Source organism: Kogia breviceps, chromosome 10 (genome assembly GCF_026419965.1).
Source record: "Kogia breviceps isolate mKogBre1 chromosome 10, mKogBre1 haplotype 1, whole genome shotgun sequence".
In the NCBI taxonomy this organism is placed as follows: Eukaryota; Metazoa; Chordata; class Mammalia; order Artiodactyla; family Physeteridae; genus Kogia; species Kogia breviceps.
In genome coordinates, this window is record NC_081319.1 from 71,253,468 (window position 1) to 71,323,871 (window position 70,404).

The window sequence follows — 70,404 nt, forward strand, 5'->3', positions numbered from 1 at the left end:
GCGGTAACGAAGATCCCACATGCCGCAACTAAAACCAGGTGCAAATAATTAAGTAAGTCAATATTTTAAAAAAATATATATGTATAACTGAGTCACTTTGCTCTACAGCAGAAATTAACACAACATTGTAAATCAACTATACGTCAATAAAATTTTTAAAAATTCATCCATTGGAAGTGTATGGTTCAAGGAGTTTTTAGTAAATTTATACAGTTGTGCAATCATCAACACAATCTAGTTTCATTTTCACTTATTTATTTTTAAAAAAATATTTATTTTATTTTGGCTGCGTTGGGTCTTCGTTGTTGCGCGTGGGCTTTCTCTAGTTGCAGCAAGCAGGGGCTACTCTTTGTTGTGGTGCGCAGGCTTCTCATTGCGGTGGCTTCTCTTGTTGCGGAGCACGGGCTCTAGGTGCGCGGGCTTCCGTGGTTGTGGCACGAGGGCTCAGTAGTTGTGGTGCACAGGTTTAGTTGTTCCATGGCATGTGGGATCTTCCCGGACCAGGGCTCGAACCTGTGTCCCCTGCATTGGCAGGCGGATTCTTAACCACTGCACCACCAGGGAAGCCCTATTTTTTTGTTTTTAATTCACTACAGTTCATGTACAATATTATGTGCCGGGGTGTACCACAATCCAGTTTCAGAACATTTCTGTCACCTCCGAAAATTCCCTCAAGTCCATTGCATTCACCCCCCCCTGGCTTCCACACCTAGCAGCAGGTAACTGTGCTTTCTGCCTGGATAGATTTGCCTAGTACAGTCTAAGTTTTTTTTTTTTTTTTTTTTATGTATATATATATTTTGGCCGCGCCTTACGGCTTTCGGCTTGCTGGATCTTAGTTCCCACACCAGTAATGGAATTCTGCGCAAGCAACAAAAGCGCAGAGTCCGAACCACTGGACAGCCAGGGGATTCTTTTTTTTTAAAATAATTATTTTTCAGTCTGAGTTTTAAAAAATGGGTAGTAAAAGAAGGTCGTGCAAAAGAGGTGCTGCTTAGAAACAGGTTTAACAGATTTTAAATTTATCACAAGTTAGAAGTTGTTTAAAAGTTGTTTGTAATTTTAAATAACACGGAAATCGTTACAAAGCAAAATGTTTAAAAAGAGAGAGGAAAAGCGAGAAGAGGCTCCAGCGTCGGGAGGCTAGAACTGGGGTGGGGGAGCAAAAAGGTGTGTCGGGAGCATGGGGGCGCGTTGGGCAACAAGCGCCAGCACCGGGGCTATACCGCCCTCACCTGGTTTACTGGGTCCCAAGCGCCCTCCTCTCGCGCAGGCGCAGTGACTCCGGCTTGCCGGCCTTGGGCGGGCTGGGGCGGAGACCAAGCGAGCTTTCTCCTCGATCGCGAACGCCTAGCGATTGCTCCTGTCTGTAGTGTAGGTATGGCGTTCGCGAGGGAACCGAGAGGCGGCGGGAACCCCCGGGGTCTCGCTCTGTGCTGACCGCGACCCAGGGTCGAGTGGGCTATGGGGGATCCTGACTCCCTGGTCACGGAAGGCCGCGCTGGTGACCGGAGCTGGTGCTTGCGGCGTGTGGGGATGAACGCCGAGTGGCTGCTGCTGGAGGATGGAAACGAGGTGAGGGGGAGGGGTCTTCCTAAGGTGAGGGAAGGGAGTTGGAGGAGGCACGGGCCGGAGGGAGGCCCGGCGTCCCGGCGGGAGGGATGAATGGAAAAGTGGAGGTGGGAGAGGAAGAGAAGAGAGCGGTGAAGGGTGGGCCCTGGGGGGAGGGAACGGAGAAAGGTGTCTGGTGCGAGCGGTTGCGGGGGGGTGTCTGAGGTGGGCGGTGTCCGGGGGAAGTACGACCGTGTGGGAGAAAAGATGGCCCCGTGGAGAGCGGCCTAGGTCCGAGGGGCGAGCTGGGGCCGGTGTTTGGGTTGCGGGAAGAAGCCTGGTAGAGGGGGAGAGCGAGAGGTGGGCGTAGAGAATGTGAGGACTGCTGGGGTTTCGGAAGGAGGCGACTTGTGTTGATGGGTTGGGGGGCTGGGACAGCCCCTATTGGGGTCGCACCCGGAGCGCCCGGCCCTGCCGGGGCGGCGGAACTGGGAGGCGGAGCTGCCCCAACTTCCGAGAGTCACGGAACCGTCTAGGGTCGGGGGTGGGGAGCCTCGGAGGACTGCTGAGAGCGTGAACTTTCTCAAGTTTATTATGACAAAGATTGCGAGTTTGAGATCATGTCCCTTAAAATACTCAGACTTTTACGTAAAAATGCCCTTTTCCTTTCCCACTCTTGAGGAAAATTGGCGCTTTGGTATGGGCCACAATTATCCTTTGAGTCTCGGTACTGCCGACTGGCTCCCCCTTAGATGGGTTGAGGTAGGGCTATAGAAATAGAAGAATTCTCTCCAGAAGCTGCTTATGATGTTATCTAATGCGGTTATAAATACAAAGAAAAAAATTTAAAGAGGACAGGTGAGGCACGGTTTCAGTTGGGGGCCGCTAGGACTCGGGAGGTGGTTCTAGAGAGGGTGATGGAAGAGAGGAGAGGGAGAGTGCGATCAGCTTGGGAAGGAGGGTTAGATCAGGGACCAGAGCCGTTTTGGTTTTGGAAATGATTTCTGTGAAGGATAAAGAAGTCTTTTGATAATTTTGTATGTTTAACTAGATTTTTCCTGTAAGTTACATAGTCCCAATTCAGTCTCCCACGTATTTACTGAGTACTTGCATTGTTTGTTGTAGTATGAGAGGGACACATAATAAAGACTTTTGTTCTCAGTTTATTGCTTGAACGGGGAAAGAGGATTTTATGCAATGAAGCAGTTTGAGAACATCTAGGAGGACTGTATGATCAAGTGCCAAGATGTGGTTTATTTAGTACTATCCTAAGAACAGTCAGAGGAGGAATTCGGGTCCAGCCTTAAATGTTGCTAGATTTGGGGATTATAAAGGATTACTTGTATGCTGTGAATTGAAGAACACGAGGAAGATACCTCTGCCCCCAGTCTGTCTTCTATCCCCGTTATCAGTGCCTAAAAGTCTATATTAGGCATTCATTCTTTCAGCTCGAGCATTGGCCTTCCCTGCACTACCCTTTCCAAAAGCATATACCTTTAGGAAGTTTAACAAATGAAGATACTAATACCTGAATAATAGTAACTATACTTTATTTTGTATAGGACTGGGCTTTCACATACATCACTTAATCTGAGCCCTGCACATATATCACACTCACACACAACCCTGTAAGGAATTTAGTGGTCATGTTAATTGTTCTTTAAGATTCAGTTGTGGTGGATTAATTCATTACTTCTGAATAGCTTGGTAGCACTGGGAGTCTTGGGGAGGGGGCAGGCAGAAGGATTAAAGCCCCTGCAGCAAGGACAAGAGGACTATAAAGTACTCCTACACATATTTTAAACTATCAGATAATTTTGTGTGAGACCACCGCTATGAGGGGAGAGCCATACAAGCCAGAGTGAATGGTGAAGATATAGCAAGAAGACTGGCTTGCCTTGGGACCTATGTGGAGGAGAGGCCGCCCAGGCCTGGTTGTCTGCAAGGTTGTACCTTAGGAAGTAGTTGAAGCATAGCCTACAGTGTGTATGGACAGAGGCCTGAGTCAAAGCCAAGAGATGAAGTCTTCCTTATATTGTAATGGTCCCCAAACCATAGCACAGGCCGGTGTGCACAAGATTTTAGGAGGTGTGCTGATATTACTTAGTTATAATGAGAGTAAAGTCAGTTTCTTGCCTTCCCAGTACCCCTCAGATTCTCATCTATAATAATAAAACAAGTTTCCTCTCATTTCATTGGAAGGAATACTGTAGTAAATTGTCTGCCTGAATGGGTGTCTTTAAACTTCTTAAACCAATCCAGAGAGTTTGGTAGAAAAACAAATTAGATAGAGATTTATTGCAAATTAGCTAGTTCCCAGGCCCTATAAGTATTTAGGCCTTTGGGGGAAATCATAGTATCTTCATTTTTCTCTTTTCTTCTCCTGTATTTGGTTTTCACGAAGCTCTTTGCCCTAAGAGGGTCGGAAAAAGGAAAAGGATGGTCCCAGAGGAGTTGTTGGTCATTTGGCAAACAGTAGGAGTCATGCCTAGGAGGAAAGCATTAGCGAAGGTGGGTAAGGACAAAATGAACTTGTAGACCAATACTGTCAGTAAGCGCAAAGGCTTGCAAAACTGTTGTAAATGGAAACGACCCCCAGCAACGAGTTGGCAGTTTGTTGGCACTCAGTTCCCATGGGAAATTTAGTTTTATGTTATGCATGGTGCTGGTATATTCAAAAGCTTATGTAGACGCTAACCATGATGTGGATGAATTATCAATATATCAAGGTAAATTCTAGGACCAGACAGTGAAGGGAAAGACAAAAAAGAGTGTTTCCTTCCTTTCCTGGATTCAGAGTTCATAGGAGGTGATTTCAGAGAAAGGTGCTCATCTCCCTTTTTTGTATTACTTTCTCCAGGCTACCCATAATGGCAATCTGACTCTCTCCCCTCAGGTATTAAAATGGAATATTTAATACTTTCTTTATTAGAAATAAATCTACCTAAATGGAGATTCTTACTGAATATGGATGACAGATAAATCCTTAAATGTTCCATTTTTAAAGGGTACATGTATTAATTCAGAGGAACTTCTATAATTAATGGAATTTCTGGCAAACTGTCAAAGCATTGAAAAACTTCAGATTCACGGTTTTGGTGGAGGTGATCACCACAACATTTTAGAGGGGAACAAGTCAGATTGTAAGGTTCCTGGCTGCTGCTCCATAGTTTCCAGTGGTAATAACCCATTTTCCAACTTCTGACCTAAAAAAATGCCTATCTCCTGGAATCTGGGAGGACTCATAAGCAAGATCTCTTTATTCTTCCATTTATTCACAGATATTTACTGAGCAGAAAGAGGCTCTGAGGAGTACAGAGTACTGTGGTACACAAGACAGATAAGGTCCCTGCTCATGAAATTTAAATTCTAAATATAAATTTAGAAAAGTAAATAAAAGTAGACAAAAATAAATGAAACAAGCAACATAATTTTGGTTGTGGTAAGTGCATGCTAATAATGTAAAGGAATGCAATGGCTGGGGAGGGATCAGGCAGCAACTTTAGATCAGGTAATCAAGGTAGGCCTCTGAGGAGCTGAAACTTGAAAGATAAGGAGTCCATGCAAATGTCTGAAGAAGGATGTTCTAATCTGAGGGGACAGGTGAAAGTACCCTCAGGTAGTGTTTCTGACCATAATGTGAGATAACACTAAAGAAGTAGAGGGGGTTAGGACATTGAGGGCCTTAAAGGCTGTGGAAGGAAGTTTGGATTATTAGAGAATTTTAAGAAGGGAAAAGATCTGGTTTAAAGTTTTTACATTACCACCTCAGCTACTGTGTGAAGAATGGGGTCTGGCACAGGAGCAAAAACAGCATAACTGGAGGAAACAGTGCTGTTTGGATTAAGGTAGTGGCCACTGAGAGAGAGAAGCGAATAGATTAGGGCATATTTGAATTACAGCCAGTAGATTTTGCTGATGATTTGAATGTGGGGATGAGGGATGTAGAGGGAATCAAAGATGGCTTCTGGGGCTTCCCTGGTGGCGCAGTGGTTGAGAGTCTGTCTGCCGTTGCAGGGGACATGGGTTCTTGCCCCGGTCCGGGAAGATCCCACGTGCCGCAGAGCGGCTGGGCCCGTGAGCCATGGCCGCTGAGCCTACGTGTCCGGAGCCTGTGCTCCGCAATGGGAGAGGTCACAGCAGTGAGAGGCCTGCGTACAGAAAAAAAATAAAAATAAAAATTAAAATTAAAATTAAAATTAAAATTAAAAAAAAAAAAGATGGCTTCTGGGTTTGGGGCTAAGCAGTAGGTTGGGTGGTAGTGTCAGTTACTGAGATGAGAGTTTGTGGGGAGGAATAGGTTGGGACAAAGCGTCGTGGTGGTCTTTGAGGGACTCAGGAGGACAGGCATGATTTTGAAAATTCAAAAGGAGCAAAAAGTGCAGCTTTTAGAAAACCACAGACTATTTGGCTTAATGTTCCCAGGTTAGGTTGGGGTATGGGTCATTAAAGAGGTGACGTGTGCGCCAAGAACAATAAGCAGGGAATTCTACGACCTAGATCCCAGAAGAATTTTATTTCCTTCCTTGACAGGGTTATTATGAACTTGACTGGTCTGTCAGGAAAATATGATAGATGTGAACTGGGACTTCTTTGCAACCTTTTCCAGAGGCTCTCATGCTGTCATTATGGATAAGATGGAAAACAAGGACTTTTCTATCTTTTGGTTGAATTATAACTGATTCAAGGTGTTCCTAGATTGTGTGGTGGAATGTTTACTAGACTTTCCTGAGAGCTTTGCCTTTGGTTACAACCTGTTTTAATCTTTTAATGTCTTGAATGAAGGTACAGAGGGCATCATATCAATTTGGTGGGTGACTCCAAGCTGGAAGGGATATTGAGTATGTCTGACGGCAGATAAAAAATTCAGAAAGGTCTTGAGAAGCTCATGATAGGCTGAACTAACAAGATGAAATTTAATAGGAATCAATGCAAGGTCCTGCACTTGAATCGAAATTTACCAACTAGTCAAGTATAGGACAGAAGAGACATGACTTAGCATAAAAATTCTTAGGGGAGGGTTAGACCAAGAAATTTAATCATTCCTAAGCCTAAGGATACATTGGCAGTATGATAGATCTACTGTGAAAGCTAATGCAATTTATATGCTTCAGTGATAATATCTAGAACTGGGAAAGTGATACTTGAATCCGACTATGTAATAAAAATTAGGTTTATTTTTCTTAGTGTGGCATCCAGGAATAAAAATAAACCAGGAGTCTCTTCACAGACCTATTAGGATGGCAAAAAGACTCAAACCTATGCCGTGGAGTTACGTTGAAGTAACTGGGAACATAGGGCCAAGAAAAGGGAAGATTCAGTAGACACTTTATAGTTGTCATGTGAAGGGGGATTGGAGATTTTCTGGTGGTGCCCAGGGTAGCGCCTGGGCCAATGGATGGAACTTATAGGAAGAAAGATGCCAAGTCAGAGCCATTAAAAAATTGGAAGGACTGTCTTATGTAGAAGCTATAGTTCTTGGCAGTGTTTAAGACTAGTTGATGGGGTTGTGTAGAAAGAATTCCTCCATCCCATGAGTGGCTGAACCAGGTGACCTTTCAGAGTCCTACCAACCCTGACATTCCATGATTAATGTTCAGCTGTCTTTTGTCACAACTTTTTACCTTTTTCTAGCCAGTGGCTCCCATGGCAGCTGAAGGAGGAGATGGCCAGTGAGCTGTTTGGGTTTCATGGGAGTCTGGTTTCATAAGTTAGGACTTGTGGATACTGCTGGTTGACAAGATTGTAAAGGATCTCTCTTTTCAGTACAGTGGCTGATTGTGTCTCTTACATTGTCGTTGTCTTCCTAGGTGACTGTAGGGCGAGGATTTGGTGTCACATACCAGTTGGTATCAAAAATCTGCCCTCTGATGATTTCCCGAAACCACTGTATTTTGAAGCAGAATGCCGAGGGCCAATGGACAATTATGGACAACAAGGTACAGTAATCCACAGAAGCCTAGTTACTTTTATTGAATTTTTGTTTATTTTTAAGTTAGAGTCCCCCCCCCAGGTAATACATGGTACAAAATTAAAAGATTCAAAATTAAAAGAAGAGATCTTCTCCCCTAGCTACCCACTTGTCTTTCCCAGAGACAACTACTTCTCTATGTTGCCAGAGATTAGATTATGCCAAAATAAAGTCTAATGACTTGAAGTTAGTTACTTTGTAGGGAACACTTGAATTGGGGCAATAGATCCTATTCCAGAAACCAGATTAAGTTACCAGGGGACTTGGTCTCTTGTGAGTTGGAGGTCCAGAGATCTCGGGAATCTGACAAAGATTCTGGAGTACAACTGTGATTCAGGACATGTGGAGGGGGAGGAACTGAGCTGACTGCACTTAGCTCCCACTTCTTTCCATCAGAGCAAACCCCTCCTCTCACTTTTCACCTGTTTCATATATTAGTGCTCTAAGGAAGATTTTCTTTGAATATAGGGTTTTTTTTTGCTTGAAACAAATTTGAAAACCACAGATCAAATGTGAATACTAAGGGAGGTGAAATAGTGTATAAAGCCCAGCAATTAGGAAGTACCTAAAGTGCAGATATACAAGCACCTGCGAATAGTGAATAGAGAGTGAAGTGAGAGAAATTTTGATGTCAACAGTTAAGGATTAGGAAGTGTGAAAAGTCTTTGGACACCATTTTGCACTGCTCTGGTTGAAAGGATTTTAAAGATACCGGTTAGAAGGAAGGGTATTAAAATGATTCTGAGACCAATTCCAGTGGGTGTGGGGACGTCTCCCCACCCGTCTGTCAACCTGAGATAGCATCAGATTCCACCGGTAAAGGGCTCAGTCCCATAAGACCACCCTCCACTTTAGATGCCAGTCACAACCCCAGGTTAACATCTGTGCTTCTGACCAACTGGCTATAGGTTGGAAGTTCCAGGGACCCTGTCCTTGAACTTCAGGTGCCAGTTGCCAAGTCCAGGTTTTCACCTGTTCTTCTGGCTGACTGGCTATAAATCAGAGGTCCCCATTGCTGCCTCCCACTTTGGATTTAATTAATTAGCTTCAGAGTGATTCACAATTTAGGAATACATTTACTTAGATTTACCAGTTTATTATAAAAGGATATGGTCTGGGATACAGGTGAACATCCAAATGAAAGAGACTCATAGGGCAAGGTATATGGGAAGGGGCATGGAGCATCCATGCCCTGCCCCTCTCCTAGCACTTCCAGGTGTTCATCAACCAGGAAGCTCTCCAAACCCCATCCTTTTGGGTTTCTATGGAGGCTTCATTACATTTGTGTTATTGATTGAATCATTAGCCAGTGGTGATCAACCTCTAGCCCCTCTCCCTTCCCAGGGGGTTGAGGGGTGAGACTGAAAGTTCCAACTCTCCAATCACAGGATTGGTTCCTCTGGCACCCAGCCCTCATAGGTGACCCTGGTGCATTCCAAAAGTCACCTCATTAAGATAACAAAAGATACCTTGATCTCTTACCACTTAGGAAATTTCAAGGGTTTTAGAAGCTCTGTGCTAGAAATGGGGATGAATACCAAATATATATTTCTTATTATAATTCATAGTATCACAGGTATTCTGTAGGCCTGCCCAGCGGCCTCATTTTGCATGCATAAACCTGCTAGAATTAAGCTGTTGGAGAAAGTACCTTCCTGCACTAGGATTAAGTTGAGTTGGCATGGTGTTGAAAGAGAGCATAAATGCTAAGTAAATTGGTTCAGCACTCTTGGCAAGGCACTGTGAGCAAAATATAAATTGGCACCAAAAAGGGGACCTTAGACATGATCTATTTTAACCCCTTCTGTGCACAGTTGAGTCTGAACAAACCTTGCTGCTTGGGACAATTCAACTTCTGGTCTCCCAGCAGCTAGAGCAGTGGTTCTCAGCCCTGTTTCCAATTACGCCCATACTTGGGATACTTTTAAAAAATACTGGAGATAGCACATTAAAATTAAGAATTTCCATTCATGAAAAGATATCATTAAGAGAGTGAAAGCAAGCTCAGAGTGGAAGATACTTGCTACACATATAATCAGTGAAGGGCTTATACTCGGATGTATATAGAACTCCAAATCAATGAGAAAAAGAAAGATAACCCAGTATTGAAAATGGGCAGGGGCTTCCCTGGTGGCGCAATGGTTAAGAATCTGCCTGCCAATGCAGGGGATGTGGGTTTGAGCTCTGGTCCGGGAAGATCCCACATGCTGCGGAGCAACTAATCCCATGCGCCACAACTGCTGAGCCTGCTCTCTAGAGCCCACGAGGCATAACTAAGCCTGCGCGCCACAACTACTGAAGCCCACGTGCCTAGAGCTCGTGCTCCACAGCAAGAGAAGTCACTGCAGTGAGAAGCCTGTGCACCGCAAGGAACAGTAGCCCCCACTCTCCACAGCTAGAGAAAGCCCACACGCAGCAACGAAGACCCAACGCAGCCAAAAATAAATAAACTAAAATAAATAAATTAAAAAAAATAAAAATGGGCAAGAGCCAGGCACTTCACAAAAGATTCTTTCCAAATGTTCAGTAGTCATGAAACATTGTTCAACTTCATTAATGATCAAATTATTTATTTGATCAGTAAATAATACAAATACAAATCATTTATTTTGGCTGCATTTGGTCTTTGTTGCTGTGCGCGGGCTTTCTCTAGTTGTGGTGAGCAGGGACTACTCTTCGTTGCAGTGCGTGGGCTTCTCATTGTGGTGGCTTCTCGTTGCGGAGCATGGGCTCTAGGCTCACCGTCTTCAGTAGTTGTGACACATGGGCTCAGTGGTTGTGGCTCGTGGGCTCTAGAGCACAGGCTCAGTAGTTGTGGCACATGGGCTTAGTTACTCCACGGCATGTGGGATCTTCCTGGACCAGGGCTCGAACCTGTGTCCACTGAATTGGCAGGTAGATTCTCAACCACTGTACCACCAGGGAAGTCCCTGGGAAATACAAATTAAAAGCATGATGGAATACCACAACACACCTTGTAGTCAGAGAGTAACTATAATTAAATTTTGATGATGCCAGACATTAACACGGGTATGGAGCAAGTAGTCTTTTGATAGAAATGTAAGTTGGTACAACTATTTTGGAAAATTATTTGGCATTATTTATTAAAGTTGTGTATGTATGTATGTGTATATACATACATATACACATACAGTATTTTCACTCCTAGGGAAACAACCCAAATGTCTTTCAACAGTAGAATGGATAAATAAACCGTGGAATATTCTTACAATGAAACACTGTACTGTAATGAATATGAATGAATTACTGCTATATCCAACAACATGGATAAATCTCGCAAACGTAATACTGAGTGAAAGAAAACAGACACAAAAAAATACTTTTTTTTTTGGCTGTGCCATGTGGCATGCGGGATCTTAGTTCCCCAGCTGGGGATCAAACCCACGCCCCTTGCAGTGGAAGTGCGGATTCTTAACCACTGGACCGGCAGGGAAGTCCTGAGAATACATACTATTTCATGCCATTTGTATAATGTTCAAAACCAGGCAAAACTAACGTGTGATGTTAAGCCAGGCTAGTAGTCACTTTATGGGGTTATGGGGGGGACTTAGTGGCTAGAAGGAGGCATAAGGATGTTTCTGGGATGCTGATAATGTGGGGATTTTTTGTTTTTTTTTTTAAACCTTGTGGTAGTTACACTGAGTGTTCATTTTGTGATATTCACCCAGTTGTGCATTTATGATTGGTGTGTTTTTATGTTATGTTTTAGTAAAGAATTTTTTAGAATATTGACTGATACACTTGTTAGAATTGCTAAAATAAAACACTACCAAGTGCTGGTGAGCATGAAGAGTAACTGGAACTCTTAAACACTGCAAGTGAGAAAACAAAATAGTACTGCCACTTTGAAAAACAGTTTGGCAGTTTCTTACAGTTAAACATACACTTACCCAGCGATTCCATTTTTAGGTATTTACCCCAAATTAATGGAAACATGTTCTCACAGAAACTTGTACCTGAATGTTTATAGTGGCTTTATTCATAATCACCAAAAACTGGAAGAAAACAACTAGGGAACAGAGAAACAAGCTGATATACCCATACCCTGGAGTACTACTCAGCAATAAAAATACCAAGCTACTGTAATGCAACCATGTGGACACATCTCAGAGCCATCATGCTAAGCGAAAGCAGCCAAACTCAAAAGGGTACATACTGTGTATGATTCCATTTATACAGCATTATGGAAAAGGCAGACCTTTGTAGGGTAGAGACTAGATGAGTAGCTGCCTGGATATGGGTGAAGGGTTGACTGCAAAGGGGCCCTGTATCTTGATATGATTATACACAGTGTTTGTGTCTAAACCTGGCTTTAAAAATTCTGATGCCTAGTTCCCATCTCAGACCAATTAATTCAGTCTAAGGATGAGACTCAGGCGCTGCGATTTGTTCTAAACATTTCCAGGTGAATTCACTGTACAGTTAGGGCTGAGAACCACTGAGCTACATAAGTCATCTAGAGAGCTGAAAGGAAACATTGGCTTTTGGCTTTGGGTTTCCACTGTTCTCAACAACCGATTAAAAATGCTGGACAGAGATTGAGCATTAAGTGAAGTAATTAGTATTTAAGGGGGTGAGGGTTGTTCCACCTTTTCCTCATTGATGACTGAGACATTGGGCAGGCTTTTCTTTGGTTATCACTTTGCTGCTGATGACATTGTTCAGACTGGTGATTATGAAAACCAGTATTATGAAATACAAGAAAGTATTGAACAGAGTTTGATTTATTTAAACCATTGTATTTGAAATCATATCATGGACAGTACTTGACTATTCCTGTATAGCCATGGTATTTTCATCTTTTCCTCAGTCACTGTGTGAACAGAACCAATTTGGGCTTTTGGTCCAAATTATACTACTAGGTGTCACCAAAGAGTGATTAATGGGTAAACAGAGGCATCCAAGGATAAAATGGGATGGAAAAATTTTGAGAGTTTATTTTTCAGACCTAAAGGGCTCTGAAGGAAGGCAGGTTAATACAGAGGGTCTAGTGGAGGGCTGCCATATGTCTCAAGAGTTTGCCCCAGCTTTTTAGGGAATCCTTGTTCTCTCTCGTCTGGGCTGCTTCTATAACCTTCTTTATTTACTTAACATTATCTTTGCCTTTGAGTTTTTCTTAAACTTCTGTATCTTGGCATTAGGTGGCCTCCTGTGTCATATTACTTTCCCTGAGACTGTTTTCCTATGTATATTTTAAAATTGACTCTTCTGGTCTCCATCCCCCTCCTTTGTTAATTCCTCATGTGTTGTTTCAGAAGTCTGCAGAACCGATCACTTCCTATAATTTCTCAGGCTGAATATGAATGGAAAGTTTAGGAGAAGGTTGACAGATAAGCCAGGTTAGGCCCAAGGCAGTGAGGTAAAAGCCAGTCTTTCGGTGTGTTTCTGTGCTTGTCTTTCTCTCCCTCTCCCTGCTTGAGCCAAATAATATAGAACCAGAAACCAGGGCCTAATACCAAACCAGAGCTGAGATCCAGTCTCTACTCCCCTGGATCCTCTGTGCCTTGTAGTTCAGCCCCCTGTCCTTCATATTTGGGTTGACCAGGTATTTTTTCTTGGTGAGTGTAGGTAGCTATTTTTACCAACATAAACATAAGCCTTAGTCCCCGTTCAGATGTGAGCTTCATCTCTGTCCTGTCCCCCAAAGGTAAGTCCTGGATATGGGTTAAAATGCCCACTTGTCTCTTTAAACTTTAAATGCTGCATTTGCTTCAGGTCTATTTTAGGACCTATCATCCCCATTTAGCATCTCTTAGCTAACCCAGCCCTACATGATATTCCTTTGCATTTATAGGCTGTGCTATGTAATCCCACATTTGCTTAAATATGCCCTTGTATTTTGCTTTCCATGGTCAGCTGCTAAAAGATGTTTTCATATCTTCTGCTTTTGTGCTAGGTATATTTACTTTGCCAAGATGCTGAGCACAGCGTTGAAGTGATCGTTGATAAATCAATTGAGCCAGAACAAAATAATGGTAGTATACACTTATATAATGCTTACCATGTGCCGGGTACTTTTCTAAGTACAGTACATATTTTACCTCATTAAATCCACACAAACACCATGAGGGAGAGACTATTAATATCTTCCATTTTATAGATGTGGCAGCTGGGGCATAGAGAAGTTAAGAAACTTGCCTAAGTCACACAGCTGTTGAGTAATGGAGCCAAATTATAAACCCAGGCAGTCTGACTTCAGGTTCATGCTCTTAATCCCCACACTGTGATTTAATTTAAACCACAAAAGTAAATATTGAGCATTTGTTCTATGTGGGTCACTGTGCTAAGTGTTTTATATGTATTACCTCAGTCATTCTTCACAGGAGCAGTATGAGATAGGAACTGTACTATTTTACAGACAAAACTGAGGTACAAAGAGGTTAAGTAAATTGGTGAAGGCCATGCAACTAGTAAGCTGAGTCCAGAGCTCCAGCTCTTAACCACGTGTTCTGTTGCCCATGGACCTCTGGTGCTGTTATTTGGATCAGATCCCACCTGCGATTTGACCCCAGTACAAGGTATTGGTACTTTCTTTTTCGGTTTATGTGTACTTGGAAGTGTTTTTTCATTCACCAATGTGTTCAGGGGCCACACACATCCAGAGACAGTGCCTGCATGACTTTCTTGGCCAAGCATACCTTCGGAACCTCATCGTTAGATGCTACTTCCTTCACTCTTAGCAGTTTTTCCAGTCTTGGGCCATTGCCCCCAGTTTACATCAATAGGAGTTATTCAATTTCAGTTTCTTTTAATGCTACTGCATTTATTTGAGTAATTCATCCACCAGTAACAAGGTGATTCCTGCCTGCTACACAGGTACTTCTCTGGAGAAGTGAACATCATATAGGTAAAAAGCCAAAGTGCTGTTTGAAGAATGCTGTTTCTAAGGATGGCAGTTTATGAACCTTTCTTTTCTATTTGTTCTCAAGGGTTTTCTTTCTTTCTTTTTAATAGATCTTTATTGGAGTATAATTGCTTCACAATACTGTGTTACTTTCTGCTGTACAACAAAGCAAATCAGCCATATGCATACACATGTCCCCATATCCCCTCCCTCTTGAGCTTCCATCCCATCCTCCCTATCCCGCCCCTCTAGGTCATTGCAAAGCACCAAGCCGATCTTCCTGTGCTATGCTGCTGCTTCCCACCAGCCAATTGTTTTACATTCGGTAGTGTATATATGTCGATGCTACTCTCACTTTGCTCCAACTTCACCCTCATACCCCATGTCCTCAAGTCCATTCTCTATGTCTGCCTCTTTATTCCTGCCCTGCAACTAGGTTTATCAGTACCATTCTTTTTTTTTTTTTTTTAGATTCATTTATATGCGTTAGCATATGGTATTTGTTTTTCTCCTTCTGACTTACTTCACTCTGTATGACAGACTGAGGTCCATCCACCTCACTGCAAGTAACTCAATTTAGTTTCTTTTTATAGCTGAGTAGTATTCTATTGTATATATGTGCCACATCTTATTTATACATTCATCTGTCGATGGACATTTAGGTTGGTTCCATGTCCTGGCTATTGTAAATAGTGCTGCAGTGAACATTGTGGTACATGTCTCTTTTTGAATTATGGTTTTCTCAGGGTGTATGCCCAGTAGTGGGATTACTGGGTCATATGGTAGTTCTATTTATAGTTTTTTAAGGAATCTCCATACTGTTTTCCATAGTGGTTGTATCAGTTTACATTCCCACAAGCAGTGCAGGAGGGTTCCCTTTTCACCACACCATTTCTAGCATTTATTGTTTGTAGATTTTTTTTTTTTTTTTTTTTTTTTGCTGTACGTGGGCCTCTCACTGTTGTGGCCTCTCCCGTTGTGGAGCACAGGCTCCGGATGTGCAGGCTCAGCGGCCGTGGCTTATGGGCCTAACTGCTCCGCAGTATGTGGGATATTCCCAGACCGGGGCATGAACCCGTGTCCCCTGCGTCAGTAGGTGGACTCCCAACCACTGCGCCACCAGGGAAGCCCTGTAGATTTTTTGATAATGGCCATTAGGACTAGTGTGAGGTGATACCTCATTGTAGTTTTGATTTGCATTTCTCTAATAATTAGTGATGTTTAACATCTTTTCATGTGCCTCTTGGCCATCTGTATGTCTTCCTTGGTGAAATGTCTATTTAGGTCTTCTGCCCATTTTTTAACTGGATTTTTTTTTTTTTTTTGATATTGAGCTCCATGAGCTGTTTGTATATTTTGGAGTTTAATGCTTTGTCTGTTGTTTCATTTGCAAATATTTTCTCCCATTCTGAGGGTTGTCTTTTTGTCTTGTTTATGGTTTCCTTTGCTGTGCAAAAGCTTTGAAGTTTAATTAAGTCCCATTTGTTTATTTTTGTTTTTATTTCTGTTACTCTAGGAGGTGGGTCAAAAAAGATCTTGCTGTGGTTTATGTCAAAGAGTGTTTTTCCTATGTTTTCTTCTAAGAGTTTTATAGTGTCTGGTCTTAATTTAATTCTTTAATCCATTTGGAGTTTATTTTTCTGTATGGTGTTAGGTAGTGTTCTAATTTCATTCTTTTACATGTAGCTGTCCAGTTTTCCCAGCACCACTTATTGAAGAGGCAGTCTTTTCTCCATTGTATATTCTTGCGTCCTTTGTTGTAAATTAGGTGGCCATATGTGCGTGGGTTTATCTCTGGGCATTCTGTCCTGTACCATTGATCTATATTTCTGTTTTTGTGCCAGTACCAGACTGTCTTGATTACTGTAGCTTTGTGGTATAGTTTGAAGTCAGGGATCCTGATTCCTCCAGCTCCGTTTTTCTTTCTCAAGATTACCTATTTGGGGTTTTTTGTGTTTCCATACGAATTGTAAAATTTTTTGTTCTGATTCTGTGAAGAATGCCATTGGTAGTTTGATAGGGATTGTGAATCTGTAGATTGCTTTAGGTAGTATAGTCATTTTCACAGTATTGATGCTTCCAATCCAAGAACATGGTATATTTCTTCATCTGTTTATGTCATCTTTGATTTCTTTTATCATTGTTTTATAGTTTTCTGAATACAAGTCTTTCACCTCCTTAGGCAGGTTTACTCCTAAGTATTTTATTCTTTTTGTTGCAGTGGTAAATGGGAGTGTTCCCTTAATTTCTCTTTCTGATTTTTTGTTGTTGGTGTATAGGAATGCCATAGATTTCTGTGCATTAATTTTGTATCCTGCAACCTTACCAAATTCATTGATTAGTTCTCATAGTTTTCTGGTGGCATCTTTAGGATTTTCTATGTATAGTATATGTATGTCATCAGCAAACAGTGACAGTTTTACTTCTTCTTTTCCAATTTGTATTCCTTTTATTTCTTTTTCTTCTCTGATTGCCGTGGCTAGGACTTCCAAAACTATGTTGACTAAGAGTGGTGAGAGTGGATATCCTTGTCTTGTTCCTGATCTAAGTGGAAATGCTTTCAGTTTTTCACCTTTGAGTATGATGCTTGTTGTGGGTTTGGCATATATGGTCTTTATTATGTTGAGGTAGTTTCCCTCTCTGCCTATTTTCTGGAGAGTTTTTATCATAAGTGGGTGTTGAATTTTGTCAAAAGCTTTTTCTGCATCTATTGAGATGATCATATGGTTTTTATTCCTTAATTTGTTAATGTGGTGCATCACATTGATTTATTTGTGTATATTGAAGAATCCTTGCATCCTGGGATAAATCCTACCTGATCATGGTGTATGATCCTTTTAATGTGCTGTTGGATTCTGTTTGCTAGTAGTTTGTTCAGGATTTTTGCATCTATGTTCATTAGTGATATTGGTCTATAGTTTCCTTTTTTTTTTTTTGTGGTACGCGGGCCTCTCACTGTTGTGGCCTCTCCCGTTGTGGAGCACAGGCTCCAGACGTGCAGGCTCAGCGGCATGGCTCACTGGCCTAACCGCTCCGTGGCATGTGGGATCTTCCTGGACCGGGGCACGAACCCGTGTCCAGTGCATTGGCAGGCGGACTCTCAACCACTGCGCCACCAGGGAAGCCCTCTCTAGTTGTTTTAAGTGTAGGGTTAGATTGTTTATTTGAGATTTTTCTTGTTTCTTGAGGTGAGATTGAATTGCTATAAGCTTCCCTCTTAGAACTGCTTTTGCTGCATCTCATAGGTTTTGGGTCATCGTGTTTTCATTGTCATTTGTTTCTATGTATTTTTAAATTTCTTCTTTGATTTCTTCAGGAATCTCTTGGTTATTTAGTAGCACACTGTTTAGCCTCCAGGTATTTGTGTTTTTTACAGTTTTTTTCCTGTAATTGGTTTCCAATCTCCATAGTGTTGTGGTCAGAGAAGGTGCTTGATACGGTTCCAATTTTCTTAAATTTTCGAGGCTTGACTTGTGACCCAAGATGTGATCTATCCTGGATAATGTTCTTTATGCACTTGAGAAGAAAGTGTATTCTGCCACTTTTGGGTGGAATGTTCTATAAATATCAATTAAATCTATCTGGTCTCTTGTGTAATTTAAAGCTTGTGTTTCCTTATTTATTTTCTGTTTGGATGATCTGTCCATTGGTGTAAGTGGGGTGTTAAAGTCCCCTACTATTATTGTGTTACTGTCGATTTCTCCTTTCCTGGTTGTTAGCATTTGCCTTATGTATTGAGGTGCTCCTATGTTGGGTGCATAAACATTTATAATTGTTACATCTTCTTCTTGGATTGATCCTTTGATCATTATGTAGTGTCCCTCCTTATCTCTTGTAACAGTCTTTATTTTAAAGTCTATTTTATCTGATACAAGTATTGCTACTCCAGCTTTCTTTTGATTTCCATCTGCATGGAATATCTTTTTCCATCCCTTCACTTTCAGACTGTATGTATCCCTAGGTCTGAAGTGGGTCTCTTGTAGACAGCATATATATGGGTCTTGTTTTTGTATCCATTCAGCCAGTCTGTGTCTTTTAGTTGGGGTATTTAATCCATTTACATTCAAGGTTATTATCGATATATATGTTCCTATTACCATTTTCTTAATTGTTTTGGGTTTGTTTTTGTGGGTCTTTTTCTTCTCTTGTTTCCTGCTTAGAAAGGTTTCTTTAGCATTTGTTGTAAAGCTGGTTTGGTGGTGCTGAATTCTCTTAGCTTTTGCTTGTCTGAAAAGCTTTTGACTTCTTCATCGAATCTGAATGAGATCCTTGCTGGGTAGAATAATCTTGGTTGTAGGTTTTTCTCTTTCATCACTTTAAGTATATCCTGCCACTCCCTTCTGGCCTGCAGAGTTTCCACTGAAAAATCAGCTGATAACCTTGTGGGGATTCCTTTGTATGTTATTTTTTGTTTTTCCCTTGCTGCTTTTAATATTTTTTCTTTGAATTTAATTTTTGTTAGTTTGATTAATATATATCTTAGTGTGTTTTTCCTGCTGTTTATCCTGTATGGGATGTGCTTCATGGACTTGGGTGATTATTTTCTTTCCCATGTTAGGGAAGTTTTAAACTATAATCTCTTAAAATATTTTCTCAGACTCTTTCTTTTTCTCTTCTTCTTCTGGGACCCCTATAATTCGAATGTTGGTGCATTCAGTGTTGTCCCAGAAGTCTCTGAGATTGTCTTCAATTCTTTTCATTCGTTTTTCTTTATTCTGCTCCTCAGCAGTTATTTCCACTATTTTGTCTTCCACCTCACTTATTCGTTCTTCTGCCTCAGTTATTCTGTTATTGTTTCCTTCTAGTGTATTTTTTATTTCAGTTATTGTGTTTTTCATCTCTGTTTGTTCTTTAGTTCTTCTAGATCTTTGTTAAACATTTCTTATATTTTCTCAATCTGTGCCTCCATTCTATTTCCAAGATTCTGGATCATCTTTGCTATCATTACTCTGAATTCTTTTTCAGGTAGATTGCCTATTTCCTCTTCATTTACTTGGTCTTGTAGGTTTTTACCTTGCTCCTTCATCTGTGACGTATTTTTTTGCCATCTCTCTTTTTTCTTTTTTATGATTGGGATTGTGTTCCTGTCTTACTGGTTGTTTGGCCTGAGGTTTCCAACACTGGGGTTTGTAGGCTTTTGGGCAAAGCTGGGTCTTGGTGCTAAGATGATGAACTCTATAGACCTCACTCTGATGAATATTCCCTGGGGTCTGAGGTTCTCTGTTAGTCCAGTAGTTCGGACTCGGAGCTCCCACCGCAGGAGCTTCAGCCCAACCCTGAGCTTGTGAACCAAGATCCCTCAAGCTGCGCGGGGTGGAAAAAAAAGAACAGTAACAAAGTAAAAAATAAAATTAGACTAGGAAACGAAGAGATATGTTAGAAAGCATATAAAAATAAAAATATACATGAATTAACAACTGGAAGGTACATCACAATAGGAAAAAAGAGAAAGAGGGAAAAGAAAAGAAAAAAAGGGCTGGGGGTGGGGCGGGGGGAAGGCCTTGGCTGTGGAAGGTGGGGCCTAAGCAAGGGTGAGGTTTGGGTGGTGGATGGGGCCAATGCTCAGGACCCACAGTGTTGGAAAAGGCCCTGTGGGGGGTGGGGCTTAGGTTCAAGGAACAGAAGGGGCCCAGCTATGCCCCCCATCCCTGGTCTCAGAGGGCAGGGGACCTCACCTGGGAGCCCAGCAGGTTTCCTGGGCTTGAGTGGGCAGGGCAGTCCCCTCCCCACCTCTCCTGCTCCTTCTGGAGGGCCCCTCCCACCTGCCTCTCCTGATCTCCCCGGCCTCAGGGGTGCCAATCCTATCTGGCCTCTACTTCGCCTCCCGCCTCAGTCCCCCTACATCCTACAGGTTCACTTTGGGGTTCTTCCCATCTGCTTGGGCATCAGAGTCCCCCACCAGTGGCAGCAGGCACCCTAGTTGTGGGGAGACACTAACTCCCTGTCTTCCCACACCGCCATCTTGACTCTGCCTCCAAGAATTTTCTTTCTGAAAAGACAGAAGGTTTTGCAGCAGCAGGAGGGAAATTCCATTAAGAGGAGGGAAATCATGAAGCTTATTTTGTCTTTCTTTCCCTTTCCCCAGAGTCTGAATGGTGTTTGGCTGAACAGAGAACGTCTAGAACCTTTAAAGGTCTATTCTATCCATAATGGAGATCACATCCAGCTTGGGGTGCCTCTGGAAAATAAAGAGAATGCAGAGTATGAATATGAAGTTACTGAAGAAGACTGGGAGAGGATTTATCCTTGTCTTTCCCCAAAAAGTGACCAGATGATGGAAAAAAATAAGGGATTGAGAACTAAAAGGAAATTTAGTTTGAATGAATTAGAGGGTTCTGGAGCTGAAGGCCCCTCAAATTTGAAATCCAAAATAAGTAAAGTGTCTTGTGAACCTGGTCAGCCAGTGAAGTCACATGGGAAGGGTGAAGTGGCTAGTCAACCCTCTGAATATTTTGATCCCAAGTTGACTTCTCTTCAGCTAAGTGGGAAGACCACAGGGGCTCATGTTCACCCAGGCCCTGCAAAAGTTGTAGAGCTTCATTATAAGAAGCAGAAAGCCTCAAATCCTTCAGCATCTCAGAGCAGCTTAGAGCTGTTTAAGGTAAAGATGTCCAGGATTCTAAAGCTGAAAACACAGATGCAGGAAAAGCAGGTAGCTGTTCTGAATGTGAAAAAGCAGACCCAAAAAGGGAACTCAAAGAAAATTGTGAAAATGGAGCAGGAACTGCAGGATTTACAGTCTCAGCTGTGTGCAGAGCAGGCCCAACAGCAGGCCAGAGTGGAGCAGCTGGAGAAGACTTTCCAGGAAGAGCAGCAGCATCTCCAGGTACCACACAGGAGGGAAGGACAAGATTGCCCCTTGGGGTGGGCAGGCCCTTTGTGAGCCTCTGGCCAGAACTCTCTGTTTCTGGATCAGGGACCAAGTGCTGAGTGCCAGGGACAGGAGATGTAATGGGAACAGAAAACTTTGAGGTTCAGCATGATGATCAGATCAAGAGCCAGAGTTGGGATGCCAAGATGGGGAACGGTGACTGTCAGAACCAGCCAAGCTATAACAGGATGTAAAGGTGAGGCTTCTAATACTGAGGTAAATTCAGAGAGAGGTTGGATGAAGGTGAAGATGCCCCCAAATTACAGCACACCCCAATTAATGCAATAGTTGTCTTCATGAGTAATCTTTCTCTGTTCTGAGGTCAAAGCCAAATTCCTATACCCAAGGCAGGTGTAGGTCACCTGATTACTCTGCCCTTGATTTACCTGGCAACTTGTTAGCTCTGTAGCTAACCTAGGAAGTGGGAAGCTAGAAAGGCAGAAAATGTTTGTTTCTGACCTGAGTAGCCAGCATGGGAAGGGACAGGTACACCATGACTCAGTTGTTGGGTTGAGTGGTAAGCCACCTTCCACAGGGCCTTTAGTAGATAAAATAATGACTGTCTTAGCTGCGTCAAGGTGGGGCAAATGTGTCTGCATTCCCAAGTCATTTGTGTAGATGACAAGCTCTTGCACAAAGCTTCTAGGCTACGGCTGGTCCTGGTTCTGCTCAAAATGTCAGTTCCCATCTGGCAAGAGCCACATGTTTTACTCTTACCTACTTGCTCAGGTAATACTGAATGTCAAGAATTCCCCATTGTTGACTTAGAACTAAGAGGGGCCAATCAGGATTGAAGTGAATAAGCTTTTCTCTTTCATGTACTTTACTCAGGGTAAGAAACAACCAGTTGTGTTGGCTTATTTCTGAACGATTTGTTGATTTCATTCTAATCTCAGATATCCCTGTAAACTGCTGGTTTTAGCAAAGGCCATGGATTAAATAGGTCTTTCTAAGGGTATACACTGCTTGCTTATGTGTACGTTTTTGCTGTCCTTTTCCAGCCTGGACTAGTTCTTGAAATTAATAGATGGAGGTTTATCTCTACATATTTACTGTATGACACCTTCACCAGAGCAGAGCTCTCTTTAAAGGCTTATGTGCTCAGGAGCAAGAGTTACTGTTAATATTTGTGGCTGCTTTCAGGCATGCTTCAAGATATAGCTGTGAAATCTTTTTCCTTATCAAAATGGTAAAGAAAGGCAAAAAGGACTGGTTTAGAGAATTTCTCCAGGAATTAGAGGGCCATATATAAATCGCTCCTAGTGACATATATCTAGTCCTTTGTTTATTAGTTGCATTCCTCCCTCCCACCAAGCCCTAAGAATTTATCCTACCCCTACCGCTTGCTCAGAAACTCATTTAATCTTTGCCACTTCACACAATTTTTTTTTTTTTTTTTTTTGCTGCGCTGCGTGGCTTGTGGGATTTTAGTTCCCCAACCAGATATTGAACCTGGGCCCTCAGCATTGAGAGCATGGAGTCCTAACAACTGTACTGCCAGGGAATTCCCACACAGATTTTTATTTTTGCAATATAAGGAATTTATTTAAACAGCATTAGTTGCTGGGGGACTGGGAAAACAAGGCTGGAAACTACACAGTCAGGAATGAGACAGACCTAGTCCAAGGAAGATGCTATGCTGTTGTCACTGGGCACAGACATCTCACCTGCAGGGCCAGCAGTGCTAATGCTGCGGTCTCAACACAAGCCTGGAATCACTCTGCTGCTCCTCTGGAAATTAAATGTTATTATGTGATACTTCCACCACCACCCCATGGGGTGAAATCTTGCACTCCCTGTAACCTCAAGTAACCAGTTTCTGAGGGTGTCTGGTTGTTCCAGGGTAGCACTTTGGGTTCAGAGGACATCATGAAAGCAAGGATGTGGCATTTTCATCTACTATAATGAGAGGAGGACCCTGTCTGTTATGGAATTCTCCACATCATTCTTTTTTTTTTTTTTTTTTTTTTAAGTTATCTACTTTATACATATTAGCCACACAGATTTTTTTTTGAGCACCTACATTACCTGGTACTACACTTGAGTTTGGGTGGTTATAAAGATGCTTAATAAATGGTTTTTGCCAATAAGGAATATATCTGGTTGAGGAGACAAGATGTATTATACACACAAAATAATCAGAACAGTTTCAAGTCAATATATTTAAATTAGAGAACAATTTCCAGTTGACATATTAAATGGGTAGGTAATTCTTTTTTAATATTTTATTTATTTATTTATTTATTTTGGCTGCGCCAGGTCTTTGTTGCAGCACATGGGATCTTTTAGTTGCAGCGTGTGGGCTTCTTAGTTGTGGCATACAGACTTCTTAGTTGCAGCATGCAGACTCTTAGTTGTGGCATGCAGACTTCTTAGTTGCGGCATGCGGGCTTCTTAGCTGTGGCATGCAGACATCTTAGTTGCAGCATGCGGACTTCTTAGTTGTGGCATGCATGTGGGATCTAGTTCCCCAACCAGAGATCGAGCCTGGACCCCCTGCCTTGGGAGTGTGGAGTCTTACGTGGGAAGTCCCGGGTAGGTAATTGTTAAGGAGGGAAGGACCCAGAGGTTCTTCTGGAAGGTGCTGGATGTAGGGGAGTGATGATGTAGAAGCCATCCACATTCGAGGGTGTGGATGGAGGAGATACAGCATAAGCTCAGGCAAGGCAGGAGGAGGAGCAGTTTATGGTCTAGAAGTGGTAAAGACTCAGAGTGAGAGACCGAGTGGCCAGAATTGAGGAAAGAAACATGGTGGAGCTTGTGAGTGCCAGCTCAGGGGATTGTGTTTCAGTTCAGATACTTGGTGGCTCAGAAACTCTCAGTTTACATCCTTTTGGGAGTCACAGCATTAGCCAGTGAAGGGGACCTGCAGTATTAATCCAGAATTTCTCCAGAATACCCTGAGTGGTGCCTTGAAGGTGACAGCCCTGAGGTGTGCAGTATTTGAGCAGTTTAATTCTGCTTAAGTCCCTTACTGCCAACAGCTTGAAGTAAAATGGGAGATTTTCCACCCACTCCCTGCCCCCTATTGTTTCCAGATGCTCACGCTAGCAAGTCTGCTCTGCTTGTTACTGGATTTTGTCCCTTTTCCCCGCTTCCTGCAGGGTAACCTTACATTTTGTTTTTGGCTTTGTAGGGTTTGGAGAAAGAGCAAGGAGAAGAGGACCTGAAGCAACAGCTGGCCCAGGCTCTGCAGGAGGTAAATCTCTTACCATTGTCCTGAGCTTATAGTGGGCAGCGGAGTGGCGGGGCAACGGGGCAACGAGGCTTCTTGTGGCCACAGCTGCCTCTGCTGCTTAGCGCACACCTCTGTGGCATCTCCAGTCTGTAGACAGAGCAGGTGGCAGCTGCTCACCCCATCAGGTCGGAGACTTGGAGCCCCACAGACATGCAGACCTCAGCATGAAAGCTTACATCTTCATTTGAGCACGAGTTGCTTTGGTGAAGATGAAATGAGCCTGTAGCGATTAGGAGGCTCTCTAGGAGAGTGGCTGCGCTTCCAGAAAGGTGAGAGCAGCAGAGGGAAATTGCGAGCTGTGACTTGGCCACCAGGGCCTGCAAGGGCCTCCGTTACCTCACCATTCCTGAGCTGAAGCCATCCTGAAACCATCTGAGAATGTTCCAATTAAGCATTTTAGGTTAGGTTGAGAATGTGCAGTTTAACCGTCAGCAAAACGTATCAATTTACTGAAGGGGGCAAGGCTCACAGGAATAAAATTATCCTAAAAGATTGCCTGTAATTTATTTAGTATAACTTAACTGTCTCTCTCCTCTGTTTATTTTTTTATGAGTCCTTTTGCATCTTTAAAACCTGTGTTGTCTTCTCTTTATGTGTAATGATTAGTAGTTTGTTATAAGACAGGAGGTGAGTGTTTGTATCTCCTTGAGAAAAATGAGTAATTGCATTAGAATTTGTTCAGGAGAATTTATCATTCGGTTCTTTTATCGCTTACCTGCCTCCCAACCTTTTTACAGTGCTAAAAGTCACATATTACTTCATGCTTGGGAAAGTGCCTACCTTGGGTGCACAAACAGCCTTGGGTACACAAACAGCCTCGGAAAGCATTAGGTGAAAAATTCAGTCTTTTTGGAATTTTATTTTCTAAGCTTGTGTATTTTCTAGGGTAGGGGGTTAGGCATATTTCCCATTTAGAGGATTATGAAATTAATATTCAGATAATGTTTTGAAATTGACTGGAAAAGAGTAAGGTTCTGCTGTTGGAAATCCCTGAGGAATCATTAAGCACCCTGCACCCACAACACCTCACCCTCTACTGAGACAGACTGGAAAACACACTATCATTTAGCATAATGCACTTGGCCAGTCTCCATTCATTAACCTAAAATAGGATACTTTTAGGTCATGGTTCTGTAACAGCATGCCTGGGGGACCTACTCCTCTCAAATGAAACATGGATATTGTTTGGTCCACCTGGTGGTCCTTCTGAAGCTGTTCTTTTTCATTTTCCAGGCCTATGATTATAATAACTTACACTTACATAGAGCTTTAAAACTTTTCTGAGTACTCTCATATATGTTATTTTTTTTTCTTATTAACCCCAGTGTAGGAGGGCACCTGTTTTCCCATCTTATAAATGAGAAAATTAAGGCACATGCATATAATTAGTGGTCAAGATGAATACTCAGGACTTCTGACATAACTGCCTGTTTTCTGCAGACCACACATTTTATTTTTTAAAATTAGTTTGTTTATTTTTGGCTGCATTGGGTCTTTGTTGCCCTGCACGGGCTTTCTCTAGTTTCGATAAGTGGGGGCTACTCTTAATGCAGTGTGTGAGCTTCTCATTGCGGTGGCTTCTCTTGTGGAGCACAGGCTCTAGGTGCGTGGGCTTCAGTAGTTGTGGCACACAGGCTCAGTAGTTGTGGCACTCAGGCTCAGTAGTTGTGACACACAGGCTTAGTTGTTCTGCTGCATGTGTGATCTTCCTGGACCAGGGCACAAACCCGTGTTCCCTGCATTGGCAGGCAGACTCTCAACCACTGCGCCACCAGGGAAGCCCCAGACCACACATTTTAAAATGTGTTTCTTGAGTAATATCTTTTCAGAAATACCACCTTTGGCACCTGCCAAGAGGAAGGCGGGGGAGAGCTGGGCTCCAAAAATGTCGCTGTGGCGGTGGTGGAGACGTATAGGAGTTATCATAGGCGAATGTAGGTTGGGACTCTTCAAGTCCTAGTGGGTCAGAGGGCAGTGGCCCTTGGTAAATTGTTTTTTGAGGAGGGGAAGACAAGTCCGTTTCCCCAAACAGGACCTGAACAGCCTCTTGAGGTCTGCAGCCAGGGACACCAGCTCAGAGATGAGGAGACTCTACCCAGCCCAGAAAGATCTAGCTCACCCGGGTTAGAAACCTAGTCTTTCATTAGTTCAAGAACTTAGTGAGCAGCTCACTTTGCCAGGTGTTGATAGGGGGTGAGGACAGTCAAAGACAATTAAATTCGGTGTTTCCTGGCTTTAAGTTCAGCCACTATCATGGGGATTTACTATTTCTCCCTACTGTACAAGGAGATAATTTTTAAAAAAGGAAGAAGAAAGAAAGCGGCAGAAACTTGGGGAGTCAGACTTGAGTTGAAAATCCTGTTGCTTACACTTGCCTTTTTCTGTGTCTGTTTATCTGTAAAATGAAGGTACCAACAAATGGTAAACTGTGTAGCAGTTACTTCTGGCCAGGCACTGTGCTAAATGCTCTATGTATAGTCTTTTCAAATCCTTACAACAGCCCTGTGAGGTAACTGCTATTGTTTTCCCCATTTTACTGATGATGAAATAATAATTGCATCGAACTCACTGAGTTTTTGTGAGAATTACACAATGTGTGTAAGCCACTTTGCACAATGCCTGGCACATTAAATATTTTTGTTATGATTGTGTCTCCTAAAAGAAACCAGAAATAGGTACTAGCCTAGAAAGGCTTCTGAGTTATAAACTGTGATAATTCGTTACCTTCTATGTAGGTGCACAGAAAATGGTTAAATTCTTATTCAGAAGTATTTCCTTATAAGCAAACAATGAGCATAAAAGGACGCCTGTGCAAAAGAAAATGTTTCTACAAGTTTTAATTCTTCTAGCCAACATTTTAAACACAGCTATAAAAGGGTAAAAAAGCACAAACACAGTTTTAGAAACTACCCGTACTTATATAGCACTTTGCATTTTACAACGCACTCATCACAAATGCCATTTTGATGTTTGCATCTTATAAGTAACTATACTTTAACCGCAAGTAGTTAAGTGACTTGGTTAAGTGACTAGCCTTTGTAAGTTACTGGGACTCTAAGTCCATTTCTGTTTTCAGAATGTCCATTATATAGTGTGATTCTGGACATGTAGAAGGTGAATTGGAGTCAGCTGAGTTATCAGTAAAGCACACTTTTCAACTGCAAAGTGTAAATTAGCTAACTGACTTGGGGGATTATTTTTCTTATGTATATGAAATGTGGAGGTAGGCAGTTTCTGGTATTGGTTCAGCTACCAAGAGTTGCTTTACCATTTTCTCTCTTTCTCCATGTGTATATTTCTTTATGAATTATTTAAAAGTAATTGCATGTATTATGTCCCTTTACCCCAAAATACTTCAGTATTTAAAAGTAATTGCATGTTTTACATCCCTTTACCCTAAAGTACTTTAGTATTTGTTTCCTCAAAACAAGGGCATTCTCTTACGTCATCCTAGCAGTGTTATTAAATTCAGCAGATTTAACATAGATACAATATTATTATTTATTTATTTTGGCCATGCCACATGGCTTGTGGGATCTGGGATCTTAGTTCCCCCACCAGGGATCGAACCAGTGCCCCCTGCAGTGGAAGCACAGAACCCTAACAACTAGACCGCCAGGGAATTCCCAACCCATGGACTTTTAAGTCAGCAGGTCTTCCTCAGTTTAGTTATGGGCAGAAAGAGTCCACCATTTGAAAATATAGTTCTCATTAAAACAGAAAAAAAGGAAAAAAACCAAATAAAAGAATTAAAATTAGAAAAAAAAGATCACCTTCTTTAAAAAAGGATTTGAAATGATATTTAAAATATAAGCTATACTTAAGTATGAGGAAGCTCAGAAATTATGTTTCATAGAAATGGAACTTCTTGACGTTTGATGTAGGCAGTTAGTCACAATGAATGAGCTGTTAGCTCTTGGGCATGCCAGCTTCCAGAAGACACAGCCAGGGTTCAGGCAGCATTGCCTTATGAGCATGTAGTATGTGATTTATAGAATAAATAGGTTAAAGGTCTTTTTCATTTCAAAGAAAATGATTATGTAGTTTTCCTGAATCCATATTTCCCTGATTATTTCTTAAAAGCTGCTCCCAGTGCTGGGTAGCCTTAGAGTTACTTACTAGTTCTTGAGCATTTGTTCCCAGGATCACTTATGTGGCTTTGTAAAAAATGCACATCCGTGGGCCCCAAGCCAAACCCACAGAATCAGACTCTCTGGAAGGCAGTGTAAATTCTTCAGTTGATTTGGATGGCCACAGAAGTTGGGTTATTTCCAGAGGGATTAATAGATTTGATGGCGTCCCTCCCTATCTGCCCCTTTCCCTGAAAAAAACAGCATGTTAAGTGGGATGTCCTGACGGAACAAAAACATTATTTTGAAATTGCTGGTTCATTGATCTCTTGAACCAAAGCTGCTGACGTAGAGACAGGCATAGTGGCTGAGAGGAACAATGCAGTGTAACGCATCTTGAGTATGTATCTGCTATGTTTCTGCAGCATCGGGCTCTGATGGAAGAGCTAAATCGCAGCAAGAAGGACTTTGAAGCAATCATTCAAGCCAAGAACAAAGAACTGGAGCAGACCAAGGTACTGGAAAGAAGGTGAAGGTTTAGAATTTGGTTAGCACATGCAACTCAGCATTTTCCACAGTGCAAGGGTTGGTATGGTGAATGAAGGGAGAGGTTATGGCTGTTTCCTTCCTCAAGGGAAATAATCTGTAAAATTAGTTAGGGCTGTAGAAGGTTCTGCCTGTAAGACAACATCTGTTTCCTTCCTTTATCCAGAAGCAAAATGCTGGGAATAAGACACATCCTGGAGTCTAGTCCATTGTCTTTGGTAAATGCTCCTTCAGAGTGTCTCACTCACGTAGGCTAAGGGGTGGTGTAGTCAAAATAAAAAATAGATCATCTTGATGCATTTATGTAGTTATTTCCCATATCAAATCAGTGGAACTCTTAAATTAGGGGTTGTAAACTCAAGTGCCCACTGGGGTCAGACCGATAATAGAAGTGAGTAAACTGGCCTGGGTGTAAGAACATAGTGGGGAGCTGTGAGGCAGAGGTGCACCCTCACCCCCACCCCAAGAGGCAGCTCTTCTCTGATGCAGCCAGTCATTGCCATCCAGAAATGCAAGCCCAGTGTTGTCCGATCTGAGTTTTCCACGGAAGATGGAAATCCAAATGTTTATGTAAAGTATCCCAGTTTTCAAAGATTGGCAACAGTTCAGTGTTTTGATACCATGAATGCCAGACTAAATAAGTCTGCAGGCTGGATCCAGTCCACAGGCCACCAGTTTGCATCCTCTGACCTGAAACTTATTCCTGAGTCTGACTGCATCTCTCAGCCCACCTCTCCTCATGTACAGATCTGGAGCAGAATACAGAAAAGGAGGAGACTCTCTTTCTAGTTTGTTTGATATCCTTATCCTCTGTTTAAATTACATAGTTCCTCCTTCCCCAGCCTCCAAGAAACCACCACATCTTTTTTTTTTTTTTTTGCGGTACGCGGTCCTCTCACTGTTGTGGCCTCTCCCGTTGCGGAGCACAGGCTCCGGACGCACAGGCTCAGCGGCCATGGCTCACGGGCCTAGCCGCTCCGCGGCATGTGGAATCTTCCCAGACCAGGGCACGAACCCGTGTCCCCTGCATCGGCAGGCGGACTCTCAACCACTGCGCCACCAGGGAAGCCCACCACGTCTTTTTAAATCCAGTAATTCAGAAGTTTTCAGGGAACTTGACTCTAGTTATAACTGGGTCCAGTCCCTCTTCACTGCCCTAAGCAGTCTGACAGTCTTTGCTTTGATTAGAAGAGAAAGTAAAACATGAGAAATAAATGAACCACTCAAATATACCCTAAATGGCTTTTCCTCTCACCTTCAGGGGCTCCTTATCCTTTCTGTTTTGGAGATGAGGTGCTAACTTAATAAATGTTGGCTTCAAGAGAGCACACCTAGATCCTCCTTAAAAAGTGTGTCCACAAGCAGTCTGACCTCTTGGGGAAAGCACAGGGAAATTGCACTGCAGGAGTGGGAAGTGACAGGCATCATAGAGTGTGGAGCCTGAAGGTACTTCAAGAGGCTATCTCTCCAGCTTCCTGCCTCTAGGGAACATAGGTATTATCCTTATTTTATAGGAGACGCAGCTGCAAAGAACATAAGGGACCTTATACACTAATTCAAGCTTCCTGCATTTATGGACTGTTCCTCATTTCTTTCTTATCCAGTGAGTTCTTGGTTGTTTGGGATGATTTTGTATCACCTCTGAACTGCAGTTTGCTATAGGATACTTAATGCCTCATTCTGGTCTTGGGTGGTTGGTGGGGTGGGTATGCTATCTTCAGTTTTTATCATTTGGTTAATTTTTGGGAAGGAGATAGAACATGCAATGCGAATACATACTAAAATAGTTGAGAGGGGGAAAAGAAGGAAGATAGTGTCCTGTATTAGAAAGCAGTTCTGAGAAATAGTAACCCTTGCGGAAAGAGTTTTATTCTCATGTTGCTGTGCCAGGGTGAATTTTTAACTTAGATTCCTTCTGAATCCTATTGCAGACTATTAACCCTGCTTCCTGTCCTGTTTTGCATTCTCGTTGGTTCTCCCGAATGACAGGTGGGGTTGTGTGTTTTTGCAGGAAGAGAAGGAGAAGGTGGAAGCACAGAAGGAGGAAGTTCTTAGCCATGTGAATGACGTGCTAGAGAATGAGCTCCAGTGTATTATTTGTTCAGAATACTTCATTGAGGTAATTATGAATAGTGGCTCACGCCTTCTCACTCTCCCAACCCTGAATGGAGCCTCGGCTACACAGACTGCTTCTGCTGTAGGGAAACATTCTGAAGAATGTTTTTCCTCCAGGAACTTACTGTAGCTATTTGACTTCAAAGTGACTGCTAGAGATGGTCACTTCTCATTTGTTTTTGTAGTCTTCTTTACCTCCACTGTCTTTTTTCTTATTTCATTTGTTCTTGAGTATCTCTTTGGCAGAATCAATGTTTTGGGCTGTAATAAAGCCTTTATCTCTTTGGTGTTGGGGAGAAAACACTTTGGTTTCAAAGAACCACCTGAGAGCTGCCCCACCCTCCCACAGGTCAGAATGTCCTGTGTTTTCTACTTCTCTGACAACTGTTACCGAGAAGGTCTCCTAGTTGGCTTTCTGGTCTCAACTTGGCATTTGAAAAATACATGAGTTCTGTGTTATTTTCCACTGCTATCCTAAAAACAGGAAGGAAGACTTTTGAGCCTCGCAAAAGTTGTATCTTAGGAGATGTACATAAACAAGAGTAATGAGGAGAATGGTTTAAGTTTTGGGGAGTGAAAAGTGTCCTGGCAGAAAGCTGACCATTGGAGTTACTCATAGGAGCCAGTCACATACAGGCTTCCTTCTGCTTTCTCTCTTCTCACAGGCTCACTTACTTAAGGCACTATCAGTTGAACCCATTACATTTTTTCCCAGCATAAGTTCTCTTTTACATATACTTTTTTAGCTGCTTTTGAGTAAAGATGACGCCTCCTACCATTCTGTATACTGAGTATTCACTGTGTGTTCCCCTTCATATATTAAAATTGAGGTGCTAATTCACCATTAGGACATAAATTTGTTTTCATGAGAGAATTAGTGATGTATTTATACCAAACATTCACACGCTTACTAGTTCTACTTACGTCCAGTGACATTTGTTTGCAGGGTAGCTAACCCATGTTGGCAGTGTGATCTGAGTTGGTTCTGAGATCGCAACCATCCTGGGGAGGTAAGCATCACAGTTCTGATCTGTATGTTCACATTCCCATTATAGGCTGTCACCTTGAACTGTGCCCATAGTTTCTGCTCCTACTGTATCAGTGAGTGGATGAAGCGGAAGATAGAATGCCCCATTTGTCGGAAGGACATCAAGTCGAAAACCCACTCCCTGGTTCTAGACAATTGCATTAATAAGATGGTAGATAATCTGAGCTCGGAAGTGAAAGAACGACGAATTGTCCTCATCAGGGAACGAAAAGGTGAGTGTGTATGAACAAGAGGTAAGTCCCCTCAACAAAGGACTACAAACGTAGGCAGAGTTTTTTGGATCAGGAAGAGTAAGATAAATGATTCTTGAGCTAAGGAAGAGGTGGAAGAAATTGCGAAAAGTAAAGGGAGTTAAAGATAATGAACATGTAAGAGAGTTGAGGTAGAATTAACTGTTATTTGTCCAGCAGGGAATGGGGAGGCTTAGGTGTATGTGTCTTGGTTTTGGGGATAAAAAAGGATGTGATTAGAAAAACACATGGTCACACGGCTTGCTGTTCTGGTCACTAGATGGTGCTGTTGTTCAAGACAGTTTAGTTGCTGTCCGGGTGTTGCAGAAATCTTGGGTTGGGTATACAATAAATTATAAATAGGATGTGGTACAAACAGGTTTCCCAGCCAGAGAGAGTTTAAATAAAGAGGGAAGGGGTGGGTGAGTTTCCTCAAGGAACCATACTTCCATAGTGAATATCTGCTAATTTAAACAAGTGATCTCATCATACTTGGGGCCTGCTGTGTTGAAGGTTGCAGAGCCACTCTGCTTGAGACTTGAATGTCCTGGTGGCAAAAGAATGTGTCCTGGAGCAAAGCACAAAGAAGCCAATGGATCAGAAGGATTGGTTATTGGGCAGAGATGAGAGTAAAGAGGAGCAGAGTGGATCTGATTATCATGTTCAGTCCCTTTAGAAATCTAGTACAGTACTACCCTCTGGGAAAGCTCAGAGCCAAAGTGCTGTGAGGTCAATTGGTTGCACATAAAGGCCAATCAGAGGAGAAGAACCAAAAGCTCACTGCCCTTCCAGGTGCTTTCCACCACCTGGCCATCGGGAACCCATGTTCATGTGTGTCTTTGGATGTTCTCTTCTCTAAGTCCAGAGAAGCTGAAGGCTTAAAAGCCACACTGCTAAGAACAGGATCTTTTGTCTATCATTCTCTTTCTCCTCAGCCTCTTTGAGTACGGCCAGAAATCTCATGCTGATTTGCAAGCAGCTATGGTATGGAATTGGCCCTCTGTTGGTCAGCCATTGCAAGGGCAGCAGGCCTGTCACAGGCCAGGTGTTGAGCCTGTTATGCCCAAGGAAGACATTCTGAGGGTGGGGCGGTCCTCAGGCAGTTCTTTGAAACCAAAGTGTTTTCTGCTTTTCAGACAACTATGTACTATTGGACTTTGTGCCCAATTTTGAGTTCCCATAGGTATTTTACCTTCCAGGAGCCACTTGAATCTGGCAGAATTCATTGCTCTTCCTCTCCACCTCCCGTCACTCCATAAGCATTTATAGGAACACTACACTATACACTGGGATAAAGAGATAAACAGGGTATTGTCTCAGCTCTCACAGTCTACAGAGGAGACAGAAAAGCAAGTAGGTAATGTGACAAGTTCCATAATAGGGTGCTGGAAAATTGCAGAGGAGAGGACAGTCAATTCGGCCCCGACAGGTGGAGGTATGGGAGCAAGCTTCACAGAAGTGCCATTTGAATTGAGTCCTAAAGATTCCCTAGGGACATAGCTTTCCAAGCAGAGAGGCATGAGAAGCACAGAGGCATGAGAAGCAGTGACCTGTTCCTAGCAGTGCCCCCCTTGGTGGCCCAAACAAGACATGTCTACACAGTGCCAGAGGAGCATGAGGACAGCCAAGGCTTAGGAAGTGTCTACTGAGGTGTTGTGAATGCCTTCTGTTTTCTTCTCTCTTCCCTTTCTGAGAGGAACACTGACCTGGGAACCCAGATTTGACCAAGGTCAGCCTTTGAGCTTAAGTTTGCTGGGTCTCTGTGTGGGTGGGGACACCCATGTACTTTCTTTGTTTTTGGGGGGTTATTCTTATTTTTATTTTTTTCTTTGAAGTATAATTGATTTACAGTGTTGTATTAGTTTTAGATGTACTACATAGTGACTTGGTATTTTTATGCATTATAGAATGATCACCATAATAAGTCTAGTTACCATCTGTCACCATACAAAGTGATTACAATATTACTGACTATATTCCCTATGCTGTACATTACATCCCTGTCACTTAATTTATTTTGTAAGTGGAAGTTAATTCACTTCCCCTGTTTCACACATTCCCCCATCCCTCTCCCTTCTGGAAACCACCATATTGTCCTTTGTATTTATGAGTCTATTTCTGTTTTGTTATGTTTGCTCATTTGTTTTGTTTTTTAGATTCCAGATTTAAGTGAAATCGTATGGTGTTTGTCTTTCTCTGTCTGATTTATTTCACTTAGCATAATACACTCTAGGTCCATCCATGTTGTTGCAAATGGGAAAGTCTCATTCTTTTTCTTTTTTTAAAAAAATAATTAATTAATTAATTATTTTTGGCTGTGTTGGGTCTTCATTTCTGTGCGAGGGCTTTCTCTAGTTGTGGCAAGTGGGGGCCACTCTTCATCACGGTGCGCGGGCCTCTCACTATCGCGGCCTCTCTTGTTGCGGAGCACAGGCTCCAGATGCACAGGCTCAGTAGTTGTGGCTCACGGGCCCAGTTGCTCTGTGGCATGTGGGATCTTCCCAGACCAGGGCTCAAACCCATGTCCCCTGCATCAGCAGACAGATTCTCAACCACTGCGCCACCAGGGAAGCCCTCGTTCTTTTTTGTAGCTGAGAAATAGTTCCTTGTATATATATACCACATTTTCTTTATTCATTCATCTGTCGATGGGCACCTAAGTTGCTTCCATATCTTAGCTATTGCCAAAAATGCTGCAATGAACATTGGGCATGGATTTATCTTTTTGAGTTAATATTTTCATTTTCTTTGGTTAAATACCCAGAAGTGGAATTGCTGGGTTGGGTTGTGTGGTAGCTCTATTTTTAGTTTTCTGAGGAACCTCCATACTGTTCTCCATAGTGGTTGTACCAGTTTACATTCTCACCAACAGTGCAGGAGGGTTCCCTTTTCTCCACACACCCATATGTACTTTCTTTACCCAGCCCACTGTCCAGGTTTCTTCTCAAAAGTTCGAGCATGGTAGATGCATGCAGCCACTGGAAAAGGAAGGAAGGGCCCTGTGTCCTAAATTCATCTCTGACTCTCCTCACACAGAGTTAATACCACAGAGTAGATAATATCAGACCCTTCTTTTCTCTTCAGAGGCTAAATCTGGTGCCTTGCTACCTTTTTAGTAACACTAGGAGCCAACACAGTAAACCGAATCAGCCTCCCTGTCCCACTCACTGGCTGAGAGCAGTTCTGGCACCAGTCTCGGTTTCTGCAGTTATTGCAGTGAGTGCAGCTTTGAGGTTTTCTCTAGAGACAGACAGAAGATTCTGAGGCCTGATTTAAGAAAATGTGCCAGAGCCATCAGCAGCTTCATTGGGCTGCAGTGTGGAGTTTAGAGAAAATTCTCAGTTCAAATACCAACCTTCTTTGCCAATTGAAAGCTGGTTTAATCCCCAGTGCATGGGAATTTTTAAAGGACCAAATGTAGGATCTGGGAACTAGAATTGGCAAGCCTGTAATTGTCACAGTTCTGACACTGACAGGGCCATTTTTCTCCTGGGCAGCGGTTGCTCTGATCCTGAGTTCAGAGAGAAGGACCTGCCCGTCTGTGGCAGCACGGGCCTCTGATTCCACCGAGAGCAGCCCCACTGCAGGCCTCCTCGGCTGGTTGTTGTCTTCAAGGCCCATATCCGCACGGGAGGAGTAATGCCTCATGACTGATTAGCCATAGATCCTTTGTAAAGTCTGGGAGGCCAGATTATCCATAGGAGAGGAGGAGGAGGAGAGTGTTAGGATGCCAGATCCTGTGTTTGGAGAAAGGGTGCCCTGGAGCTGGGGCAGATAACGAATGTTGAGTAAGTGCTTGTGGAATGAGTAATTGTGGCTTGCTGGGATATTGACGTGAGATTTTCCTGAAGAGAAGACATTTTGTGACATCTGCTATGGAGGATCTCCCTCTGGAGCTGGGGAGGTGCTGGAGCAGAGTCTTCTGTCAACTGCTCCCCCATTCCCATTTGTTCTGTTCTCATTAAGTGTTGGTTGGTTGACAAGAGTGTTAACATTCTCACTTTAAGCTTTCCCTAGCAGCTTCTTTGGGTTGTGCTCAGAAAAGAAAAAAGCAAATTATCTAGAAATAAAATCTTGTTGGTCCTTTAGAACAGTGATTTTCAGTACAGGGGCTTTTTCAAACTGCATTTCCCAGCTCCCTTGATACTATAATATTGAGCTGAGGCTGCTGGTGGGAGTGTGCCTTGGCCTTCAGGGGTGCTGAGGTGGGGAGAAAGGTTTATGAACCATAGCTTTCCTGAATCTGAGACAGAGGTCCCTCCAGAGGTTGGTGGTCTCTGGGAAGATTGGCCCAGGTAAGATCACATGGCCTGTGGCTCTTGCCAGCTTCCTGTAGGCTAGGAGGAGCGTGATCCAGACACAGGACAGGAGAAACTCACAGTCTCTGAAGAGGGTATCTGCCTGCCCACCTGGAAGGCTTTCCCTGGTGTTACCCATCATCACTTGTTGAAAGACAGAGCCTTGTAAAGGACTATGTGGGGAATGGCAGCAGTAACAGTGTCTGCCAAGTTGACCTCATCCATAGAGGATACTTGTTAGCAAGTACTTTTAATCTACCCAGTATTGCCCCAAGAATCCAGGGGGTCGTGTGCATGAAGTCAGCATGCCTGCCTGGCATAGGACAGTGTTTAAGAGAAAGTGGCACTCAGCAAGATTGGCATGGGTTGGGGTGTCCACCTGCATGCACTCAAATAGTTTATAACACTGGATTCTTTTAAAATTTTGACTTAAAAATTCATGCTTTGCAAAATTACCATGGGATCAAAAATTAGACTTCCTAATAGAAGATTTTTTTCTTATTCCTCCATCACTACCTCCCATTTTTGCCCCACCATTTTTCTTTCCCTTCTCTTCTTTTGTCACCTACTGTCCTTCCTTGCCTTATCCCTTGATGTGTGTCTCCCCCAAAACTCTTATTGTTCCCTTGTATATAAATTTAATAACATTTTCAGTCTGCCTACCAAAGCATTGGAGACCTTAATCTCAGAGAAGGTCTTGAGATTGCCCTTTGTGTAAGCCAAGATCCCTGCTTCTCTGGGATCAAGGAAGCACAGCTATTGGAAAACACTAGAGGCCAGTGAATAGCCCCTCGCACCCCCTCTGTCTCTGGACAGAGGAAAAACTTGCACCTCTCCCTGCCTGTTGCTGTGTATGTAATTCCTTCCTTCCTCCAACTGATATTAATTGAAGGCCAGCTTTGTGCCAGACACTCTTCTAGGTATGAAGAATAGAAAGAGAAGTGAAAATCTTAATAAGTTAGATGCGATTTGTGCTATGGAGAAAAATTAAGCAAGAAAGGGGTCGGGAGTGATGAGAGCATTGGCAGTTTTTGATAGAGTAGTTAAGGTAGTCACTGAAGAAGGTGGTATTTGAGTGAAGCTCAGTAGGCAGTGGCCATGCTGCCATCTGGGGAAAGGGTGTCCTAGGCAGAGGGGTTAGGAGGAACAGCAAGGAGGTGGTGTGGCTGGAGTGGAGTGGACGATGGGAAGTGGAATAGAAAGTGAGGTCAGTGGGTTGGGCAGGGGGCAAATTGTATAGGGGTTTATAGACCTTTGGAAGGACTTCGACTTTTACTCTGGCGAAGTGAGGAGTGGGCTTTGAGCAGAGTGATGTGATCTGCCATCGATTTTCTTGGTTCACCATGGCTGCTGTGTGGGGAAAAGACTGAGGGTGGCAGCAGAGAGGCCAGGGGAGGGAAATGCAGGCTCCTCCTTTATTTCTCTCTTTTTTTTCTCTCCAAAGCAAAGAGACTGTCCTGAAGACCGTGCTCCAAGGGCATTTGAAAGACTGCCAGGCAGTGGGAACTTGGGATGGTCTGGAGGATTCTCTGTGGACAGATCTGGGGCCGCTCTGAGACAGAGCATGGGATAGAGCCACGTGGGACAGAGACTGAGTTAGGAAGTCTCCGTCACCACCCTCCATGTTGGCCATCCCTGCTGCCACCATTGTCTGAAGCACCGACTGCTTCAGAGTACTTAAGAGACTCTGCTTCACTACACTGAACAGGTTATATATTTCTGTTGTCCTTTTTTTTTTTTTTCCTTTTAAAATTTGTTGTTGTTGTTATTGTTTTGGTACCTCAGAAGCACCTCTGTTATATGTTTTGGGCTGGTTGGGTGTATCCCTATGGCTGCCCCTGAAGGTGAAGGCAGCCTCTCTCTGAGAGGATGGCATACCTCTTCTTTGTGAAAACAATGTCATTTCCTGGAAATAAAATGTAAAACCTATCAGTTGCTCAGATGGGCTTTGGTATATTTATCTTCCTTCCCTTCCAGCTCCCAGACAGTCTCACAAGTAAACACTGGCAGCTCATAAATTGCAACTAAGAAAGTGACTGTATCCAATGATAGACTCAAGTGCCTGTCAGCCTAAGAAGCCTAGGCTAAGATCATGGCCATAGCAGATGGGCTCTGTTAAGCCCCCAACTGGTATGTCTCCTTTTCATTCCAGAGTTGAGTCACTGCTACCTGGTTTTGGGATGGAGTGAATTCCCTTCTTTCATCTGGGGTTCTGAAGTTGTTTCCAAATCTATTTTACCCAATGTCAGCAAACATGGGCACTGATTTTATGAGAACTTGATATGCTTTCTTTTTTTTCCTTTTTGCGGTACACGGGCCTCTCACTGTTGTGGCCTCTCCCGTTGTGGAGCACAGGCTCCGGATGCACAGGCTCAGCGGCCATGGTTCACGGGCCCAGCCGCTCCGCGGCATGTGGGATCTTCCCAGACCGGGGCACGAACCCATGCCCCCTGCATCAGCAGGCGGATTCTCAACCACTGCGCCACCAGGGAAGCCCTGATATGCTTTTTTTAAAAATTAAAAGTCATTTCTCTTTGGCTGCTTTCCCATTTTAAACAAAGAAAACTAGTTTGATGTTTGGGAAGTAGGAGCTTAGGAAAATCTGTGGTATCCTTGGTTACCAGTGATGAGAATGAAGGAAAACACAGGAAGTTGAAGAGTAGTTATTTAATGAGGAGCTCTAGTAGGAAACTGGTTGTGCATTATGTCATTCAATGATTTGCTTCCAGATAGAAAGGTATTTTCCTCTCCCTTTTTACTGCCTACCTAGAGAACAGTTCTCTGTAGTTCTTTATTTATACCCCCTATGTTTCATAGGGATGGTAGGTTTATCCTTTGTTGAATCCTGTGTATATTGGGATTCTGGCGTCCCTAGTCTTCATTTTCATCTTTCTCAATGGGATTACTGATTGAAATACTGGTGTAGTCAAGGAAGAAGTAAGTTAAACATAGAAAATAATACTTTAAAAATAGCCATTATAACCAAATCAAAAAATTCTGGAGAAATAGAGAACAGAAGGAAAAGATTACTACATCTTGATGTAACAGTCTCCTGTTTCCCCTATACATATGTTTTGTTTATAAGTTGCATGGGGTATATAAATTTTTAGAAGAGTACAGATATACTTCTTTTTTTAAAAAAAGAAAGGAAAGGTGCTTTAATAAGAAAAGTCGGCAATCTAGGGAGATGGTGGACTCGTGTCCAGAGACCAACTCCAAAGATTCTGCTCAGCCATGACAGTTTGTTTTTGTTTTTTAATTTTTAAAATTGAAGTACAGTTGATTTACAGTGTCATTAATTTCTGCAATACAGCAAAGTGATTCAGTTATACATATATATATTCTTTTTAAAAAATAAATTAAAAAAAATAAATTTACTTATTTATTTCTGGCTGTGTTGGGTCTTGGTTGCAGTGCACAGACTTTCTCTAGTTACAGTGTGCGGGCTTCTCATTGTCATGGCTTCTCTTGTTGCGGAGCATGAGCTCTAGGCACGCAGGCTTCAGTAGTTGTGGCACACGGGCTCAGTAATGGCTTGTAGGCTCTAGAGCTCAGGCTCAGAAGTTGTGGTGCACGAACTTAGTTGCTCCGCGACATGTGGGATCTTCCTGTGCCAGGGCTTGAACCCGTGTTGCCTGCATTGGCAGGTGGATTTTTAAGCACTACTCCACCAGGAGAGCCCGTATATATTCTTCTTTTAAAATATTCTTTTCTGTTATGGTTTATCATAGGATATTGAATATAGTTCTCTGTGCTATACAGTAGGACCTTGTTGTTTATCCATTCTACATATGATAGCTTACATTTGCTAACCCCAACCTCCCACTCCATCCCTCTCCCAACCCTTTCCCCCTTGGCAACCACAACTCTGTTCTCTGTGTCTGTGAGTCTGTTTCTTTTTCGTAGGTAAGTTCATTTATGTCATACTTTAGATTCCACATATAAGTGATATCATATGGTATTTGTCTTTTTCTTACTGACTTCACTTAGTATGATAATCTCTAGTTGCATCCATGTTGCTGCAAAGGCATTATTTCGTTCTTTTTTATGGCTGAATAGTATTCCACTGTATATATGTACCATATCTTCTTTATCCATTCATCTGTCGGTGGACATTTAGATTCTTCCATGTCTTGGCTATTGTGAATAGTGCTGCTATGAACATAAGGGTGCATGTATCTTTTTGAATTAGAGTTTTGTCTGGATATATGCCCAGGAGTGGGATTGCTAGATCATATGGTAATTCTATTTTTAGTTTTCTGAGGAACTGCATACTGTTTTCCATAGTGGCTGCACCAACTTACGTTCCCACCAACATTGTATGAGGCTTCCTTTTTCTCCACAGCCTCTCCAGCATCTGTTATTTATAGTGTTTTTAATGATGGCCATTCTGACCTGTGTGAGGTGGTACCTCATTGTAGTTTTGATTTGCATTTCTCTAATTAGCAGCATTGAGCATCTTTTCACATACCTATTGGCCATTTGTATTTCTTCTTTGGAGAAATGTCTAGGTCTTCTGCCCATTTTTTGATTGGGTTTTTTGTTTTTTTGTTGTTGGATTATATGAGCTGTTTGTATATTTTGGAAATTAAACCCTTGTCACTTGCATCATTTGCAAATATTTTCTCCCAGACTGTAGGTTGTCTTTTCGTTTTGTGTATGGTTTCCTTTGCTGTGCAAAGCTTGTAAGTTTGATTAGGTCCCATTTGTTTATTTTTGTTTTTATTTCTATTGCCTTGGGAGACTGACCTAAGAAAACGTCAGTACGATTTATGTCAGAGAATGTTTTGCCTATGATCTCTTCTAGGTGTTTTATGGTGTTATGTGTTAAGTCTTTAAGCCATTTTGAGTTTATTTTTGTGTATAGTGAGAGGGTGTGTTCTAACTTCATCAATTTACATGTGACTGTCCAACTTTCCCAACACAACTTGCTGAAGAGACTGTCTTTTTCCCATTGTATATTCTCGCCTCCTTTGTCTGTAGGTGTGTAGCTTTATTTCTGGGGTCTCTATTCTATTCCACTGAGACTCATATGTCTGTTTAGGTGCCAATACCATGCTGTTTTGATTACTGTAACTTTGTAGTATTGTCTGAAGTCTGGGCAGGTTATGCCTCCCGCTTTGTTCTTTTTCTTCAGGATTGCTTTGACAATTCTGGGCTTTTATGGTTTCATATAAATTTTAGGATTATTTGCTCTAGTTCTGTGGAAAATGGCATGGGTAATTTGACAGGGATTGCATTAAATCTGTAGATTGCTTTGGGCAGTATGGCCATTTTAACAATATTAATTCTTTCAATCCAAGAGCATGAGCTATCTTTCCATTTCTTTGATTCATCTTCAGTTTTCTTTATTAATGTTTTATAGTTCTCAGCATATGTCTTTCACCTCCTTGATCAGGTTTATTCCTAAGTATTTTATTTTCTGGGGTGCAATTTTGAAAGGTATTGGTTTTTTTTTACATTCTGTTTCTGATATTTCATTGTTAGTGTAAAGAAATGGATTCGATTTGTGTATGTTAATCTTGTATCCTGCTACCTTGCTGAATTCATTTATAAGTTCTAATAATTTTTTTGTTCAGTCTTTAGAGGTTTCTATATATAGAATCATGTCATCTGCATATGATGACAGTTTTACCTCTTCCCTTCCAATTTGGATGCCTTTTATTTCTTTTTCTTGTCTGATTGCTGTGACTGGGACTTCCAGTACTATGTTGAATAGAAGAGGTGAGAGTGGGCATCCTTGTTCAGATTTTAGCAGGAATGCTTTCAGCTTTTCCTCATTGAGTATTATACTGACTGTGTGTTTCTCATAAATAGCTTTTATTATGTTGAGATATGTTCCCTCTCTACCCAATTTGATAAGAGGTTTTTTTTTTTTTTTGCCATACCCTGTGGCATGTGAGATCTTAGTTCCCCTACCAGGGATCGAACCTGTGCACCCTGCAGTGGAAGTGTGGAGTCTTAACCACTAGACTCTGCCAGGGAAATCCCTGATAAGAGTTTTTATCATAAATGGATGTTGAATTTTGTAAATAGTTTTTTCTCCATTTACCAGATATACATTTTTTGAATAGGCAGTATGGTCACATGTTTTGAAATCAGAAGATACAAAAGGACCTAAAGAGAAAAGCGTCTCATCTTTGTCCCCCAGTGACACTTCCCTGCACAGAAGTGACAGGTGTTGTTGTTTCCTTGTATATCCTTCCAGAGATCTTCTCTGTCTATACTAGCAAAAACACACATGTAGGCCTTCTTTCCCTTCTTTTCCACAAATGATAACAAACTGTACACTATTTTGTACCTTGCTTTTTTTTCAGTCATATCTTGGTGATTGTTCTGTGTCAGAACATAAGGAATTTCCTCTTTCTTTGTTACAGCTGCCTATTATTCCATTATGTGTTTGCACCATAATTTGTTTTTCCAGTTTTCCTTTTTTAAGATCCAGGTTGCTTTAAACCTTTTACTCTTTCTTTTCTTCATACAACTCTCAAACAAAGTCCTATTAAATAAATATCAGAATATATACTTTTAACTAAAACAACAAAACAAAAATAATGGCAACAAAAATGACATAGAACCCATAAAGTGGTATGTGAAGAAGGAAAAAAGGGAAATCTGGAAATCCACCTAGTGGGAGTTCTCTCTTAAAATCAAGGAGGCTCAATCTGTTTCTTTTTAAAAATATTTACGGATATAACTTTTTCTAAATGTTTTGTTAGTAATGGTCTGGTAAGTCTGGCTCTATAATCTAGTATAACTACTTCCATCCGAAGGTCCATTAGTCTACATTGAAATAAGAACAAAATCAATTAGGCTTCCAATTCCACAAAACCCTACAGTGCAAAACTTCAGTAAAGCCAAGGCAGGGTACTGGTAAAATCAATCTGCCCCCAGCCATCCAAGAAAAAGATAGTGCAACCATCACTTTGTGTGAATAGCCATTTACATTTTGACAAGGTAAGGGCTTCAGAAAATCAACTTCATTTCTAGTAAGATTTGTGTCATTGCCACTGAAATTCTTATAATTTATGTTGACTGACATATAATTGTGTTGGGTGACTACAAATGAGCTGTGTAGTTTGTATAGTTAACTGATTCTTGCATAGTCAGGTGGCTATCATATTGGGGACCAGTGCTTCCCACTTTTTACTCTTTAAGACAATTCTGCAGTGAACCCCCTTGTACATCATTAGAGGAAAGATCCTCAAAGGAGATACATCTCAACTCAAAGAGCCTGAAGGCCATCTGCACAGACTGGTCTCACAGAATGATCCTTCTCTTCCTTGGCTTCTGGACAGAAGAGTGACTTGCAACCTCTCCTTCCAGAACACCACATTCCTCTCAAGTGTGCCACACAGGTTAAGAAAGTGAGCTCTTAAATACAGACTTAAAGAAAAGAAAACATAACATTTGAAAGTCAGACTAGTTGGGTTTGAATCCCGGCCCTGCCATTTGTAACTGTGTGACCTTGGGCAACTTAACCTCTCTGAGCCTCAGTTTCTTCATCTCTAAAATACTGTGATGTGTTATAGTGAGGCCTAAATAATTATTCCACTTATTGTACTGCTCACAAGCATAAACTTGAATGTTCTATTATTAAAGGACACAAACCAAAAATTAACTCAGACTTTGAAATCACTTTTCCAAGCTACAGTATGTTCTTTTCCTCTAGGGGAATCTGATATTAAACACCATCTACATTTTGCTTGCCTAGAAAGATATATAGTAACTTTTTTGCCTTGTAGCACCAAACCACAGTATAGCTGAGCCCCACCACTGTGCTGTCTGGCTCTAATTAAAGGCATGTTCTCTAAAACAGGGCTCTGAGAAACTGGGTAAAGAGGGTTTGTTTCAGATTCTGGTCTTATTAAGCAGATGAATGCAGCCAGCTAGCTCTGTGAAGTGCTTTGCAGTGAGTGGCCGGTGTCCCATATCCATCTGATTATATTAACCTAGAAAGGGCTTACTCTACCTCTAGGCAGGCTTCATCCCAGCAATCAGGCTGTGCCAGGGTGGGGGACTTTGCCCTTTGTGGGTTGAATAGCTGGATACCTGTTATCTGTTTTTCTGATTTGAAACTGCTGTTTTTATAGAAAGACCTAAATCCCCTCATTATCTCCAGCTCTTCTCTCTCACTACTTTTTGCTCTGTGAACAACCATCCAGGCATTCACCACATCTGCAAGAGTGCCTGGGATGGGCACGTCTCTCCAACTGCCTGTTTGCTTTTTATAGCCTGACTCTGTATAGAATCGCCTCACTTCACATCTAAGGATAACTCAGGGGTGCCCTAGGTTTGTTTGTCTCAACAACTCATTCCCCTAGGCCTCTAAAAAATTCTACAATTAAATCTGCTTGACATAGAAATTAAGAGAAAGGACATCTAACTTGCATTGTGGTCCTAACCTAAGAAGTATATAAGACGGTTAGAATCCTGGAATCATTGTCTCTTACGCAGAGAAGCAGTCTTGTTAACAGATGCAGGGCCTGATTTGAGCAGAATGCTGCTGTTGTTAAGTGCAGGCCAAGGGCTTGTTCTTCTGAGCACCAGTAAAACTTCCCAGCTGGTCAACTCTTTTAGCTTTTGCATAAATGGGGGTTGAGGCAGTAGGAGTAGGAGCTCCTGAAGAGAAGATGGGGCCTTGTGTTGATGAAAAATAATGAACTCTCGGGCTTCCCTGGTGGCGCAGTGGTTGAGAGTCCGCCTGCTGATGCAGGGGACACGGGTTCGTGCCCTGGTCCGGGAGGATCCCACGTGCCGCGGAGCCGCTGGGCCCGTGGGCCATGGCCGCTGAGCCTGCGCGTCCGGAGCCTGTGCTCCACAACGGGAGAGGCCACAACGGTGAGGCCCGCATACCACATAAAAAAAAAAAAAAAAAAAAAAAAAAAAAATAATGAACTCTCTTGTTTAGCTGATTTCTTCATTTTAGAAGAGCCTATGAATCCTGCACAATAAATGCTCAGTTGCTGGACTTCCTTCCTCATCAGCATCCCCAAACAATGTGCCCACCAGGGGTTACCTGAGCTCATTAAGTTAATCTCCAAGTGGTATTTTCAGCTTGTTGTTGCTTTACCAGAGTCTAACCCAGATCCCCACATTAAATCAAATTTCCAGACCCACTATCCCTGCTGTCCAGCTCCTTAGGACTCTGAATACTTGAATCTGGTGTGACTTTTTTGTCATCTAGTGGCTATTTGAATTCTGGATATTTCCAATAAATTCAATTCAGCAATATATATATATATATATATATATATATGTATATATATATATATATATATATTTTTTTTTTTTTTTTTTTTTTTTTTTTTCCGGTACGCGGGCCTTTCACTGTTGTGGCCTCTCCCATTGCGGAGCACAGGCTCCGGACGCGCAGTCTCAGTGGCCATGGCTCACAGGCCTAGCCACTCAGCGGCATGTGGGATCTTCCCGGACCGGGGCACAAACCTGTGTCCCCTGCATCGGCAGGCAGGCTCTCAACCACTGCGCCACCAGGGAAGCCCCAGCAATATATTTTTGATGCCCATTTTTTACTAGGCACTGCTCTAGGTGTTTATGCCCTGAACAAAAGAAAAAAGCCATTGTGAGCTACAGCCTAATAAAGGGTCAAAAGGTCAAAAGCTTCCCACAAAGGTTTTATCAGATTCTGTGGAAGTGGTTTAGCAGTGCTGCCTACCCACCCAAGAGCTAGCATAGTGGGTGTGTCTTCACCCACACCCACACATTACAGAGTTGGGATTTTGGTTTAGGGGGTGCCATGGGGTTGAAGTGATGGAGCTTGGATTCAAGGCTGGTTAGGGTGAAAAATGAAGACAGGAGGGAGATGATAATTAGACAGTAGATGAGTCCAGGGTCTGCAGGAGGTATCTATAGGGTCAAAGAACAGTATCTGAAGGAGAGAGCTGGAAGTCAGAGAACTGATGTGTGGATTTAGTATTTAAAGGCTGGAACAGTTCTACAACCAAATATGGATGTCCTTATCCCAAATAAAATGATGGGCTTTGTTTCATGAGCACTCTCCCTCATGAAAATAATTTTGTTCTTTTTAATTATATAGATCATATATATTTATATAATAAATTATTGTTTTATTTATATAATAAATTTATTCAAATATAAAATTATAATTTATATATAAATTTAATGCTATACATGTTAATACACTGTTATGGATATATTCTTATAGGTATATTAATTTTTTAAATAGTATCTTAATATATTCATAAGAACTCTTCATTTCTGAGAATATATTCTTATTATGCCTCTTAATCTCCCACTCTGTCTTCTACCTTAATCTCTAGCTGCAACAGTAGGAACAAATTAAGCATTATTTTAAGATGCTGTTACAAAAGTCTTTGGTTCCTGTTCTTTTCCTGCATCTATCTCACCTACATTTGTCCTTCTTTTTGGCTATCCAGCACCCAAACTACTTTCACATTATTAACTAGTTCCCTTCCTCATGAAGCAAAGCCCACTTCCCCAGAAAGAAGCTGAAAGTATCAGATACTTGCTTTCCCAGAATCCCTTGTGGCTAGAGCTGCATACAGAACAAGGATGCCTTAATTAGGCATATTCAAGCTGTGAACTGGAAATGTGATGCAAAGATGCTGGGACAAGCAGAATCATGTTTGTGAGAATGGTGGCTGATGAGGTGTTTCTAGAAGCAGTCGTGACAGTAGTGCTTGCAGCATTGTCCGTAGTCACAGGTATTTGCCATACAAGCTTTGTTGTGCATGCCCAGGTGCTGGGGGCAGTAGTGACTATAGAACCACCAGACTGGTTCTGTAGTACCATTTGGGGTGTTATTCCTGGCTGCATAGCTGCTAAACCACTTTCTGATATATTCTTTTAATTCTTTCAATATATTCCATTTCTAACTACTGTACCCAGAAGCCATTTCTGTTGCTTACACCTGAGTCAGAAGACTGACACAGCCTGGTCCAGCCTTGCCTTAATCCTGTGAGCTGGCCTGTATCCTTCCAAAACATTTTCTTTTGGTTTGAGTTGGCAGCATGAGGTTCCATTACTTGTGTAGGTGGCAAATGTGATGGGGAAGAGTCTGAGCTTCAAGTCTACCTTTTACTTGCTCTGTGACCTTCAGCCAGTTACCCAGCTTCTGTGGGTCTCAGTAACCAGCTCTAAGAGATAAGAGGGCACTTCCCACTCTGACCTGCTCTGGGATAGGATTTGAGTGACCCCTCAGAGGTCTGTGCTGAGTAATGAGAGACAGGTTGAACTGCTGATTGATGGTACCACCCCTTCCCCTTGCCCATGGAAGGTTCTCTTTTAAGTTCGTAACATTCTAAAGCAAATAGATTTATCACTTCTTCTCTTCCATTCATTTTCTTACCTTCAAAAACACTGGGTGAGGGACTTCCCTGGTGGTCCAGTGGCTGAGTCTCCGTGCTCTCAATGCAGGGGGCCCAGGCTTGATCCCTGGTCAGGGAACTAGATCCCACGTGTTGCAACTAAGAGTTCACATGCTGCAGCTGAAGGTCCTGCATGCTACAACTGAAGATCCTGCATGCCGCAACTAGACCAGGTGCAGCCAAATTAATTAATTAATTAATTATAAAAAAAAACCACTGGGTGAGACTGGGACAGTGGACATCCTGGAAGCTAAAGGAGGTGAGAGACAAAAGGGAATGGAAGGAGCTCCTTAAAAGCTCAGGGTGGAGAGACAAACATGTCCTTATCTTACCCTCTTGCAGACAGCTTCTTACAAGGAGCTTCCTCAGAGCAGACATACCTTGCATCTTAAAAGCTAGGCCCTGGGACAGAATGCACCAGTGCTCAGCCCCTCCTCCTCTCTTCTCAAAATCCTTCAGTAGCTTTCTAAATAAACCCCTCGTCCTTGCTCTTCCGTCTCTAATCCATTCCCCATACCTTATCCCGAGATGGCTTTCTAAAGTATACATGAGGTCATGTCTTGGCCACCTGTGTCTCCTTGAGTCATGGGCAGATGACTTAAATTTTCCAAGCCTCAGTTTCCTCATCTATAAAATGGCAATAATAATACCTACCTCACAGGGGTTGTTGTGAAGACTAAATGAAATGATAAGTATGTAGCCTGTAGCGTAGTGCCTGGAACACAGCAAGAGTTCCTGTGTTAGCTATTGCTATTACTACTTACTACCTTTGTTGCCTATGATGTACAACCATCTGGTCCAGTGGTCATGAACACTTGCCGACGAGTCAGACACATCTGGGTTTGAGTTCCAGCTATACCTTTATTATTCATATGAGCTTGGGCAAGTCAAGTTATCTCTCTTCTGATTTCATTTCCATGAAATGAGGATAATAAAATCCTCCCAGGGTTTTTGTGAGGGTGAAATGAGATAGTGTATGCATTTCAGAATTAGGTTAGACTAATAGAGGGCTCTAAACAAGCCATCCCCCCCACCCCCGCACCCCATAAAAGCTGAAGGGAGGCTCAATTGTTATTAAGGACTCAAGCTCTTTCTGTTTCTGTCCTTCACCATCCTTAGTGGTTGCCTAATAGCCCAAGACAGCCAAAAAGTTTTAAGACTCCCTGGAATTCCCACCCAACAACTACTTACACGTCATTGGCCAGAGCATAGTATAAAGTCACACCTAGCTGCAAGGGAGGCTAGAATTACAGTTTTTCAGCTGGACAGGTTGCCACTCATAATGAAAAAGGGCTCATCAAGGAAATGAGGCTTCTGCCAACGACCATTTGAGTGAGCTTGGAGGTGGATCTTCCAGCCCAGTCAAGCCTTCAGATGGCTGTAGTCCTGGTCAATACTTTGACTTCAACCTCAGGAGAGACCCTGAGCCAGTACTACTGAGCTAAGCTGCTCCTAGATTCCTCACCTTCAGAAATGGTGTGAGATAATAGATGTTTTAAGCTACTAAATGCTGGGGCAATTTGTTATGCAGCAATTGATAACTAATACAGTAGGTAACAAGCTCCAGAACATTAGATTATCTGTGTCTTTGCCATCAATAGAAACCACAGCTATTTTCATATCACATTAAAGTTGCTGTGGATATTTAAAAATATTTCTACTCATCCTTCAGAATTTCAGTATTATTAGATTTACTACTAGATAATACATAACTACGTTCTTCCATGTTTGTGTTATGTAGCTGGCCAGCCACTGGGCAATTCTGCACCGAGTGATCAGTGTGTTTCTCACATTGATATCTTTGCTGCTTTCAAGGAATTTCTGTCAAAAATCATTTGTTGATCAAACAAAAACAAACAAAAGTACATTGTTTCCATTTTTGGTCCAGGTTTTGCAAACTAGACAGTTCAAATGAGAATTCTCAACTCTCCATAAGGCAGCTTGCCCTTGTGTAATGTGAGCAAGTGTGCAGTCTAGAAGTATGGACTAGGAATTTTCAAACCTAATGGTTGAGGTAACTGTTACAGGATATTATTTAAGATAATTTATTATTGCTAATGCATAATACAGGCCATGTATAGAGTAACAAGTTATGCAAGTAGCAGAGGTTCTTTCTTTTACTTTTCTCTTTGAACTCTCTTTTTGCACATGGTCTGTGTTTTGAAGTAAAGGCATGAACGAACACACGGTATTTGTACAGGCTGTATTTGTATATTATTTTTCCTTAGAAAATACTGAGCATTTAAAATAAGAAAATTGGAGGCAGGACATTCTGCTTTGGCCAAGTGAAGAGATCAGCATATAATTTACCCCAAAAGAAACTAGGACAAAAGGAGTAGTTGGCATAAAGAAAAATTGACAAAACCATTTCAGTTCCCCAGAAATGAAACAAAATCATACAACAATCTGAGAAACATTTATGCTTGAAAAACTGCTGAACTTCAGGTAAGAATAGTGAGAATCTGTGATGTTCTGGCCTGGGCCTGCTCCATCACACTCTCCCTCTGGTTATCTGACACAGAGGTTCTAAATTTTAGGACAGTCAGGACCAGTACCTTCTCTGCTGTGGTCAATGGGGGCTCACTCAATTTGGAGCAGAGGACAGAGGCCACACCCAACAGTGTTTCTGGTGAAAGTGACAATCTCAGAGATAGAAGTGAGGAGGGCCAGTGGCTCTGCTAGCTTGAGGTTGTAGTCTTGGTTGGGGCAAGCATGTTCCAGGATGAGGCTGCATGCATGCACAGAGATCAGAGAGGGCCCAAGTCAGCGACGCACTCCTGGCCAGCCCTGAGGCTTTATGTACGTGCAGAGGAAATACAAAAGGATGTGGCAGAAAGTAAAAGCTGGATAAGACTGAAAATGGCCTAAACTATGAGTACACTCCCCACCCATACACAGATCTATCAGTAGAGGACAGAAGATTTACTGGGTTGAGGTGGCTGAAGACAAGCTCTGTTTGATCAGGATCAGTGGCTGGCCACTAAGCTACACAGTACATGAGGCAGTCCTCAGGAAGACAGAAATAAAAATAAGAATAAAAAATAACAGGGACTTCGCTGGTGGTGCAGTGGTTAAGAATCCACCTGCCAATGCAGGGGACATGGGTTCGAGCCCTGGTCCGGGAAGATCCCACATGCTGCAGAGCAACTAAGCCCGTGCACCACAACTACTGAGCCTGTGCTCTAGAGCCCGTGAGCCACAACTGCTGAGCCCACATGCCACAACTACTGAAGCCCACATGCCTAGAGCCTGTGCTCCACAACAAGAGAAGCCACTGCAATGAGAAGCCCATGCACGGCAACGAAGAGTAGCCCCCACTCTCTGCAACTAGAGAAAGCCTGGGCGCAGCAACTGAAGACCCAATGCAGCCAAAAATAAAATTAATTAATTAAAAAAAAATAACAGAGACATCATTAGCTGTATACTGCAGGAGAGACAGATTTCATGGATTTAGCCCAGACAAGTTGCTAATCAGAGAAACAATAAAGAAACAAACAAATAGCAATAACAATAACCTGCAGGGGGGGAGTTAGAATTCAGAGTTGCTACAAGATATTATCTAAAATGTCCAATTTTCAACAAGAACTACAACAACCACAAATTATAAGACACACAAAGAAATGGAAATGTGTGACCCATACTTGGAAAAAAAGTCAATATAAATTGACTCTGGGAGACTTCCCTGATGGTCCAGTGTGTAAGACTCAGTGATCCCAATGCAGGGGTTCTGCGTTTGATCCCTGGTCAGGGAACTAGATCCCACGTGCATGCCGCAACTAAGAGTTTGTATGCTGCAACTAAGGAGTCTGCATGCTGCAACTAAGAAGTCCGCATGCATTAACTAAGAAGTCTGCATGCCGCATCTAAGAAGTCCACATGATGCAACTAAGGATCCTGCGTGCCGCAACTAAACATGTCTCAACGAAGGTCCTGTGTGCCGCAGCTAAGACCTGGAGCAGCCAAAATAAATAAATAAATAAATATAAATAAATAAATTAATTGAGTGACTATAGATATTGAATTTAGCAAAGACTTCAAAGAGGCTGTTATAATTATGTTCAAAGAACTAAAGGAAATTACGTTTAAAGAATTAAAAGACATTATGACAACAATGAATCAACAAATAGAGATTCTTTATAAGGAGATGGAAATAGTAAGAAAAGAACCAAAGGATGTTCTGGAGTTGAAGAATACAGTAACTACCCAAAGCAGTCTATACACTCAGTGCAATCCCTATCCAAATCCCAAGAACATTCTTTTTTGCAGAAATAGAAAAATCCATCCTAAAATTCATATGGAATCTCAAGGTACCTCATAGCCAAAACAATCTTGAAAAACAAATTGAAGGTCTCACACTCCCTGGTTTCAAAACTTACTACAAAGCTACAGTAGTCAAAACAGTGTGGTACTGGCATAAAGACAGACGTATTGACCAATGGAATAGAATAGAGGGCCCAGAAATAACCCCTTGCATATATGGTCAAATAATTTTTGACAAAGATGCAAGGACCTCAATGGGGAAAGGACAATCTTTTCAACAAGTGGTGTTGGAAAAACTGGATATCCATATTAAAGAAAAGGAGGTTAGACCCTTACTTTACATCATCTACAAAAATTGACTCAAAATGGATTCAAGACTTAAATGTAAGAGTGAAACTATAAAACTCTTATAATAAAATATAGGGGAGAATCTCATGACATTGTATTTGGCAATGATTTCTTGGTTATGACATCAAAAATATAGTCAACAAAAAAGAAAATAGATAAATGGACATCATCAAAATTAAAACTTTAGTTCATCAAAGGACACTGTCAACAGAGTGAAAAGGCAGCCTGTGGAATGGGAGAAATATATGCAAATCATATATCTGATAAAGAATTAGTATCTGGAATATATAAAGAACTCCTACAATGCAACAACAAAAAACCCAACCCAATTGAAAAATGGGCAAAGGATTTCAACAGATATTTCTCCAAAGAAGATATACAAATGGCTAATAAGCACATGAAAAGATGTTCAACATCACTAATCATTAGGAAAATACAAATAAAAACCATAATGAGATTGCAGTATCACTTCATTATCACCCCCATTAAGATGGCTATTATGAAAATAAGTAAAACCATTAAAAATTCCCAGAAAATAACAAGTGTTAGTGAGGATGTGGAGAAATTAGAACCTTTGTGCATTGCTAGTGGGGATGTAAAATGGTGCAGCTGCTGTGGAAAATAGTATGGCAGTTTCTAAAAATATTAAACGTAGAATTACCATATAATCTAGTAATTCCATTTCTGGGTATATACCCAAAAGAATTGAAAGCAGGGACATGAGCAGATACTTGTATACACATTTTCAAAGAAGCCTATTCATGATAACAAAAGGTGGAAGCAACCTGAGTGCCCATTGATGGATTAATGGATAATCAAAATGTGGTATATACATACAGTGAAATATAATTCAACCTTAAAAAGGAAGGAAATTCTGACACATGCTACAACATGCATGAATTTTGAAGACATTATGCTAAGCAAAGAGTGAGTCACAAAAGGACAAATATTGTATGATTCCACTTATATGCGGTACCTAGAATAGGCAAATTCATACAGATAGAAGTATGGTGGTTTCCAAGGACTGAGGGGAGAGGGGGAATAGGGGGTTATTTTTTAATGGGTAACAGTTTCAGTTTGGGAAGATGAAAATGTTCTGGAGATGAATAGTGGTGATGGTTGCACAACAATGCAAATGTACTTAATGCCACTGAATTATATACATTTAGAAATTGTTAAAATGGTAAATTATATGTTATATATGTTTTACCACAAAAAGTATAACTAAATGAAAAATTTATTAGAGGGGCTTAGTAGCAGATTCTAGATGGCAGAAAAAAGAATCATTGAACTTGAATATAAATAAGTAGAAATTACCCAACTGAAGATTTTTTTTTAAATTGAAGAAAATAAATGGTGGTCAAAGACCTGTGGGACAACATCCTACAGACATTAGGCATACAACATATGTCTAATGGTTGTATCCAAAGGAGAGTTGAAAGAATAAAGGGCAGAACTTTTTTTTTTTTTTTGAATAAAGGTCATAAGCTTCCCAAATCTGATGAAAACATGAATCTGTGTATCCGAGAATGCAACAAACCTCAAGAAAGATGAATACAGAGATCCACACCTAGACACATCATAGTCTAAGTGTTCAAAGACAAAAAGAAAATCTGAGAGCAGCAAGAGAAAAATGATTTCACATATAGGGAGTATTAATTGTTGGCTGACTTCTCATCCAAAACAAGGGAGGTCAGAAGATAGTGGAATGACATATTCAGTGTGCTGAATGAAGAATTCTATATCCAGTAAAACTACCCTTCAAAAATGAAAACAAAACAAAGACATTACTAGGTAGAGACAGAAAACATGTTGCTATTAGAGCTGCCTTATAAGATATACTAAAGGAAGTAATTTAGACTGAAATGAAATGACACCAGAAAATGACCCAAATCCATAGGAAAAAATGAGGAGCACTAGAAATGGTAAGTACTTGGGTTAATATGGAAGATTATAATTATATTTTTCCTTCTGTTTTTGACTATCCTCAAAACCATGAGATTATAACACTGTATTACTATGTGATATAACATATATGGTAAAAACTTTGTGAAAAAACTGTGAATGATGTAAAAAACAAGAACCATTATTTCTAGGAAGGCACAGAAAACCATTCAACACCATGTGCAAGAATAGTGAGATTCTTGGAAGGATACAATTTTTGAGCTACTGCAGCTATAATCCATATGTCTATCTGAGGATTAAAAGTCATTAAAGGTGATAAAACCAGATAAAATGTAAAACTTGCCATGTTTTATAACTTAGTATTCATATTTCTTGAATATCATTTTACTTAACATACAAATTACTCATTTATCTGTAGGTTCATAAAAACAATTTACTTAAAAACCATACAAAAATTGTGTCAAAAATGTCACTTGGAGCATTAAAATAAATAACAACAGTAATGTATAATAACCTAACTCTATTATAACCACATACATATATACATACTTACATTAGGGAGAATGAAGAGTTCTTACTTATAATAGAATGCCAACCATAAAATTCAGAAGGAATGATGGAGTTAGAAAGCCACCATTTAGTAGATAATACAGTGAAAATTGGTTTAGGCAAGAGTCATCCTCAGATGCTAAAACTAGTTGGTAAAGGTTCGATGAGGAACAGAACATGTATATAGTTTCAAAATACTTATTAATTGCAAAGGGAAAAGTAGTAACTTTACAGGGGAGAAACTTAGACACCTCCTTAAACAGCTGATCAGATTACTATCACTAGTAATGGTACAGATTGACATCATGCCCCTCCCCTGCAATAAGAGGGACACAGCAGTGCCATTTCTATGCTATCCTTGCCAAAAGTTCATGATTCCAATTTAATCATGAGGAAACATTAGATTCCAATTTGGGAGCATTTCACAAAACAACTTTTTAAAAATGTCAAGGTTATGAACTACAGAGACTTAGGAACTGTTCCGGGTTAAAGAGAACTAAAGAGACATTCCATAATTTGATGTATGATACTGGATAGGTCCCTAGACCAAAATTTTTCCAGCTTATTGAGGTATTATTGACAAATTAAATTGTAAGATATTTAAAGTATACAGTGTAATAGTTTGATATATGTATACATTGTGAATGGATCCCCCTCCCCATCAAGTTAGTATGTCTGGCACCTCATGTATTTAACCCTTTTTTTGGTGAGAAAATTTAACTTCTACTCTTTTAGCAAATTTTAATTATACTATATAATATTATCAACTATAGTCACCACGTTGTACATCAGATCCCCAGACCTTATTCATCTTATAACCGACAGCTTGTGTACCCTTTTACCAACCTCTCCCTATATCCTCCACCTCCCCATCTTCCAGCCCCTGGCAATCACTTTTCTACTCTCTGTTTCTATGAGATCAACTTTTTTCCCCCCTAAATTCCTCATATAAGTGATAACCATACAGTATTTATCTTTCTCTATCCAGCTTTTTTCACTTAGCATAATCCCCTCTAGTTATATCTGTATTGTTGCAAATGATAGGATTTCCTTATTCCTTTGTATATGTATATGTATATGTGTGTGTATATCTATATATATCTGTATATCTATATATCTATCACATTTTCATTAACCATTTATCCCCCCAAAATTATTTACTACAAAGGACATTATGGGACAATTGGTGAAATATAAACAAGGTCTGCAGATTAAAGTATCATATCAGTGTTAACTTCCTGATTTTGATAATTATACTGTGGTTAAGTAAGAGAGTATCCTTGTTCTTATGAAACAAACACTTTAGTATTTAGGGATAAAGAGGTATCATGCCTGCAATTTACTTTGGAATGGTTCATAAAAACAATGTGTTTATATAGAGAGGTAAATGTGTATGTATGTGTGTATAAAATGATAATAGAGAAAACTACATATATATAAAGAGCTGCATATGTGTATAAATAGAAAATTATAAAGTAAGCGTGGTAAAATGTTAACAATTGGGGAATCTAGTCCAGGGTATCTGAGAATTCTATGTATTATTCTTTTTTTTTTTTTTTTTTTTTTTTGTGGTACACGGGCCTCTCACTGTCGTGGCCTCTCCCATTGCGGAGCACAGGCTCCGGACGCGCAGGCTCAGCGGCCATGGCTCACGGGACCAGTCGCTCCGCGGCATGTGGGATCTTCCCGGACCGGGGCACGAACCCGTGTGCCCTGCATCGGCAGGCGGATTCTCAACCACTGCGCCACCAGGGAAGCCCATATTCTTGAAACTTTTATATAAGTCCAAAATTATTTCAAAATAAAAAAATGAAATAAGTAAATTGAATCAAATGCTTTATTTTAGCTTTCTTTAGTATATTTTTTTACAAACCCAATTTAAAATGAAATGTCAGAGAAAAGGAAGTGATGGTGACAACCATGTATAACTGTTACACTTGCATTATCGAATGTGTTAGAACACAAAAGCCAGAGTGGGGTGTGTATGTGTAAAAATTAATGTGAATTGAAGTATAATGTCAGCAAAATTGAAAGAGCATCTTACATCTGCCCAGCCTAAGAGGGCATCTAAATAAGATGTGGCTTTCAGTGTAGCCAGTTCCCTCTTTTTGTATCCTGTACTCATGCTGATACCATCAAAGAAGAATTCTTATTTTGTGAGTCCTTTTGGAAACTACAAAGGCTATGAACATTTTGAAAATGGTAAACATATTATTTGCCAAATAAAACTTTGGAAAGAAACCTTCATATTCTGCACTGATGGAGCCCCTGAGATGCTTGTTAAAGCATCTAGTTTTGCTACTTTTCATGAGAAAGGAAACTCTTCACATCACTCATTGTCTTTTTACACAGACAAGCAGTGGCAAAAATGTTCTTCTAACAGCCCTGAAAAAGAAGTTTTGTCAACAGCCATAAATGTCAACTTTATCAGAGGCAGATATTTGAGTCAAATGCATTTTAAAATTTTCTGTAAAGATATGAGAGCAAAATATAAATTCCTTCTCTACCACACAGAAGTTTGCTGGTTTTCATGAAGATATGCCTTCAAACACTTTTTCAAACTAAGGGCAGAAGTTTTACTTGAACAGAAATTTTAAAAAGAAAGAACGAAAAGAAAATCCACTCTTGGGACATTATGAAAAAATTTTTTCATGTATCAGCTTACCTGACATATACTTTTAATCATGTGAATGAGTTAAATCTTTCAATCAAATGTTATGGGGTCAATGTTATATATGCTTAAAAATTAAAAAACATTTTCAGTTAAGTGATCGATAAGGAAGAAACTGGAAGATATGCTTTTCTAAGATGGAGTTGTAATACAAAATTCTGTCAATTTCTTTGAAAAGAGAAGTCTGCAAATTTCTGGAACACTTCAGAAGTCTTTCAAAAGTTATTTCTATCTTACGGCTTCTAAGTTGAATCACAGATGTGTAATCCATTTCTTTCTTATATAAATTGGATCAAAGATGTTAAGTTGTTGATCTAACTGAAGATGAATTCATTGATCTTAGAACAAAAAAAATACAATTGGAATTTAACTCAAACATACAGGAAGAATTCTAGTATTCTTTGAGAAAGCATTATTCTTGCCTTGATTTATAAAAAACTTTAGAAGCTTTAATTCCATTTGCAAAAATAAATCTTTATGAATCTACAAATGGGGATTTTCAACAATTCTGATCATCAAAACAAAAATTAAAAATTGATTGAATTTCCAACAAAACGTGTGTGTCAAAAACCATCTCACAATTTAGTTTTCTTAAGTCAAGCAACAGCTTTCTCACTGATATATAGATGAGGTAATTTTTTTTTATTCAGGTAAATTTTACATCCAGTGAAATCACAGATGTTAAGTGTTAACAATTCCATGAATTTTGAGAATGTATGTACCTGTGTAACCACGAATTCAATCAAGATATAAAATATTTCCAACACCCCAAAAAGTTTCCTCATACCCCTCTTCAGTCAGTTCCTCTGTTCCAGAGCCAACGACTGTTTTGATATCACCATAGATTAGTTTTGAGTGTTCTTGAACTTCATATAAATAGAATCATAGCATAGATACTCTCCCATGCTTGGCTTCTTTCACATAGCATTATATTTTTGAGGTGATTATGAATAGAGCTGCTATGAGCACTCATCTACAAGTGCTTTTGTGTGCATTTTTTTTTTTTTTTTTTTCCGGTACATGGGCCTCTTACTGTTGTGGCCTCTCCCGTTGCGGAGCTCAGGCTCCGGACGCGCAAGCTCAGTGGCCATGGCTTACGGGCCCAGCTGCTCGGCGGCATGTGGGATCTTCCCGGACCGGGGCACGAACCCGTGTCCCCTGCATTGGCAGGCGGACTCTCAACCACTGCGCCACCAGGGAAGCCCTTGTGTGCATATTTTTTCATTTCTTTATAAATACCTAGAGGTGAAATTGCTGGGTCATAGATTAAGTGTATGTTTAACCTCATGAGAAACTGCCACACTGATTTCCAAGTAATGTATGAGAGTCATGGTTGCTCCAGATCCTTATCAACATTTGGTTTGGCCCGTGTATTTAATTTTAGCCATTCTAGTGGATGTGAAGTTGTATTTTATTGTAGTTCAATTTGCATATTCTTGATAACTAACAACATATAGTTAAGTTGGCTTTTTAGTGTACAGTTCTATAAGTTTTAACGTGTAGATTTGTGTAACTACCACCACAGTCAGGATACAAAACAGTTCCAACACCCTAAAGAGTCCCTTATGGATCCCACTTGTTTTATGGTCACACCTTTACCCCATTCCTAACTCTTAACTATCACTGCCCTATTCTTTGTCCTTATGGTTCTGTCTTTTCCAGAATGTCGTGTAGATGGAGTTATACACTATGTAACCATTGGAGCCTGGCTTCTTTCACTCAGCATTTGAAATTCTTTCATGTTGGTGCCTTTGTCAATAGTTTCTTCCTTTTTATTGCTTATGTAGTATTCCATTGTAAAGGTGTACCATAGGTTATCTATTTTCCTACAGAAGAACATTTGAGTTCTTTCTAGACAATTATGAATAGAACTTCTCTCTGTCTTAACATTTGTATCTGGCTTTTGTGTGAACATAAGATTCACTTATATAGGTAAATAGCTCACTGTGACTCCTGGGTAATAAGGTACATATATATTCCAGTTTATAAGATACTACCAAACTGTTATCCAGAGTGCTTGTTCCACTTTCCATATCCATCAGCAATTGATAAGTATTCCAGTTGCTTCACATCTTCACCAGCACTTGGTATTGTCACATTTTTAAAAAATCATAGGCATTCTAATAGGTGTGTATCTTACTGTGGTTTTAATTTGCATTTCCATAATGACAAATGATGTTGAGTATCTTTTCAGGTGCTTATTTGCCACCCATATATTTTGTTTGGTGAGCGATCTGCTTAAATCTTTTGCCCATTTAAAAAATTGTATTGTTGGGGCTTCCCTGGTGGTGCAGTGGTTAAGAATCCACCTGCCAATGCAGGGGACATGGGTTCGAGCCCTGGTCCAGGAAGATCCCACATGCCGCGGAGCAACTAAGCCTGTGCGCCACAACTACTGAGCCTGCGCTCTAGAGCTGTGAGCCACAACTACTGAGCCCGTATGCTGCAACTAACGAAACCCATGCACCTAGAGCCCACGCTCTGCAACAAGAGAAGCCACCACAATGAGAAGCCTGTGCACCTCAACGAAGAGTAGCCCCTGCTCGCTGCAACTAGAGAAAGCCCACACACAGCAACAAAGACCCAACACATACAAAATTTTTTTTTTAAAAAGCAAAAATAAACTGTTTTTTTTCTGTTGAATATTGAGAGTTCTTTATATATTGTGGATACAAGTCTGTAGTGGGATATATGATTTGCAAATATTTTCTCTCATCTGTAGCTTCTCTTTTCATTTTTTTAATAGTATCTCTTACAGAGCAGTAGTTTTCAGTTTTTTTTTGTTTTTTTTGTTTTTTTTGTGGTACACGGGCCTCTCACTGTTGTGGCCTCTCCCGTTGCAGAGCACAGGCTCCGGACACGCAGGCTCAGTGGCCATGGCTCACGGACCCAGCCGCTCTGCGGCACGTGGGATCTTCCCAGACCGGGGCACGAACCCGCGTCCCCTGCATCGGCAGGCGGACTCTCAACCACTGCGCCACCAGGGAAGCCCCTAGTTTTCAGTTTTGATGCAGTCCAATTTATCAATTTTTTTTTATATAGATCATGATTTGGTGTCACATTTATGAACTTTTTGCCTAACCCAAGTTATGAAAATTTTATCCTATGTTTTCTTCTAAAAGTTTCATACTTTTAGAGTTTATATTTAGGTCAATGATCCATTTTGGTTTAATTTTTGTATCAAGGTACAGTTTAGTTGAAGATGATGGTGATAATGACAATTGCATATGGATGTTGAAACGGTGTTCTAGCACCTTATGTTGAAAAGACAATTCTTTCATCACTGAATTGTCTTTGTACTTTTGTCAAAAAGCAATTGACCACATTTGTATGAGTCTATTTCTAAACTCTATACTCTGTTCCATTGATTATGTGTCTACTTCTTTGCCATTATTACAATGCCTTGATCACTGCAGCTTTATAGTCTTTTTCTTTCAGTAGTAAGTCTTAAACATCGGATAGTATGGACTCTCCAGATTTATTCTTCTTTTTCAAAATTGTTTTTGGTATCCAAGTTCCTTTGCTTTTCCACATAAATTGTAAAATCAGTGTTTATATCTACAAAAATTCCTTCTGGCATTTTTACTGGAATTGCACAAAGTTGAAAGATCATTTAAGAATAATTGAAATCTTAACTGTATTGAATCATCCAATCCATGAACGTGGTATTTCTCTCTATATAGGTCTTTGATTTATTTTATCATAATTTTGTAGGGTTTTTTAGCAGATATATTCTGAACAAGTTTTTTAGAACATTTCATTTTCTTGACACTTTTGTAAATGGTATTTAAAAAATTTTGATATCCAATTGTTAATTGCTAATATATAGAAATACCCATTTTTGTTTGTTGACCTTGAATTCTGCAAACTTTCAAAACTCACTAACTCTAGGAACTTTTTTTGTAGATTCTTTGGGATTTTCTATGTAGACTTCATGTCATGTGTATAAGATCCTCTTTCTTCCTTTCCAATCATATGTCTTTTATCCCCCTGCCTTATTGCACTGGCTAGGACTTCCAGTAGGATTTGATTGAGCAGTGAAAGTGTTTATCCTTGCTTTGTTCCTGATCTTGTTACCAAGTCCTAGCTCACACTGTCACCACATGACAGGCCAATAAATCAAGAGATGAGGTGTTGGGGCAAGGAATAGCAACTTTATTTGGAAAGCCAGCAGACCGAGAAGATGGTGGACTAGTGTTCCAAAGAACCATCTAACCTGAGTTAGGATTAAGGCTTGTTTTATACGAAAAGAGGAGGGGGTGTGGCTGGTTGTTGCACACTTCTTGGTGCCAGCCAGACGCAGAGAGGATGTGATAATCCTTTGTTCTTGTAGTTATCCATGTAGGGTCTGGTCATGATGTTCCTGTAAACCTCCAACAAGACAATGTTATTCTCTATTCTGCAACTTTTTATATGTGAATGAAAATTGTTATACCTTTAAAGGTCAAGCCTGGGAGGTAGAGTCTTTAGAAAGGGCTATTATGTATATTTCAGGCTATAGGCAGCATTCCTCTACAGATGTGCAGAGCAGGCAACAGCACAAAGGTTAGAGCTAAAGGAATATATCGAATGTAGAGGCAGGTTTGTTCTTCAACTTTGTTGCAATCTCAGTGGGAAAGCATTCAGACTTTCACCATTATGTAGGATTTTTTTTTTTTTTTTTTCGGTACGCGGGCCTCTCACTGTTGCGGCCTCTCCCATTTTCGGAGCACAGGCTCCGGACGCGCAGGCCCAGCGGCCATGGCTCACGGGCCCAGCCGCTCCGCGGCACGTGGGATCCTCCCGGACCGAGGCACGAACCCGTGTCCCTTGCATCGGCAGGCAGACTCCCAACCACTGCGCCACCAGGGAAGCCCCATTATGTAGGATTTTATACATGTATGTATGTATATATAAACATATTATATTATACTAATTGTAATAATACATGAGTATATATACCTTTCCCTTTTATCACTAGTTTTTAATCATAAATGGGCATTGAATTTTGTGAAATGTTTTTTCTGCTTCAATTAATGTGATTATGAAGTTTGATTTTTATGTCTGTTAGTGAAATGCTTTTTCTGCTTCAATTAATGTGATTATGAAGTTTGATTTTTATGTCTGTTAATAGGAATTACATTGATATTTTAATATTTAACCAGTCTTGCATTCCTGGGATAAACACTACTTGGCCAAGGTGTAGAATTCTTTTCATACATTGCTGGATTTGATTCACTAGTATTTTGTCTAGGACTTTTGTTTCTAATGTTCGTGAGGGATGTTTTTCTTTTCTTTTGTTTTCTTTTCTTTTCTTTCCTTTTCTTTTTTCTTTCCTTTCCTTTCCCTTTCCCTTTCCCCCATGCCATGTGGCTTGTGGGATCTCAGTTCCCCAACCAGGGATCAAACCTGCACCTTGGCCAGTGAGAGGGTGGAGTCCTAACCACTGGACTGCCAGAGAACTCCCCAATTTTCTTCTATTGACCTTTTCTGGTTTTGGTATCAGAATAATGCTGGCCTCATATAACACTTTGGAAAATGTCCCTTTCTCTTTTATTTTCTGGAAGATATTGTGTAGAATTGGTATAATTTCTTTATATGTTTGTAGAATTCTACAGTGAAGCCATCTGACCCTCAATTTTTTTGAAGTTTTTTTTAAAAACTAAAACTATGAAGTCAGTTTAAAAAAATAGATATAGAACTATTCAAGTAATTTATTTCTTCTTGGGTGAGTTTTGGTATTTTGTAGTTTTTAAGGAATTGGTTCATATCAATTGGTCCATTTATATGTATAGAGATGTTCTCAGTATTTCCTTATATCTTTCTAATGTTTGCAGCATCTATAGAGGTACTCCCCATTTCATCCTGAAATTGGTCATTTGTATCTCCTTTTTTTTCTCTGGATGGCAAGAAGTTTATTAATTTTACTTACTTTTTCAAAGAACCAGCTTTTGTTTTCTTTATTTTTCTGTTTTGAATTTCATTGCTTTTTGCTTTTACTTTTATTACTTCCTTCATCTGCTTACTTTGAATTTATTTACTCTTCCTTGTCTAGTTTCTTAAGGTAGAAACTTTGTTGAATTGTGACCTTTCTTTTTTTCTGATAGAATCATTAATACAATAACATTTACTTCTAAGCATGATTTAGCTGCATTCTGCAAGTTTTGATATGTTGTACTTTTATTTTCATTTTCTTAAAAATATTCTCTAATTTCCTTTGAGATTTGTTTTTGACCCATGGATTATTTAGAATAATTTCCAAATATTGGAGATTTTTTAGGTTTCTTTCTGTTACTGATTTCTACTTTAATGCTATATAGTCAGAGAACTTACTTTGTTTGATTTCAATTATTTTAAATTTGTTAAGGTTGTTTTATGATCCAGGAGATAGTCTATCTTGGTACACATGTGTACTTGAATGTGTATTCTGCTGTTGTTGGGTGAAGTGTTCCATATGTGTCAATTAGATCCAGTTGGCCAGTGATGTTGTTTGTTTTTCTATATCCTTGATGATTTCTGTCTCCTGTTTTATTGATTACTGAGAGATGAGGGTTGAACTCTTCAACCATAATTTTGGGGTTGTCCATTTTTCCTTTAATTTCTATCAGTCTTCACTTTTATTTCAAAGCTCTGTTAACATACATATTTAAGGTTGTTATGTCTTCTTGATGAGTTTACTCTTTTATCATTATTCAGTGTCCCTCTTTCTCCCTGATAGTTTTTCCTCACTCTGAAGTCTACTTTGACTGCTACTACTGTAGATTTTTAAGCTTTCTTTTGATCAGTGTTTCCTTGGTATACAATTTAAAAAATCCTTTTGATTTTAACTGACCCTTATATTTAGTGGAGTTGTATAGGCAGCATATAGTTCTTGATTTTTGTAGTCTTTTATGACAATCTTTTTTTTTTTTTTTTTTTTTGCGGTACGCGAGCCTCTCACTGTTGTGGCCTCTCCCATTGCGGAGCACAGGCTCCAGATGCGCAGGCTCAGCAGCCATGGCTCACAGGCCTAGCCACTCCGTGGCATGTGGGATCTTCCCGGACTGGGGCATGAACCCGTATCCCCTGCATCGGCAGGCGGACTCTCAACCACTGAGCCACCAGGGAAGCCCGACAATCTCTTAATTGGTCTACTTAGACCATTGTCATTTAATACATTTATTGACGTGTTTGGATTTAGGTCTGCCGTTTTATTAATTTTGTTTATTCTCTCTGTTTTTCATACTTCTGTTTCTCCTTTCCTGCCTTCTTTTGGATTATTTGAAGTTTTAAATTATTCCATTTTAATTGATATAGTGAGTTTTTTACTATATCTCTTTGTATATTTTAAAAATTCATATTATTAATTTTTAAAGTAAGAAAAATACATCTTCTTAAGTTACCTCTGACTTGGTTTTCTGATTAGGAGACAAGGATGAGTGTGGCAGAGAATATAAGACAGAGAATTCTGAATGTAATTTCTTTACTGTTTTCATTTCATTTGCCTACTCCCAAAATGAATTTGAAGCAACCTTTACTGGTGTTATATATTTCTTTGTGTGGATTCAATTTACTGTCTGGTGTCCTTTCTTTCAGCTTGAAGGATTCCTTTCAGTAGCCTGTAAGGTGGTTCTCATAATGACAAATAATCTGATTTGTTTATCTGGGAATGTCTTTTATTTAGACTTTTTTTTTTTGAACGTGGACCATTTTTAAAGTCTTTATTGACTTTGTTGCAATATTGCTTCTGTTTTATGTTTTTTTTTTTTTTTTTGGTTTTTTGGCCACAAGGCATGTGGGATCTTAGCTCCCCAACCAGGGATCAAACCCGCACCCCCTGGATTGGAAGGTGAAGTCTTAGCCACTGGACTGCCTGGGAAGTCCCTATCTGGGAATGTCTTAATTTTTCCTTTATGACCCTCCTACCCCCACACAGTGATTTTTTTTTTTTGCAGGATAGTTTTGCTGGGTATAGAATTCTTGGTTGATGGTCTTTGTCTTTCAGCACTTTGAATATGTCATTCTAGTGCCTTCTGGCTTCCATGACTTCTGATGAGAAGTCAGGTGTTAAACTTATTGAGGATCCCCTATTACTCCATTTAACCTTCATCACCTCCTAAAAGCCCTATCTCCAAATAAGTGTCACTAAGAGTTAGGACTTCAACATATGAATTTCGTGGGGGACACAATTCTTCCCATACAAGCCTCAGTAGTGAAATTTTCATATCAGTTACTGTATTTTTCAACTCCAGAATTTCTATTTGGTTCCCTTAAAAATAAAAAAATCTCTTTATTGATGTTTTCTATTTGGCGAGACATTGTCCTCATACTTTCTTTTAATTCTTCAAACATGGTTTCCTTTGATTCCTTGAACATATTATAGTAGCTGATTTAAAGTCATTGTCTACTAGGTTCCACTTCTGGGCTTTATCAGGTATGGTTTCTATTGACTGCTTCCCCCTACCCCCCTGTGTTTGGGTCATACTTTACCATTTCCTTGTGTGTTGAAACTGAATGTTTAAAATAATGTGGCAACTCTGGATATAAGACATCCACCCGCTTCCCCAGTTTGTTTTTGTTGCTGTTTTTCAGTGATTTTCCTGAACTAATTCTATAAAGTCTGTATTTTTTGTCATGCATGGCCACTGAAGTCTCTGCTTGGTTAGCTTAATGGTCAGCTAATGACTGGACAGATTTCCTTAAATGCTTGGAGCCAATAAATCTCCTAGCCTTTGTTGGGATGTGGCTTCAATGCACTAATAGGCAGTTTACAAATCTGCCTTAGCCTTCACCTCCTGCTTGTATAGAGCCTCACCATTAGTCAGAGGTGAGAGATTAGGGCCTTCTCAGGTCTTTCCTGGGCATGTGCACAGCCCTGCGCATTCATGTGGCCTTCTAGATACCCAGGAATATTCTGGGCCTTTTCAGAGATCTCTATGGGCAACTCATTTCCAGATATTCCTTTTAAGGTTTTTGTTATCTCCATCTGGTAATGATGCTTCAGGCAGCTGCTATGTTAAACAATTGCCACTGATTATTTTTGATAATGCCTTACAAATAGAACTGTTTTCACAGAGTGACCTCTGAGTCAGGTCAAATAAGACAAGCCATGAGAATGGAGACTTTCAGCAAGCTGCCAGATAGGTCAAATAGTGACAATTCTCTGGGGATAGGGCTTTTGGGGAGCTCCAAACCTGTTTTATTCTCTTCAGTGGCTTCTAGGTTGCTGGTTTTCACAGCCACCATAGTTACAAGGCTGTTGGTTTTCAAGTCTACCATGGAGCTGGCAATAAGGAGATAGGATTCGGGCAAGTTAAAATGCCACAAACTGCATTGTTCTTACTGAAACAATTTTTATTGAAGAAGCACTCCTTGGATTTTTGCAAGTCGTTGGTTAATTTCCAGAGTTCTGAAAAAGTTGATTTTGACAAATTTGCCTGTGTTTTCATTGCTTTTGTGAAGGACTGTATTTTCAGAAGTCCTTACTATGCCATTTCAGAAGTTGGAATTCCTGAATCTTTTTTTTTTGGTGGTACGCGGGCCTCTCACTACTGTGGCCTCTCCCTTTGCGGAGCACAGGCTCCGGACGCGCAGGCTCAGTGGCCATGGCTCACGGGCCCAGCCGCTCCACGGCATATGGGATCTTCCCAGACCGGGGCACGAACCCGTGTTCCCTGCATCCGCAGGCGGATTCTCAACCACTGCGCCACCAGGGAAGCCCCTGAATCTTTTTTTAAGAAGTTGTTCTAGAAATTATAATATACATACTTAACTTTTCACAGTCTATTTGGAATTAATATTTTACAACTTTCAGTGGAATATAAAAACCTTATCACCGTATAGGTCCTTTTGCCCTCCCCTATTTATGTTATAGTTGTCATACATAGTATGTTTATATACATTGAAAGCACCATCAGACAATGTTACATTTTTTGCTTTCAACTCTCATGTAAACTTTAAAGAACTTAAAAGAAGAGAAACAGTCTATTATATTTACCTAGATATTTTCCATTTTTATTGTTCTTCTTTCATTCCTGAGATTTCTGATGTGAAATCTACAGTTGTTCTAATTGTTGTTCTCCTATATGTGATACATGGTTTTTCTCTGTTTTCAAGATATTGTCTTTGCTTTTAGTTTTCAGCAGTGTGATTATGACAGGTGTGGGAATATATTTCTTTGAGTCTTTCCTGTTTAGAGAGTTCTAGACATCTGGAATCTGTAAGTTTATGTCTTTTGCCATCTTTTGGAAGTTTTCAGTCATTATTTCTTAAAATATTTATTCTACACCAAGTACTTTTTCTTTCTCCTTTCATTTTGGGACTCTGATGACATGAGCGTTAGACATTTTGGTATTTCTCCACAGGCCTCTGAATCTCTGTTCAATTTTTTCCCTCATTTTTTCTCTTTGTTCTTCAGATTGGATAGTTTCCATTGATTTATCTTCAAGTTCAATGACTCTCCCTCTGCCATCTCCACTCTGCTATTGATCCAATCTAGTGAAATTTTTGTTTCTCTTACTATATTTTTCAATTCTAAAATTCCCATTTGGTTTTTTTTTCATCTTTTCTTTCTCTGGTGAGACTTACTATTTTTCTATTCATGTTAAGAGTCTTCAGGCCTTCTATTAGATCATGATTATAATAGCTGTTTTTTTTTCAATTGTAAAAAAACATATAACACAAAATTTACCATCTTAATTTTATTTTTATTTATTTATTTAGGCTGCCTTGGGTCTTTGTTACTGTGCGCAGGCTTTCTCTAGTTGTGAGCAGGGGCTACTCTTCATTGTGGTACGTGGGCTTCTCATTGTGGTGGTTTCTCTTGTGGAGCATGGGCTCTAGGTGTGTGGGCTTCAGTAGTTGCATCACGCGGGCTCAGTAGTTGCGGTGCGTGGGCTCTAGGGCGTGCGGGCTTCAGTCGTTGTGGTGTGTGGGCTCAGTAGCTGTGGCTCACGGGCTCTAGAACACAGGCTCAGTAGTTGTGGTGCATGGGCTTAGTTGCTCCACAGCATGTGGGATCTTCCTGGACCAGGGATCAAACTCGTGTATCCCGCATTGGCAGGCAGATTCTTAACCACTGCACCACCAGGGAAGTCCACCATCTTAATAAATTTAAAGTGGATACTTCAGTAGTGTTAATTATATTCATATTGTTGTGCAACAGATCTTTAGAAGTTTTTCATATAGCAAAACTGAAACTCTTTACCCATTGAACAACAGCTTCCCATTTCTTCCTTTCACCAGTCCTTGGCAACTCTACTTTCTGTTTCTATGTGTTTGACTACTTTAGATACATTAGATGCCTCACATAAGTGGGATCATACAGCATTTGTCTTTTTGTGACTGGCTTATTTCACTTAGCATAATGCCCTCAAGGTTTATCTATGTTATAGCATGTGATAGAAGTTCCTCCTTTTTTAAGGTTGAATAATATTCCATTGTATGCATATACTACATTTTGTATATTCACTCATCCTTTGATGGACACTTGGGTTACTTCTACCTCTTAGCTGTTGTAAATAATGCTTAGGGAACATGGGTATGCAAATAGCCCTTTGAGACCCTTCTTTCAGTTCTTTTGGATATATACTCAGAAGGAGAGTTGCTGAATCATATGGTAATTCTATTTTTATTTTTTTGAGGAAACTCCATACTGTTTTCCATAGTGGCTGCACTGTTTGACATTCCCACCAACAGTGCACCAGTGTTCCAATTTCTCCACATCCTCTCAACACTTGTTATTTTTTGTTTTTTTGATAGTGGTCGTCCTAATGGGTGTGAGGTGGTAACTCATTGTACTTTGGATTTGTATTTCTATAATGATTTGTGATGTTAAGCATATTTTCATATGGTTGTTGGCCATTTCTATACTTCTTCGGAGAAATATCTATTCAACTCTTCTGCCCATTTTTAAATTGGGCTATTTGTTTTTATTGTTATTGTATAATATCTGTTAAAAAAAACCTTTGTCTTGGAGGATACAAGATAATATACAAAAGTCAGTCGCTTTCTTATATACCAAAAATGAACAAATGGAATTTGAAATAAAAAAATGAAATACTATTCATGTTAACATTCCCCAAAATGAAACACCTGGGTATAAATCTAACAAAATACATACAAGGGACTTCCCTGGTGGTCCAGTGGTTAAGACTCTGTGCTTCCATTGCAGGGGGCATGGGTTTGATCCCTGGTTGGGGAACTAAGATCCTGCATGCCACACAGTGCAGCCAAAAAGAAAAACCTAAACAAACAAAAAAGAACCTAAACAGTTTTCCTCATATATGAGGAAAACTGTAAAGCTCTGATGAATTAAATCAAAGAATTAAATAAAATGGAGAGATATTCCATGTTCATGGATAGGGAATTCTCAATATTGTCAAGATGTCAGTTCTTCCCAACTCAATCTATAGATTCAGTGCAATCCCAATCAAAATCTGGCAAGTTATTTTGTGGGTATTGACAAGTTGATTCTAAAGTTTATGTGGAAAGTGGGAATAGAGGGAACGTACCTCAACATAATAAAGGCCATATATGACAA

The 70,404-nt window shown here is 40.7% G+C and overlaps 1 protein-coding gene across 3 annotated transcripts; it reads left to right on the forward strand.

Moving 5' to 3' along the window:
- The first annotated feature begins 1,252 nt into the window (after positions 1–1,252).
- On the forward strand, positions 1,253–38,732 carry RNF8 (ring finger protein 8). 3 transcript variants are annotated; one of them, XM_067006124.1, is made up of 9 exons: positions 1,282–1,575; positions 7,362–7,490; positions 13,440–13,518; positions 20,473–21,213; positions 24,395–24,457; positions 28,992–29,081; positions 31,124–31,231; positions 32,283–32,487; positions 38,248–38,732. In XM_067006124.1, exons 3-9 carry the CDS (start codon positions 13,516–13,518, stop codon positions 38,262–38,264), a joined length of 1,227 nt encoding a protein of 408 aa, XP_066862225.1. In that variant the 5' UTR covers positions 1,282–1,575; positions 7,362–7,490; positions 13,440–13,515; the 3' UTR covers positions 38,265–38,732. The 3 variants fall into 3 exon arrangements, with proteins under 3 accessions (XP_058932358.1, XP_058932359.1, XP_066862225.1); XM_059076375.2 differs by lacking the exon at positions 13,440–13,518 and having other exon boundaries at positions 1,253–1,575; XM_059076376.2 differs by lacking the exons at positions 13,440–13,518; positions 32,283–32,487 and having other exon boundaries at positions 1,280–1,575.
- The last annotated feature ends 31,672 nt before the right edge of the window (positions 38,733–70,404 follow it).

Bases quoted from the DNA above. Each gene is read 5' to 3' on its own strand.
- RNF8 (XM_059076375.2), top strand. From the start codon at position 1,465: ATGGGGGATCCTGACTCCCTGGTCACGGAAGGCCGCGCTGGTGACCGG. The intron at 1,576-7,361 runs GTGAGGGGGAGG...TTGTCTTCCTAG, and splicing joins TGCTGGAGGATGGAAACGAG to GTGACTGTAGGGCGAGGATT. The intron at 29,082-31,123 runs GTACTGGAAAGA...GTGTTTTTGCAG, and splicing joins AAGAACTGGAGCAGACCAAG to GAAGAGAAGGAGAAGGTGGA.